The sequence below is a fragment of the Odocoileus virginianus genome, chromosome 17 (assembly GCF_023699985.2).
Source record: "Odocoileus virginianus isolate 20LAN1187 ecotype Illinois chromosome 17, Ovbor_1.2, whole genome shotgun sequence".
Taxonomy (NCBI): Eukaryota; Metazoa; Chordata; class Mammalia; order Artiodactyla; family Cervidae; genus Odocoileus; species Odocoileus virginianus.
The window spans coordinates 33,654,829-33,724,903 of NC_069690.1; the positions used below are offsets into that span (position 1 = coordinate 33,654,829).

The window sequence follows — 70,075 nt, forward strand, 5'->3', positions numbered from 1 at the left end:
TATATTTTTGCCCTTTCGTATTGTCCACGGGGTTCTCAAGGCAGGAATGCTGAAGTGGTTTGCCATTCCCTTCTCCAGTGGACCACATTTTGTCAGAACTCTCCACCATGATCCATCCGTCTTGGGTGGAGCTACTCTACATGGCTCATAGTTTCACTGAGTTAGACAAGGCTGTGATCCATGTGATCAGTTTGGTTTTCTGTGATTGTGGTTTTTCATTCTGTCTTCCCTCTGATGGATAAGGACAAGAGGCTTGTGGAAGCTTCCTGATGGGAGGGACTGGCTGTGGGGGAATCTGGATCTTGCTCTGATGGGTAGAGCCATGTTCAGTAAATCTTTAATCCAATTTTCTGTTGATAGGTGGGGCTGTGTTCCCTCCCTGTAATTTGGCCTGAGGCCAAACTATGGTAGGATCCCAGGACTCTTGTATTCAGTGCCCCTAACTCCATGGCAGGCCACTGTCAAGCTACGCCTCTGCTGGAGACTCCTGGACCCTCACAGGCAAGTCTGGCTTGGTCTCTTGTGGGGTCACAGCTCCTTTCTCCTGGGTCCTGGTGCACACAAAGTTTTGTTTGTGCCCTCCAGGAGTCTGTTTCCCAGTCCTGTGGAAGTTCTGTAATCAAATCCACTGGTCTTCAAAGTCAAATTCCCTGGGGGTACTCATTCCCTTTGCCGGATCCCCAGGTTGGGGAATCTGCTGTGCCCCCTAGAACTTTTGCAACAATGCGAGAACTTCTTTCATATAATTGTTCTCCAGTTTGTGGGTCGTCTGCTCGGTGACTTTATGGTGGAGCTAATGGCCAACTCCTCCATGAGGCTTTATGTCACACATGGTGCCTCCCAGGTCTGCTGCAGCCAGAGCCCCTGTCCCCGTGACAGGCCACTGCTGACCCGTGCCTCTCCAGGAGACACCCAAGCACTCAAAAGCAGGTCTGGCTCAGTCTCTGTAGGGTCTCTGGGTCCTGGTGTGCACAAAGTTTTGTTTGAGCTCTCTGAGCACCTCTGGTGAGTATGGGGTTTGATTCTAAATGCAATTTTGCCCCTCCTACCATCTTGTTGGGGCTTCTCCTTTGCCCTTGGACGTGGAGTATCTTTTTTTGGTGGGATCCAACATTTTCCTGTCAATGGTTGTTCAGCAGTGAGGTGCAAGCTTGGAGTTCTCACAGGAGAAAATGAGCGCACATCCCTTTACTCCACCATCTTGAATCTTAAACGTCCCACCACAAGCACCCAGGCTGCTGGCGCCCTGTGGGGTGTGGTTGGGTGTGAGCAGCTAACAGTGTTTCCTCTGGGATCTCAGAGTCCAGGGGGCTCACCATGACACCACGGAGCCTCCATGGGCCTGTCGCTTCCTCCACTGAGCCAGATCTCAATATGCTCCTGGAGAAGAGCAGAGAAATAGGTCAGGAAAGAATGAAGAGGCTGAGCCAAAGTGAAAACAACACCCAGTTGTGGGTGTGACCGGTGATGGAAGTAAAGTCTGATGTTGTAAAGAGCAATACTGCATAGGAACCTGGGAGGTTAGCTCCATGAATCAAGGTAAATTGGAAGTGGTCAAACAGGAGATGGCAAGAGTGAACATTGACATTTTAGGAATCTGTGTACTAAAACGGACCAGAATGGAAGAATTTAACTCAGATGACCATTATAGCTACTGCTGTGGGCAAGAATCCCTTATAAGAAATGGAGTAGCCCTCATAGTCAACAAAAATCTGAAATGCAGTACTTGGGTGCAATCTTAAAAATGACAGAATGATCTCTGTTCGTTTTCAAGGCAAACCTTTCAATATCACAGTAATCCAAGTCTATGCCCCAACCAGTAATGCTGAAGAAGCTGAAGTTGAACGGATATATGAAGACCTACAAGACCTTCTAGAACTAACACCAAAAAAAGAAAAAAAAAATGTCTTTTTCGTCGTAGGGGACTGGAATGTAAAAGTAGGTAGTCAAGAGATACCTGGAGTAACAGGCAAGTTTGGCCTTGGAGTACAAAATGAAGCAGGGCAAAGGCTAACAGAGTTTTGCCAAGAGAATGCACTGGTCATAGAAAATACCCTCTTCCAACAACCCAAGAGATAACTCTACACATCAATATCACCAGATGGTCAATACTGAAATCAGATTGGTTATATTCTTTGCAGCCAAAGATGGAGAAGCTCTATACAGTCAGCAAAAACAAGACCAGGAGCTGTCTGTGGCTCAGATCATGAACTCCTTATTGCAAATTCAGACTTAAATTGAAGAAAGTAGGGAAAACCACTAGACTATTCAGGTATGACCTAAATCAAATCCCTTATGATTATACAGTGGAAGTGACAAATAGATTCAAGGGATTAGATCTGACAGACTGAGTGCCTGAAGAACTATGGATGGAGGTTTGTAACATTGTACAGGAGGCTATGATCAAAACCATCCCAAAGAAAAAGAAATGCAAAAAGGCAAAATGGTTGTCTGAGGAGGCCTTACAAATGACTGAGAAAAGAGAGTCAAAAGGCAAAGGAGAAAAGGAAAGATGTATACATCTGAATGCAGAGTTCCAAAGAATAGCAAGGAGAGAGAAGAAAGCCTTCCTAAGTGATCAGTGCAAAGAAATAGAGGAAAACAATAGACTGGGAAAGATTAGCGATCTCTTCAAGAAAATTTAGAGATACCAAGCGAACATCTCATACAAAGATGGGCACAATAAAAGACAGAAAAGGTACGAGCTTAACAGAAGCAGAAGATATTAACAAGAGGTGGCAAGAATGCACAGAATTATACCAAAAAAATCTTCATGACCCAGGTAACCATGATGGTGTGATCACTCACCTAGAGCCAGACATCCCGGAGTGCGAGGTCAAGTGGGCCTTATGAAGCATCACTATGAACAAAGCTAGTGGAGGTGACGGAATTCCAGCTGAGCTATTTCAAATCCTAAAAGATGATGCTGTAAAAGTGCTGCACTCAATATGACAGCAAATTTGGAAAACTCAGCAGTGGCCACAGGACTGGGAAAGGTCGGTTTCCATTCCAATCCCAAAGAAAGGCAATGCCAAAGAATGTTCAAACTACTGCACAATTGCACTCATCTCACACGCTAGCAAAGTAATGCTCAAAATTCTCCAAGCTAGGCTTCAACAGTCCATTCCGTGAACTGAGAACTTCCAGATGTTCAAGCTAGATTTAGAAGAGGCAGAGGAATCAGAGATCAAATTGCCAACATGCGTTGGATCATAGAAAAAGCAAGAGTGCTCCTGAAAAACATCTATTTCTGTTTCATTGACTGCACCAAAGCCTTTGACTGTGTGGATCACAACAAACTGTGGAAAATTCTTAAAGAGATGGGAATACCAGACCACCTTACCTGCCTCCTGAAAAATCTGTATGCACGTCAAGAAGCAACAGGTAGAACTGGACATGGAACAATGGACTGGTTCCAAATTGGGAAAGGGGTACGTCAAGGCTGTATACTGTCACCCTGCTTGTTTAACTCCTATGCAGAGTAAATCATGTGAAATGCAGGGCTGGATGAAGCCCAAGTTGGCATCAAGATTGCCAGGAGAAATATCAATAACCTCAGATATGCAGATGACACCATCCTTATGGCAGAAAGCGAAGAGGAACTAAGGAGCCTCTTGATGAAAGTAAAAGAGGAGAGTGAAAAACCTGACTTAAAATGCAACATTCAAAAAATGAAGATCATGGCATCCAGTCCCATCACTTCATTGCAAACAGATGGGGAAACAATGGAAACAGTGACAGACTTTATTTTCTTGGGCTCCAAAATCACCGCAGATGGTGACTGCAGCCATGGAATTAGAAGACACTTGCTCCTTGGAAATAAAACTATGACCAACCTAGACAGCATATTAAAATGCAGAAACATTACTTTGCCGACAAAGGTCCGTCTGGTCAAAGCTATGGTTTTTCCAGTAGTCATGTATGGATGTGAGAGTTGGAGGCTGAGCACTGAAGAATTGATGCTTTTGAACTGTGGTATTGGAGAAGACTCCTGAGAGTCCCTTGGACTGCAAGGAGATCCAACCAGTCCATCCTAAAGGAAATCAATCCTGACTATTCATTGGCAGGACTGATGCTGAAGCTGAAGGTCCAATACTTTGGCCACCTGATGCAAAGAGCTGACTCATTGGAAAAGATCCTGATGCTGGGTAAGATTGAAGGCGGGGAGAGAAGGGGACAACAGAGGATGAGATGGTTGGGTGGCATCACCAACTCGATGGACATGAGTTTGAGCAAGCTCCAGGAGTTGGTGATGGACAGGGAGCCTGGCGTTTGCAGTCCATGGGGTCGCAAAGTCAGATGTGATCGAAGGACTGAACTGAACTGAACTGAAACGGTGCAGCAAGCATCCTTGATCAGGTGTGCCACATGTGTTTGAGGATATTCATGAGCTAGAGTCTTCAGTGGGATTCCCATGTGGCTCCTACCAATGCAGGAGACATGGATTTGATCCCTGGATCGAGAATATTCCCTGGAGGAGGGGATGGCAACCCACTCAAATATTCTTGCCTGGGAAATCCTGTGGACAGAGGAGCCTGGTGGGCTACAGTCTATGGGGTCACAAAGAATCGGATACGACTGAGTGACTAAACAAGAACAAAGTGTTCGTCGGGCCCGGGGGTCAGTGGTCTCTGGCAAGCTTGGCTGAACGGCCCTCCATGGTAGCCATTTGGCCAGTGGTGAATGTGATGCCCACTTCCCCATGCCCTTCTGGGGACTTTGAAAATCTGTTGGTGAAATGGTACCTCCAGTCGACTGCGTTTGGAGTGCACTGGCAGAGTAGAGGCTGAGGGAGAGGGAGGGACCCCTGGTGAGGCGGTTGGCTGTCACACGAGGTGGTCCTCTACGTCAGGGGCAAGCAAGTCTTCCTGAGAGATTGACGTTGTCTGGCCCTCCAGATGGAGGCATTATTGCTGCAGGGGAGAAAGAGGCAGGGCCTCCTGGCAGGTGAGTTACTGCAGGCCAGTCAGGGAGGTGTGACCGTGAGTGTGGGTTTAGGGTGCCATAAGGCTGTTGGCTCAGCAGGAGGGGACAGGACCGGCCTGTGAGAGCCTCGATTTGCCCTCTTGGTGCTGAGGAGTCAAGCAGGCGAAGGAGAAGGCAGGACCCAGGATGGACAGGCAGGGCGACCCTCCAAACACTGAGCACAGGGTGGAGGGAGCCCGATGTTTTATTCATGGCCGGCACACAGCCATCCATCTCTGCTGCCCAGCCCGCGCCGCCTCCATCATTCTGCCATCTCAGGCTATTTTGGGCTTGGGCTCTGCCTTCCTCCCCCATCATCCAGGCCCCTCTCCCCTCCTGGGGTGGGGGCACTCATCCTGGCTTGAGGTGAAAACCAGAAGCCACACGTCTACCACCACCGAGCACTCGGGCAAACTGAGGTTCCGAGAGGCGCGAGGCCCGCCTGGAAGATGGGGGTTGTTCCTCCCATTTCAGTCGGGGGGAGGGGCCCAGAGGACCTCATGTGGTAGACAACGTCCCAGATCACACGGGGTGTCAAGACCGCCAGGAAGCTGGAGCTGTCCCCACCTGTCACTGGGCATAAGATGGGCAGGGTCCCCCTGTGCCAACCCTGGGCAGTCTGCCAGCACCCGTGCTCTGCGTCTTCCCGGCCCCACGCACACCTGAGCCACCCTGTTTCCCACAGCTGCACGGGCGTGTTTACCTATTGTCTCCCTGCAGATTGTTGCCTCCACATCATCTGATGTGCTCAGAGCCGTGCCTGGCACACAGTAGGTGCTCTGCAAATACTGTCAAATCAGTGGTTGCCAGTTCTGTGCTCACTGACTTCTGCACCCCCCAAACCTATTTCCTGTCAGTCTTCCCTATTCTATGACACTTAGTGGGCACCAGGCCCTGTGCAAGGGGCTAGGGGCACAGTGGTGGCAGAACAATGGCCCTGTCCTCATGGAGTTGACATTCAAGTTGAGGATTAATAAATATCGGGGGGACATAGTGCATTGAAAAGAAAAAGGCAGGAGAGAAGGGCCCATGCTGCTGGGTGGGAGGAACTGCAGGTTAACATCTAGTGGTCTGGGAAGGCCTCCCAGAGCAGGTCACGGCTGAGCAAAGACTTAGCAGGTGAAGGACTGAATGAGAATCCATCTGGGGAAGAGCATTCCTGGCAGAGGCAACAGCAGGTGCAAAGGCCCTGGGGTGGGCTTTTACTTCCTTGCTTCCCCTCCCCCACACTCAGGCCCTCGGTAAGCTCTGCAGTTCTACCTGCTGAATTCCAAACCTCCTCCCCACCTCCACTGCCACTATCCCTGGCTGGACATGGTCAGTGGCTGCCTTGTGGCCACCCTGGGTCACACTTGTCCACCTAAATTCCTCTTCACATGGCACCTGGATTTTTCTGGCACCTGATTCCAACCTTCCCAGCACAGGGGTCCCCTGTTCACCTGCTCCTGCTGACAGTAGGAGCCCAAACTTCAAGCGTGGCGGGGCTTCACGGCCCTCCTAGGTTCCCTCTGCTCTCCCCTTTTACGCCTGCTGTTGGTCCTGAAAACCCATGGGCCCCACTGCTGAGTCACCCTCAGATGCCCCCCTGGCCTGGGTTGGAAGTGTCCCTGAGGGTCTGTGACTGGGCTCCTGCAGCCCAGAGAGGAGGGGTGAGCCATGGTCACATGGGCAACGGAGAGGGATGAACAGAAGCGGAAGCAGGCGCCGGCCTCTGTCTTCTCACTTGTGAGAGGGCATGGAGGGCAGTGTCCTCTCCCCAGGTTCCAAGCTGGTTTTTAGACTCCCCAGGGTGGTGGAGGAGCGAGGCTTGCTCTTCCCCTCCCTCTCTGCTACTTATCCACTTAACAGCCCTGATGACCTTGGGCCAAGAGGGGAGGGCTGCTTCTGGAGGGCGCGTCAGCCCCATTAACACTGTTAACAGCCCCCGGGGAAGCGAGGGCCACCGGGTCGGGTCGCAGCAGCAGCTTGGCCATTAACAATCCATTAGCCCCATCCCAACCCCCACTCCAGCCGGGGACCTGCACTTCCTGGCAGAGCTTCTGCCCCCACACTAACCCCGCAGGCTCAGAGGCCCCCACCTCTGCTCAAGGGCTGGCTAGCCTGTGTAGGGCTGAGGAGGACAAAGGCAAGGGAGAGCCTGGCAGGTGTGAGCTGGTGGCTGGACCTCTGAGCAGGGCGTGATGGCAGGTAGGGAGGGGATGGGCTGTGGGGCCAGCATCTCAGCCCAAACTCCCCTCTGTCCCTTTACCAAGTAGGGGTCGTATGCTGTCCTCTGCGTCCTCCCTCCAGCGTCGTGAAGTGCCTTTTACCCAGGAGCAGCTGTGCCAGATCAGGTAGGCAGTCAACAAACATCTACCGAGCTCACAGCCACAGTGTTCTATCAACCCTTCAGTGTGAGAACAAGACTTAGACTCTCCTAGTTACCAAATTCATTCATTCACCAACACTAGGTCTCCTGAGCTTCCTGCCAGCTTCTCATACTTTCTAACTGGGAGAGTCTAATTCTATTTATTGAGCATCCACTGTATGCCAGGCCCTGAGCATAGCAGTGAAAGAGACAAATATTCCCCGGGTGAGGTGGAAAATAAACATGTGAAGCGACCAATGGGGCAATTTCTGAAGGAAAGTGCCGTGCAGGATATAAAACACGGTTTCCTGTGAGCAAGAGTCAGGGGACCTCTGTAGTCTGGGGACTTGGACTGGGGGCTGTCGGGGGGGACACCACTGAGCTGAGGGCCCCCAGAGTGTTGGTGGACTGCAGGGCCGGTGCTGAAAGGCACCTGCGTCCCTCATGGCAGGACTGGCCGGTGACCCAGGCTGTCCACACTGAATGCTTCGTAATATTCCTTTATTGGCTCCTCCCGAGGCCCTGATGAGATGCGGGCTGCTACCCTTTGGGCTTCATGCAGGAAGGACCTGAGATTCAGCAAAGTTCGGGATCCAGCCTTCGCCAACCATGGGGGACAGGCTGGAGAGGAGTGTGAGTGGGTGTGGTGGGAGGGCGGCTGCCTGCTTGCCTTGCTAAGGGGATGGTGCGGGGAGGGGAAGACAGTCTTCAAGTGGGGAGGAATGTCAAGTGGTGCTGTAATTGGGATATTCCAGGAAGTGGTTCAGTGGGTGAAGAATCTGCCTGCAATGCAGGAGCTGCAGGAGATATGGGTTCGATCCCTGGATCAGGAAGATCCTCTGGAGGAGGGCATGGCAATCCAGCCCAGTATTCTTGCCTAGAGAATCCCCATGGACAGAGGAGCCTGGTGGGCTATAGTCCATGAGGTCACAAAGAGTAGGACATGGCTGAGGCAACTGAGCAACATGGGAGAAAAACTGTTACACATGCTCAATTATTTTATATCAAGCCCATCAGGGTGAGGAGAGAGCCCCAAATCTCAGCAAAGCTGGTGTGGGGGCAGGGGGTGCTAGGGGAGGGAGGAATGGAGGTTTCTTCAAGTTGCAAGGCCAGGAGGGTCCTCTTACCCCACAAGCTCATGCCCTCATGATGGAGGAATTCCAGGTGCTGTGGGGGACACTTTGGTGAGGATCTCAGAAGCAGACAGACCCTTTCTCCTTGACCATGCTAAGTGGAAAGGAGGGCCTCCTGGGAAGGACAGACCAGTGTTTATCTCTGTCTGGGTCACCACCGGCTTCACACCCTCCATGCCTCTCCGCTCACTGCCCGCCTCGCCCTCATGATAAGATCCCAGTTCCCTGGCCTGAGTGGTCCTCATCAGCTTGTCTCATGGTCTCCCTCCGGCCCTGCCAGGTCCTGTCCTGAGCCGCTTTGATTCTTAACCAGGCCTGGTAGGTTCCTGCTACCTGGACCACCATCTTCCTTTTGCTCACAGCTGGAGAACTTGATGTCATTTTTTTCTTGGTTTGGTTCAACTTTTCTCCTCAGTAAATCATCCCATGTGTCTCACCTGCTGGCAGGAGTCCCTGGTGTGTCCTCAGCCCTCAGTTACCTTATCTCTTCAGCTGGGATGGAGGCTGGACTGAAATTTCAGAATTCTGAAGTGCCTGTGCCGGGAAGGATCAGGGTTTCCAACCTGCAGGCCCTCGAGAAGGTTTCCACAGTGGTCGGCCAGAGATCAGTCATCCCCAGGAGCTTGGCCCTCAGCAGAGCCTGGCTGTTGGCAGGTAGTCAGGGTGAGTGAGGAAAAGCTGAACATTTTGAATTCCATTTTAGAATTAAATTTTAAATTTCAAATTAATTAAAAAAAATTTATTTGGCTGCACCAGGAGTTGTGGCACTTGGGATCCTTAGTTGCAGCAGCTGAGCTCTTAGTTGCAGCATGGGGATCTAGTTCCCTGACCAGGGATGGAACCTGAGCCCCCAGCACTGGGAGTGTGGAGTCTTAGCCACTGGACCACCAGGGAAGCCCCTCAGACTAATTTTTTAAATCATGATTTTGCCTTTACAAACATGTCTGGGAATGGAACAGTGGCTAGGAAATGGGAACCTGATGGAGAATCATTTCTGGGGGCTCCCAGGAGCCACCCCATGAGCCTCAACTTCCCCACCTGTAAAATGGGAGCACTCAGGTCTCCATGGAGGACTGAGTGTGTTAGAGAGGCTCAGTGTTATTGACAGTAGCTGTAACAGCTCCATCTCCCGTGGAGACAAAAGTCAAGATTTCTCCAGGCTCCAGAGGAGGCCCTCCTGAGCCCCCACCCCTCTGAGGCCTCATTTACCTACCTATCCCTCAGTTTCCTTTCTTCCTCATTTACAGGATCAGTTTTTTCATTCACCTCTCACCTCCCTCTGACTTCAATCTCCCTGCTAGATGGAGGTGAGAGGTGAATAAAATAACTGGTGCTGTAAATGATTAAGAAAGGGAATTGAGGGACAGACGGAGGTTCAATGGATAGATGAATGGATCAATAGGTGGCTGGATAGACAGGCAGATGGATGGATGGATCAATCGATGAGAGGATGGGTGGGTGAGCAGATGGCTTAGGAGAAGGACAATTATGACGATGATGAGAAGAAGCAGCTATAATGCACGGAGGGACTCCTATGTGCCCCACCTGCATTTCATATACTCAATCTCATTAAATTCCCATTTCAACTTGGTGATGGAGGCATTTATATCCCCATTTCAGAGATGAAAAAAGCTGAGTCTGAGATGTAAAATGACTTACTAAGGGCTCACAACAAATGACAAAAATCCTTTCTCAACCCCCCTCTGTCCTCCTCAAATGACGGTGGGGGTAAGTGTGAGCCCAACCTTCAGAGCCCCTGAGACCAGCAAGGCTGAAAGGGGCCACAGATGGGATGGGGGGCCCAGGTAGGGGCAACACCTCCTCACCCGGTGTGAGCTATGTGCTGACACAAAACCCCGGATTCCTCATCTTGCTTCCCTCACTGCACCCATTTTGTGCCTAAGACCTGGTTTGATGGAAGGCCCAGGAGAGATCCCTGGACAATGGTGCCCCAGCTCTGGGCACTGCCCTCTCGTCTCGACATGCTCCCTGTCCCGATGAACACACACACACACACACACACACACACGACACGCTGACCAGAGCCCCACCCAGACAGAAGCAGCCCCCGCCTGCTGCTCAAGGACAGAAGAGTCCTGGCTACTTGCACACCTCTTGTAATGTGGCTCTGAGTACCCCAGTGGCAGCTCTGTCCGGCTTTGAGCTGCCCTGGTGGTAGGAAAAGTTGCTCTTTCTTCTGCAGGAAGAATGGACCAGAAGGAGGCTGACTTTTGGCCTCCAAGAGACTTTGATTCCACACCTACCACCTGGTCCCACCACCAACCATTTGTCTTTTCTGTTCTCTCTGCCCAAAGGCCCTCCTTGCTCCCATTCATTTTGTAATGCTGGGCCTTTAGGCACCTGAGGGCTAGGTGGAAACAGCCCTGAGACTCTGTCAGGAAGGGGGCAGCAGCTGTTGTGAACCTCAAGTCTGGAGTCAGTACTTCGTGGCTGTGTGATATTGGACTCGAGGTCTCTGTACCTTGGTTTCCCTCAACACAAAGTGACCAAGATGCTCTCACAGGAAGAATGGGGGTGTGGGTGGAGAGGTTGCCTGGAGAATTCAGTGTGTTGAACCCAGGGATGAGCTGAAAATATCCTGAGGTCTTGGGGCCTCTCCAAGAAACCCGGGTTCTGGGCCCCCATATTCAGCTGAGCTGCTGGCTGTGGGAATGGGAGGAGGGGCTGCTTTCTCCAGGCAACCCACCTGCCCCATTACAGAGTCCCTTGTGAATAATGCCTGCACCCTCCCAGCTTCCCCAACCTGGGCCCTCTCATCTCTTTCGCTGCCCCATCTTCTGAGTGCTGGTTTTGGGTGCCGGAGATTCTGGATTTCCAGGAGTGTCAGGAGCCTCGGCCCAGATGCTGGGGAGGGACTGAAAGCTGCATCTGGGGAAGACGGCTCCCTGGTGGACTTAGAAATGGCAAGGCCAGTAGTGAAGGCACGAGGTCTCTTAGGGCACCCCCAAGGACAGCACCTGCCCGGCCCCCACCCCAGGGCATAGAATCCCCTTCTGGTCTGACCCCCTGAGGGGAGCTTATGCAGATAGCTGTGCTTGAGGAAGGGTGAGCTTGGGGCTCTGAAGTGTATGGCCACAGGCCCAGGGCCTTTTGTGGTGCCACCTCTCTGGGGCTTTCTGGCCCTTTCCTGTGCCTTAGACACCTCCTCAGAATCTTAGTTTTTAAATGCATCACCTAACATCCAGGATCCCTGCGGGGCTAGTTATCACAGAGGCTAAAAAGCTCGCTGTGATATGGCAAGATGTGAGCTGTGTGTGCACATTGATGATAAAGCTGAGCGGCACGTTTCATCTCACCCACACTTTGGGGCCAGAGATGAACATCAATGGCATAACCCCAGCCCCAAGAGTGGGATATGAGCACTTCTGTGACTCTTCTTGGTGATGAAGTACTACTAGTTCATCTACTGCTACTGCAGATACCAGGGTTTGCTGCTTCAATTTACAGCTGAAGGAAATGCTAAATTTCAGCTGTGCTTGGTAAAAATAGTGATACTCTCCCCATTCAAACACGTGGGCCCAAGTCCATCCCTGACATTTTGCCTGCTCCTACCCTCTCTGCCAGGAAGAACAGCAGCAATAGCAATGCCTCATTCAGTGATGGACAGTGACAAGTGACGATCACTGGTCTTTATGGAGGCCTTGCACTGTGCCAAACACTGGGTGAGTGATTTTTCTGTGTCTTATCCTTACCAGTTCCCTGGTGGCATAGACAGTAAAGAATCTGCCTGCAATGTGGGAGATCTGTGTTTGATCCTGGGGCTGGGAAGATCCCCTGGAGGAGGGCATGGCAACTCACTCCAGTATCCTTGCCTGGAGAATCTCCATGGACAGAGGAACCTGGTGGGTTACAGTCCCTAGGGTCGCAAAGAGTCAGACATGACTGAAGCAATTAAGTACACACAGCACTTCCTTACCATAGTGCCTGCAGGGTAGGCACTAGTATAGTCCCAACTGTGCAGAGGAATAAACTAAGGCACAGAGAAGTTAAGTAACTCACCCAAGGTCACACAGCTTGTAAGTGATGGTATCAGGATTTTAATCCAAGCCTATCTAACCCCAGAAACTGTGGTCATTACTGAACCCTCTGTGTTCACAGAGGGATGTTCCCTGGGGCTGGGCCAGGCTCTAAGGATGTATAGTTGATTCTATGTTTGTTGTCCCCATCCCTAGGTTAATGGATTTTAAATGGAGGTGGTACTAACTGTCCCCAGCTGTGGATGGCCCAGTCTGGGGGCAGGGTTCCCTCCAGCTCTGAGCCTGTTGCCAAGATGCCAGTAGGGGTAGCACTGGGCCAAGAGAACAGGGCAGGCCCAGGTGTGTAGGTTTCCACAGACCCACTGAGCCATGCGCTCCCATCCCTCAGTCCAGCAGCTCCTCCTGGCCCCTAGCACAGGGCGAAGCTGTCCCCAAGGAGCTTCTGTGAGATTTAGGTCATCACAGAGTGTTTATTAATCACCACCGACAGGACGGGGTTGGGCAGCTCCACGGGGAATCTGGAGCCGGAAGGAGCAGTCACAGGAAGGAGCGGCAGGGGTAGGGGGGAGGGGGGTCAGGATGGCTCTCTGGACCAGCCTCCTGGGCAGCAGGGAGCCCCTTCTCCCCTCCAGCTTTTATTTTATTTATTTCTGGCCATGCTGGGTCTTCCTTGCTGTGGGAGGGCTTTCTCTATTTGCAGGGAGCAGGGGCTACTCTCTAATTGTGGGCATGCAGTTTCTCATTGCAGTGGCTTCTTTTTCTGGAGTATGGGCTCCGGGGCATGAGGGCTTCAGTAGTTTTGACCCAGGCTTAGTTGCCCTGCAGCATGTGGAATCTTCCTGGACCAGGGATCGAATCCATGTCCCCAGCACTGTAAGGTAGACTGCCAACCACTGGACCACCAGGGAAGTTCCTGGGCTATTTTTAAATGAATTGATGTGCGGGGGGGGGGGGGGGGGGGGTGCACATGGAACCCTTGAAGGTGGTGTAAAGGCACAACCGGCAACCGACCTACAGAGAACAGCGCATCTCCCTCCTGCCCCTAATCTCCTGATCCTCCTCTGAGGAGTCAGTTACTGGTGTCTTTCCAGACGGTGTCCTAGGTTGTGTGTGTGCACATGCCCTGCTTAAGCAACATACACTGATGACATCCAATCCTGTCTCTTCTGCATTGTGCTTCTTCACTGTGTCTTAAAGAATTTGCCCTATTAGGTTCATTCACCAAATATTTATCGAGTACCTACTGAGTGCCGTTTGTGGCACTTCCAGACCCTTGTCCTTCCAGACCAGAGCATGGTCCTCACTCCCCAAAACTGTGTGCTCCTCACCTCCCTGGGTATAGGGTGAATCCCCAGCATCAAGGGATGTGTCTTCTTAACTTGGGCGGTGGTGGCTAGACTGCAGGCAGGGGGTGACCCAGGCTGGAGGTAGTTCTGATGTAGTGGAGAGGGAGATACCCGAGCTGGAAGGGGGATGTGTTTGGGGAAGGGGTGGGGGGAAGCCCCCTCTGCTCTTGAGGTGCACCCAATCTGATGGAGAATCAGGCTTGGAGAAGGACAGTGATGTGGTGTGGGCAGCTGGCAGGCTATGGGTGCCTGGGGCAGGCGTGGGACCCAGCCTGGGTGGGCAAGGCACCAGCGAGGCCGAGGAACCCCCTACTGCGATGGGAGAGCTGCATCCTCTGTCTGCTCTTCCAGTGAAGCATCTGAGGGCCGCCCAGGTGCTGGGCGCTATACCTGAGTGCCACACCTGCTCCACAGCAGAGGAAACGGAGGTATGGGAGGGGAAGGCAGGAGCCAAGTTTCCTCCGTCCCTCCACCCCAGCCCTGCCCCTGTTAAGAGCCCAGGCTGTCGGTGCTCCTTATACAGGCGCTTCCACCCAGGCTGATCCCTGAGACGGGCCCTTAGGACACCAGGGAGCCCTGTCCACCCTGTCACTTTATTCACTTTATTACATTTACGAGATAACTTGACTTAAAAAATGCTGATGTGATAAATGCTTTCTGCACAAAATTAAAAAGAAAAAACAAACAAAAACGACCAGCCCTGAAACCCACCTGTTGTACTGTGCAAACCACTCTCATTCCTCAGGGTGGAGGCTGAGCTCCTGCTGAGAGGTCTGGTGGGGGGCGGCGCAGGAGCAGGGACCCCCCCAGGCTGGCCTGAGCCCAGAGAACTCAGGAAGCAGGGTGGACATTTGCCTCCACACAGAAGTGAGTGAGGGAAAAAGGCTCCAGACCTCCAGAATTTTTGCTTTGCTGATGCAAATCTATCTGTAGCTGTTCTTAACATAAATAGGGTCATGTAATAGGCCCTATTCTGCTTCTTGATCCTCTGGGGGCTGGTGAGGAAGTGGAGACGATGTCTTGGCCAATTCACTCTCCGTTGTCCGGCCTTACAGATACCTCTATTTCGGAGTCAGGCCCAGTTCAGAAGAGAGGAGATGGAGGCAGAGAGCTCCAGCCCTGCCCCCTTTTGGGGAGGGAGGGGTGAGGGGCTGGTCCTGGGGCAGAGGCTCCATAGGTGGGTGATGGTCCCCTGTGGAGACTGTGATGGGTGCAGGCAGTGCCCACTGGGTGGATTATTCCAGCGGGAAGGCCTCCTTGGGGAAAGCAATTTTTCACTGTGAGAGCTGAAGCGACTTCCCTCCCCACCTCTGTTGCCCTTTATTCCTGTCGGCCTGGACCCGCTGGTCATAGCCCCTCCAGAGAAAGGGAGAAGGTCTTGGACCCCCACGGTTCTGCCAAGGAGGAGGAGAGAGAGGTTCGGGAAGTCTGGGGGTGGTGTGGAGGCCTTGCTGGACTGCTTACGTCCTCAGCAACCCCTTGACACTACGAGCAGAGCCCAGGGATTGCTCTAAACGGGCTCCCACGACCTCGTCTGCAGTCAGTTTTTTGCACTCTCACTTCTGCTTTCCTCTGGGAGGGGTCCTCTCAGGTGGGCTGAGCCCACATCGGTGCAAGTGTGTCCCTATGAGCCCCTGCGGACAGAATTCATCGGACAGCTAATTTAAAGTCTTGGGGCTGGTTCTCATTGGTTGACTTCGATCACATGCCCACCTCCAACCAATCACAGTAAAGCTCACAGCCAGGCGTGGGTCACCTGTGTTCTGGGCTCACTGTGGTTCCAGACATCCCTCCAGCAAGCAGGTGGCAGAGGGCACAGGGCTGGCCTGGGTAAGATTCTCAGGAGAGGGACCCAAACAGTGGGAGGATGTGGACCACCGAGGCCTCCCAAGTGGCCCAGCCAGGACGGCACCTGCCCAGCGAACAGGAGACACTGGACGGAGTGGCCTTCACCCTGGTGCTGCCCCCTGACCTCCAGACAGCTGCAGCCGCGGGGCAGCATGGGGAGGAGGCTGAGTGCAGAGCCTGCGGGAGGGCGACGTCAGCCAGCCCGCTCCAGGCTGAGATCAATGCCTGCTTCCTGACCGGCTGGGCAGGACTCAGTGTCCTGTTTCCAGGGCTGCCCTCTGTTCCTGGAGTTCTGTTCTCATCAGATAGATGCTGAGGGTCAGCCCAGGGCCTGCAGGTGCCTCGGGACAGAGGAATTCGTGGCCAGGAGCTCCCAGCTGTCACTTTCTGGACCTCTACCTGCAGTCACGTCTCCACCGCACCCCTGACAGAGGACCTCAGCCTCAGCCTGCGCGCCTGTCACGTCCTCCCCAGGCAACCCCTTCCTACTGTTCTGGGGCTGTGGGCTGCGAGCATGCTGGGTGGATGTTATCCCTGCCCTCATACAGCTGACGTACCTTGGAGAAGACCGACAGTAAACAAGATGCTGCAGAAAGTGGCCTGCTGGGAAGAAAGCAAAACGGGGGAAGGGAGACTGTGGGCGGGCCTCTCCAAGAGGTGCCCTGAGGTGCCCCTGAGGGAAGAACAACCTGGGAGGAGGGCTCAGCAGCAGAACCAAGCTGGTGGCCTCTGAAGCCTGGATGGCCAGGCAGTGTGTTGGGAACAGGGAGGCTGAGGGTGGGGAGCACTGGGACTTTGGTTTTCTCTCCTGCCCTGGGAGACCGTGAGCCCCTTATATGTTTTGAGGGTTTCCTGCTGAGGAACGAGAGACCTGGGCAGGTTCAGGGAGGAGGCAGTTCCTGGGGCTGTGATACTGGGAGGAACCTTGGGAGCCTCAGGGCAGCAGTCTGTAGGGCGAGGTACCAGTGAGGTACTGCCTGGTTTTCACATCCCAGTCACTGGTTAATTGACACTGGTGTTGTCATATTAAGATGCCAGTGTTACAGGAGCTGGCAGCTCTGAGCCTGCTGGCCACTCAGCCCAGTAAACCTCAGCCTGCAGGGTCCCCTCCTCACCCACCCCTGCTCCTCATGGCTCTGTGGCTTCAGGAGCAGCCCCTAGTCTCCGGGCCTCACACTTCTCAAATAAAGGAGCAGCTCAATTGGGCCAAGGGGCTTTTTGCCCTTCTGGCCTGTCTGTGGCTCTGAGAATGCTCGGCTCAGCAAACGTTTCTTGAACAGCTACTGTGTGCCACACTCAAGGCTGGGCGGGCCTGGGCCCCACCCTGTAGAAGAGAGTATTTCAGAGTAAGGTGTGCTGGGAAGGGCTGGCTGTAGCCAAAGCTCCTGCTCATCTCACTGGCTTCTCACACAGCTGTGGGAGGGGGTTTGTTTTACAGAGAAGGAAGTGGGACCTCACAGGGCGAGTCCAAGTTCCCCCTACCTGGCCCTACTGGGCTCCCTCCACATAAGAAGGAGATGTGATGCCCCCACTGCTGTGGGCAGTGCCCTGGAAGGGCCATGAGCCCTCTGCCCACAGGTAGACAATGCCTGCCTCTGGACATGGGAGTGCCTCCCCAGGGAAGGTGGTGACACTTGTTGCCCAGCCAAGAGCCCATAGTGGCTGCTGGTGGGTGCGATTAGGGTGAGGAACTGAGTTCCCACCTGGCAGGCAGGTCAGGAGGGAGTTGCAGAGCCTGAGAAGTCAGGCTTATACCTCTGCTGGATGACCTTGGGAAGATGCCTGCTTCTCTGGGAAATGGGTCTGATAAAGGTTCTGGGGGAGGCTGGGGCCCCGGGGTCCAGCTGACTAGCTCTGAGACTGGCCCTCTGTGTGGGGGCTCTGTACTTGGGGCTGAGGGTGCCCCCGTCCCAAGACCTGCTTGAGTTCGACACAGAGTTGATCCAAGGTATTCCTGTCTATTCCCCAGCTGAGACCATTTGCTGGAACTGTGTCCCAGCTGAGAGGTGTCTTGGCTCCTCTGGGGACCCTGGGTGTCTTGGGGCCCCTTCCTCCTAGGGTGGTACTCTGTCCTCTGTCTTCTGGGAAACTGGGCCAGGGAGGGTGGGGAACTGAGCCACTTCCCTCCTCGGTCACCGTGAGGGAGAGGGAGGAAAAGTTTCCTGAGAGCCTTTGGTCCCCAGGGAGCTGGTCTCCGAGGAGGAGAAATCCAGGACACCAAGTACCAGTGGGCGGGGGGAGGGGCTGTGGCTGGGATCTCCTGGGATGCCCCTTCTCTCCACCGCAAGCTGTCAAAGCAAGGGCGCTCAGTCTGGGGGCAGATATACCTTTGAGCTGGTGAAACAGGGCCAGTGTCGCGGTAACAGTGGAGTGTGGTTGTGAGCCAGCGCTCGGTCAGCGTTCCGCTGTGAGCCTGCCGAGGGCGTTGGGTCTGCTTGGTCCTCAGTCCTCACTGTAGCTGCACGACCCGGGTGAGGAGAGTGAGGCACAGGGAGGTAAGGGGATCCGTCGCCACCGCTGGGCAGAAGACCTGGTGTGGCTCCAACTCTGAACAGCCTGGGGTGAGTTTTCTGGGTGGCTTTGGCCAGGCCAAACCACCAGCTGCCTGGGGCTGGGAGCCTGGGGCTGGTGGGCCTGTAGACCGCTCTGTCTGAGCCGCCAGCAATCTGGGCGGTGGCCAGAAAGCCATCCTCCTTGGTTAGAATCCTGCAGCCAGTCTCCCTGCTGTGCAGACACATAATTATATTTCACATTAAAGGGGAAGCTGGAGGCTGAGGGGGCCAGAGAGCTCTTTGAGGCTGCTGCTCTGGGCACAGACCTGCCTCCTTGGCCCAAATCTGTGGCCCCTGAGCTGAGCAAGGGTTCAGACTGGTGATAAAATGGGGTCTCCCTTTTAGGCCAAGGTCCAGCAGGGCAGGTCTGTGAGCCGGGATGAAAGGCCTGGGCCCTGCCAATGGCTGAGAGATCTGAGGCCCAGACAATAGGCCCCAGGAGGCTTGAAGGGCAGGCCTGTGGGAACAGGCTGGGAAGAGGCAGAGGCAGGGGTGGCAAGAGAAGAGGGTCACATGGGGGTCAGGTTCTCCGAGAAAGAGGGCAGGGGGAGGAGCACAGAGAGAAAGCAGGAGACAGGAAGAGTCAAGCAGAGCACAAGATGAGGAGAGAAATTCTATTAAAGAGGGGGAAATATGTGTGTCCGAGTGTGCACGCCTGGCGTGGAACGGGAAAGGAGTCCATGGGAATGTGCAAGTTGAGATCTGTGCACAGGTGCCCTCCTGCAGCCACCGCCTGCACGTGGAAGTATGAGTGTTTACCCCACCTGTGCACGTGCAACTGTCATGTATGTCACAGCATGCATTCTGCATGTGTGGATCCAGACGCCTGAGCTCGTGTACTTGGCTGTGTGTGCCTTCGCCATGCACCTGTGTGGGTCCCTGGGAGGACATGCCTCCGCCTGTGTGTGTGTATGTGTGTGTGCGCGCGCGTGTGCACGCTCGCGCGCGCGCTCCAGTGCGCAAGTGGCTGGTGGTGTGTCTGTGTGTGGAGGGGGGCCGGGGCCAGGGACGCCCGGTCAGGCCTGGGTCTGGTGGGCGGGGGCGGCGGCGGAGCGGCTCAGAGCGGGAGTGCTCTCGGCGGAGAGTTAAGAGTTGTTGCCGAGCTGGGTTCTGGTGACAGCCGGGCGCGGAGCTGGGAGCGCGCCGAGCCTCAGTCTCCTGCCGCCTCCTCGCCCTCCATTCCACTCTCCCCGCCTTCTCCGGGCCTTGCCTCTGCCACCGCCTCCCGGGGAACCGTAGCTGAGGGCGAGCGGCCGGAGCGGGCGTGGAGGCGCGGGGCGCCTGGGCGTAGGGGAGCGCGCCGGGCCCAGCCCGGGATCAGATAGCAGCAGGCGGGGGAGGGGTTGGATCGGCCGCACGAGCAGCCGGACGGAGGGACGGAAGCCAACCGCGCCGACCGGAGCGTGCGCCCCGCGACCGGGGGCGCCGTCCAGGCGCGCGCCCCCGACCCGCGGCTGGACCAGGGCGATCGGCGGCCCAGACCGACGCGCCCCTCAGCATGGAGCGCCCCCGGGGGCTGCCCTGAGGCGGCGGCAGCGATGCAGGCAGCGCGGCGGCTGCCGGGGCCAGGAACAGCCGCCCGGAGCTCGGAGGACGCGGAGCGCGCAGTGCCCAGGGCACTGACCGAGGTAAGCGCCCGGGGGCTCGGCTCCAGCTCCCCGCCGGTCCCCTCCCTGGCCGACCGAGCAAGAGAGGGTGCCGCAGCAGGGCAGGTGGGACGGCGGGCTTGGTTTGTCCTCTCGTTTTCTGTTTTTTCTTTTTTTCCCCCTTTCTCCCCCTCCCTGGTGAGCTATCGGAGGAAATGCTGACTGCAAGCTTTTCTCCCCTGCCATGTCTCCAGCCACCGCCACCAAGGAACTTCGCTTCTTGCTAACCTTCGTCCTGGGGGCGCTCCGGGAAACTTTGAGGCGCCCACGGTCCCCTTCTGGACTACTTGCAAGAAAAGATTCGGGAGGGAGCGTGGGAAGGCACTTTCGTGGGCAGCGTCAGTCTTATCCATGACCTTCTCCGGAGACCCCTGACCGGGGTCGGGGTGCGGAGGGGAGTGCGGATCACTGTCGGCCGGGAAAATGCCCCCAGCCCCAAGGGCTCCGGGTCCTTGGAGTCGGCTCTCTTTCCCATCTTCTGTGCTCTAATGGAGCAAAAACATTCTGGAAACGGTGTTCTCCGCTGGCGAGTGAGCTAGCCAGTGAGTCCAGGCGCACCTTTTTTTTTTCTTGCTTTGCTTTTAGAAATCGGCCTTGATCGCGGAGCAGGGGTCTTGGCTGAGAAGCCCGGCGGATTCAGGGCCAGGGTCCCCTCACTGTGCTGCGGTCTGCTCTGGACGTCCTGGGGCGCGGGGAGGGGCCCCGGCGAGAGCAGCTGGGCACAGAGCTCCTGTCGGGCTTTAGATGGGATTCGAGGCCTGTTCTGACGAGTGTGCACATGTCATGTGAATATTTAAACACCTGTGTTCAGAATGGGAGAGCACAGGAAAGTGTCTCTTTGGAGGTGGTCTTTAGTTCTGCCTCCCCACGGCCTGAATCTGCTAGGACCTGGCCACCCTGCTTCCCGTTTCCTGGGAGACTCATCCTCCGGGAGCACTACACTGCCTGGGACCACTGCCCGCTTCTTCTCTGCTCCCCCGTGCCCAGGACGGACCCTGGAATAAAGTGCTGGGGACCCCCTGTCCCCCATACCATGTCCCGTCCCACAGCCCGGGGTTTTCAGGCTCCGTTTCCTGGGAGCACAGAGGCGCCCACACGCCGCTGAAATCAGCAGCCGCCTCCTTGAAGGTGTGAACCCAGAAGGTGGTAGCCTCTGGCCTACCCCTCACCTGCTCCCTAGGTGCAAAGGACAGCTAGGCGCTGGCTGCTGCCCGACCGAGACCCCAGCCTCCCCTTGTGTTAGTTTGCTCCTTTGCCGTGCCTCATCACAGGTCTCCATCCCGACCGCCACCATGTGGCCAGGGAGGGCCAGGGAGGGGACAACCCATGGAGCAGTGGGGGCTTCTGGCCTTCCTGTGGCATGCTCACTCCTCCGTTGTGAGAAGAGCACCTCCACCTCATGCTGGATTCCCATCCCAAAGAAACTCCCCAGCAAAATCTGCTCCTCAGCTTTCCGGCAGCCCCTCCCTTCCAGGTAGGGGGCCAGGTTTGGGCAGCTCCAGAAAGAGGGCTTCCATCATTTGGGGCCAAGACCCCAGGGGAGAGCAGGGTGCAAGGGGGAGGGGCTTGCTTGAGCACCCTTGGGGACAAGAAGTGGGCACCAGTATGCTGGACAGCAGGGGAGGTCCCTCTTCTCTACTGATGTACTGCTAAGAGCATTCTATAAACACAGGTGTTTAAAGACACCTGTGTGTGTATATGTTTGTGTGCTCAGTCATATCCAACTCTTTGCGACCCCATGGGCTGTAGCCCGCCAGGCTTCTCTGTCCATGGGATTCTCCAGGCAAGAACATGGGCATGGGTTGCCATTTCCTTCTCCAAGGGATCTTCCCAACCCAGGGATCAACCCAGGGTCTCCTGTACTGGCAGGTGGATTCTTTACCACTGTGATTGGGACACACCTGGCGCATCTGAATTCCCAGTCCCAGACCTCACCTGTGCCCCTTGTCCAGCTGAGGGTAAAGCAGAGCCCCATCCCTAGACCTGAATGGGATGGTCCTTCCCTTGGTGAAAGGGGCAGAGCCTCACTTTGTTGGTCTCTCCCTGGACCTCCTCCTGACACTGCCATGTCAGACCCCCACTGAGCTTCCGGTTGCTCAGGAGGGGACCCCCTGAGATATGTGCCTGGTGGAAGGATGTTCAGTGAACTGTGCTGTACTGGGAGGAAAAGGTGCCCGGGGAGGGGTAAGATCTTGCCCAGAGCCACACAGCTTGTCAGGAGTTTGAGCATAAAACTCTACCTTGCTCTCCCTAGGCCAGAGGGCTGCCCTGGTGGGTTTCCTGTCCCAGGGCCATGCTGTCCCTTCTCTCATGTGTGTCCAAACAGGACAAGGTGACACAGGTGTCCCGGAGGCAGTGAAGTAGTAGCGACAGCAGTGATAACAGTAACAGCAGTCACAGCGACGGCAGCGCCCTGTCGTTGGGAAGCACTGGGACCGGCTTGGCTGTGGGCAGATTCCTCTGGCCTGGCGAGGCCTCAGGTGCCCTGGGCCATGGCTGGCAGCACCAAGCATGGCACCCGGAGCCTTGGCACAGTGTCTGGGGTGGAAGCAAATGCACCGTCACTCCCAGCAGCCTCTGTGGCCCTTGTCTGGCTCCAGGCTGGAGGCTGCTGGAGCCCCCTGAGGGCCCACCTGAATCCCACTCTCAGCCTGCTGCTCCCAGCTGGGGCTGGCTGTCCTTTGACTGGGTTCACCTGGTGCCTGTTGCTGGGCCCCTGCTGGGGCTTTTGCTGTGAGTGACACTGGGCACATGTGCCCCTCCCGTGGGGCTGCAGCTGGAGCCTGGCCCCCGCTGACCTGGAGGAGGGGCTGGGGGAGGCAGCTCGTGGACAGCAAGGGGGTGGAGGCTGGGCTGGCCACTCGGAAGGTGTGGTGGGTGTGGGCTTGGTCCACAGGATGGCTGCTCCAGAGGAATTTGGCCATGTGGTAGGGAGACAGCCAGGGGAAGGCCAGAGATGAAAGAGAGCCAGCCTGAAACTGGGCTGCGGGCAGAGCAGGAGGCTCAGAGGCTTCAGAGAGGCCGTGGGGGTGGGGAATGGGGGTGGGGGTGGGGGTGAGGCCAGGCTCAGGCAGGCGGGTTTTCCAGAGGATCTGGGGCCGAGAGCAGAATTGGAGCCCTCACTGGGCACTGGCTGAGGGCCCAGCACTCTGCCAGCTGATTTAATTTCCTAATGGTCAGCCAGTGCAGAGGGTGGCAGTAGCTTTTGAGTCCCAGGGAGGTTCCCGGAGAGACTGGAACACGGCTCCAACCCAGAGCCCACCTTCCTGCAACCCCCAGATACCCTGCCCAGATGCGTCTCTGCGCCAGGCTGACTGTGGCGGCTCCTGCACCCAGGGCTGGTCCCCTACAGGCCCTGGTGTCTGCCCACCATCCCAGCTCCTGGGTTGCTGTGTCCTCAGGGCCTGGTTAAGGCCTGGCATGCAGTAGGAGCTCTGTAAATGTTCAGCGGGTCTGTGTCTGGGCTGCTTTCTCTGCCGCAGAGCCTCAGCAGAAGTGTGCTCCTGGGGTGGAGACTCTGGTGCTCTCTGCTTAGCTGTGGCCCCAGTGCAGCGTCTGGCATACAGAAGGTGATTAATAAATGGGTGTTGAGTAAATGGAGACCCGGCCCTTGCCCTCAGGGATCTCCTTGTTTCTGGAGAGACTTTGGGGCAGGCAACTGGGGCAAGTGCAGCCGGTGGTCTGACTGTGGCCAGGCACTTCTCCTCTTGGGCCTCAGTCTGTCATCTGTGAAGTGGGATCAAAGCACCAGGCTGGGAGGCTTCTGAGATGCCCAGGACAGGACAGTGAAATGTGAGCTTCTGTGTGTGCCTCTTGCGGGGGGGTCCTAAAAGAAACGGGGTGTGGAGTGGAGGGGGCTCTGTGGCGGAGGGCATGGGCCGGTGCTGGGGCTTTAGCTGTGAGTGACCCTGGGCACACCTACCCCTCCCCTGATACCTTCCTCCCCTTGGACAGGTGGGAAAACTGAGGCCCAGCGAGGGCAGGCGAGTCCCCTCCCCACTCCACTGCCTCCACTCACCCCACCCGTGTCCCACTGCTCCGTCTTCCTGCCCAGCTGCTGAAGTGGCAGCTGCAAAGGCTGCGTGAGGCCGTGGGGGCCCTGGCCCCTAATTAGCCTTCAGTCATGTAGCACCACGCATGGCTCTCTTTGCGTGGTCCCTAGGGTCTGGGCTCTGGACCCTCCTCGTCCTGGTCCACCGGGCCCTGCAGACTGGTCCTCCTTATGCCTTCGCTTCCTCTTCCCCTCAGGTCATCCTGCTCCCTCCCCTCTGCACCTCCAGCACAAAGGCCAGCTCCAGCCCTGACACTCCCCTGCAGATGTCCACTTGACTCCGCCCTCATCACCTTCAGGTCTTGCCTCTCCAGGCTCCCGTGGGCAAAGCAGTACCTCGTGTTTGTCTTGTTTCCTGTCTTGGAGTGTTAGTACCTTGAGAGCTCATCTCCTGAGCTCACCTCTGGGATACAACCTGGTTCCACCAGCTCACTGTGGCCATGGTCCCCAACTGGGGGCATCCTGGGGGAGAGGACGGTGGGACATGCCCACTGTGGGAGTGGGCAGCCTGTGGCCTGAGAGGGCAAGCCCCAGCTGGAGGTGGCAGGTCTCTCTAGGAGCAGAGTTGGGGGCAGCAGTTGAGACCCTCTGCACCTAAAGCCTCCTCCCAGCATCTTGGAGGCATCCCTTGGAGAGGTGCGCTGGGTGGGTGGGTGGGGGGAATGTGGAGATAGCGAGGTATTGAGCTCTGTGTGTGTGTTTGAACAGCCGACGGCCGAGGTCAGGGAGGGGCTGTGTGCCCCCACTCCCTGCCCACCTCCTCTCCTTCCAGCTGCAACCCAAGCCCCCTGAGTTGGCTGCTCCAGCCTGCAATTCCCCAGCACTTAAAGCAAAAATAAATCTCTGCAAGCAGCTGGCATTCTGGGTGGTAGCAGTCACGCCACCCCCTGCCCCGACCCTGTGCCTCTGGGTTCTTGGTTCCAGGCCAAGCTGGGCCAGGGGTGCCAAGGGGAGCTGGCTTCATCTGGCTTCTTTCCAGAGAGGTGCCTCTCTGGGTCACTGTCACTGGGAGGGTAGAGGTGGATGGATGTTGGTGACTCCTGTGGGAGCTGGGATCTGGGAGCAGGTGGGGGCTCAGAGGCGAGGTTTCCCAGGGGCCTGGGCCATGATCTTGTGGAGGCAGGGTGTGGGCAGGGCCCTGGAGCCCCTCTCACATGACACCCTTGGGATGGGTCCCTAGGTCTCGTTATCCTTGCTGGGCTCTCTTTCTGTTCTCAAAGAGCCCTGGAGGTCTCCGATGGGTGAGTTTTAGTGACACAGGCAACACAGGCCTCGAGGAGCTCAGAATTCAGCATTATTCATTCTTCTGACAATTAAGTCTCCAGCAAGCATCACTGCTATGCCCTGTGCCTGGGGCTGGGGCCTGGGAACTGATGTCTCAGTTGGGGGGATCATGAAACAAGTGAACAGACACTTAAGGAAGCATAGACTTTGTCATATTCTTCTGCTAATTATCACAGCTTTTTATGACAAGAGTGTTACATGCTCATGGTAAAGCATCAGACAATTTTAAGGATAGAAATGAATTTCTTTTTCTCAAACTTTGTCTTCCCCTCACCCCTATCATAAAGTTACATGATCTTGAGGTGACTGTCATTAGAGAACTTTCTGGGTTGTCTGAGTGCTTTACCAGTACATCCATTGGCAGCACCCTGTGTCTCTCTCCCCATCCCCGTTTCCGTGTTTCTCATCTTCCATCCCTGCTGTCTATGCTGGTGCCCCAGTAGGCCCCATCCCCAGGGGCTTCATCCTATCTCCCTCGATGGTGTTGGCTTGAGGGCTAAGTCAGAGCCTTGGGACCATGGAATCTTAGCTGTGGAATCTAGGAACGCACAGCCACCCAAGTTCCCAGGCAGTGGGCTCTGAGTTATGGTTGTGGCCTCTTTGGGACAGAGAACCTGGAATTGCAGAATTGGTATATCTTGGCCCTGGCAGGTGTGTTGGATCTTTGCTGGGGTACCTCCTTCCTCAGCCCCCTGGGGCAGCAGTTGGAGAATCCAGATCTGGCTCCACCCTCAGAAATCCTAGTTCCAGGGGCCCAGGGTGGAGCCCTGGCTCAGCATCTATGGGGAGGTCACCCTGCTGCAGTCAAACCTGGGCTGTCCATGCCCTCTGGGTCTCAGGGACCGTGTGGCCCAGCATGGACAAATGTGAGGCTGAGGCCGGTGTGGTGCCTGACCCCACAGGGAAAGCACCGGCCAGGTTGCTCCTCTGAGGCCCTGGGGTTGGTGGGGGAGGGGGGAAACAGGCCTCTGCTGGGGACGGTCACCCTCAATCTGCCACTGAACTTCCTGCTGGGTGCCACCATCACTCTTGTCGCCTGGTTTGGAGGAATCAGAAGGACGGTCCCCGCCTGGCCCCACTGAGGGCCCCTGTGGAAAGGGTCTGAGAGGCTGAGTTGAGAGGACTGCCCGGGTGCTCAGCCTGAGCCTCAGCAGTCCTGCTTGTGAAGTGGATGTGAGCATCATGCCTCCGTCTGGGAATCTGTTTTCTTATCCTCTTTCCGTTCCAGCTCTGTGGTCAGGGCAGCCAGGGCAGCCTCCTTGCTCCCTGCCCCCAGCCCCTCTGCCATGCAGGCCGGAGGCTAACTGTGCCCATCACCTTGGCCCGCTGTGCCTCAAGCTGTCAGCAGCACCTGCCTGGCCAGGGTGGCCAAGTTCCCCCCAACCCTCAGCCCAGCTCCAGGAGCCTTCAGGACCGTTGGAGGGGATGCCTTCAGAAGTCCTTGGGGGCAGCCACAGAATGGCCTGTGCCCTCCCTGGGGGCTTCATAGCAGAGGAGACCCCAGCCACCTTCTTTCTTTCCTCTGCTGGCCCTGCCAGCTATAGCCTCAGGGCACTTGTGGGCTTTGTCCCAATCCTGCGGCAGATGCCCTGACCCTGAGGCTGCAGAGCGAGGTGACCAAGCTCTGGGTCCTGTCCTGACCCAGCTGCTCTCCTGGTGGGCCTCAGATCAGACACTGGAGGAGGGGGTGGCGGGGGAGCAGCACCCCTGGGAGCTGTGACCTGAGCCTGTGGTCGCAGTCTGCTCCTCTGGGAACTGGGCACATGAGGGCAAGTGGTTGAACAAATCTGCACGGCTGACCTGTCTGCACTGCCCTGCATGGGGCTGCCGTCCCCATCAGTCGGCTGCCGTCCCCATCAGTCAGCTAAGTCCCAAGGGGAAAATGGAAGTGGGATGGTGGACAGCAGGTGGAGTCTGTACTACTTTCTTCCATAACAAGTCAAAACAGACTGGGGGGCTTAAAACAGAGCAGGCTATTGTCTCTCAGTTCCAGGGCCAGAGTCTGAATTCAAGATGTTGGCAGAATCGCTTCCTCCTTGAGGCTTCCTGGGGTTCCTTGGCTGGTAGATGTGTCCCTTCCATGTGTCTGCACATGGCCTTCTGCTCCCTGAGTCTTCTCTCCTCTCTAGAGGACACTTGTCATTGGATTTAGGGCCATTTTCCCCTGATGACTCAGTGGTAAAGAACCCGCCTATCAATGCAGGAGACTTAAGAGACATGGGTTTGATCCCTGGGTTGGGAAGATCCCCTGGAGGAGGGCATGGCTACCCACTCCAGTATTCTTGCCTGGAGAATCCTAAAGACAGAGGAGAAGCTTGGCGGGCTACAGTCCATGGGGTCACACAAAGTCAGACATCACTGAAGTGACAGTGTGTATGATCCAGGATGATCTCATCTCCAGATCCCTTGCTTAATTATATCTGAAAAGACTCTTTACCTAAATGAACTCACATTCACAGGTACTGGGTGAACATGTAGTTTGGGAGAGCCATTACTCAACCCATTACACGTGGTCAACCTGGGTATGCTGCCCTGCATCCTGATTTTTTTCTCCTTTAAGAAAAATATGTAGTTTTGGGCAATGCATCTTGGAGAGAGAAGCATATTCAGTATGCTTGGTTTGTGCTACTTACCAGCTGTGTGTCCTTGGGCAGATTGCTTGACTGTTCTGTGTCTCTATTTGCTCATCTGCAAGTGGAGGTATTGATGGTTCTCCTCCTCATCAGACTGCTGGGAACTCTCAGAGGAAATGCAGAGGAGGAGTATAGTAGATGGCACCTTTGATCAGTACGTCCATGAGCAGAATGGTTTTACAGTCACCCGCACTGCATGCATTGGGCTGGATTTCTGGTTTGTGAGCGGCCTCATCACCCCACATAACGCTGCTGTGATCACCTGGGTCCTGAGGTCCCTGTGCCAGGATCACACAAGCAAGAAGTCCGCATGTGGCCATGCTGGGTCAGAGGGCCTGTGCCTTGGCAACTTTTAGAGCCACTAGCGATGTGCCCTCCAGGGTGGTCGCTCCCTGCCCCTGGGAAAGAGGACGAGACTCTGTCCTTGTCAGCGTCTCCATGGGCGCCTTTCTCGTTTTAGAGCCAGTGTAGCTTTTCTTCCTCTTGAAATACCTTTCTGTGGTTCCCTTCCTGGCTGCTGCTAGCTCCTGCTGAATGCTTATTTCCTTAACCATTGTCCTTCCCCAGGTTGAGGTCTTTCCTGATGCCCCTGCCACATGTGGCACCCTTTCTCATCCTGGTGGGTCCTCATGGTTAGACCCAAGGATGGAGAGCAGCTGCCCTATTTTCCAGATGCCAACACTGAGGCTAAGAGAACTCACATAGCAGCCCAGCCTCTCTCGTTTCTAATAGTCCATTTGCACCTGGAGCCTGTAGGGCCTCCTCAGGTGTCTTGGTTTCCTTGCAAGCCTGCTGTCACTGGAGGGAGAAAGGTGGGCTTCAGTCTTCCTGTGCCCCTGCCCTGGCTGCTTCCCTAGGCTGCCAGAGTCCCTTTGGAGATGGCTGATGTGCTGTTGAGCCACTGGGATCTGCTGGCCTGAGGTTGCTGCCCCGGGAGCTTGGGTGTCCTCAGCCCCCTCCCTTGGCCCCTGATAACCATCAGGATATTTTGGATGCTTCAGCAAAATGCCTGCCTTGGCTGTGACTTCAGCAACCCATGGTGTCACTGGGTGCCTTTATTTCTCAGGAAGTGCTCTGATGTTTCACTGAGACTCAGCACCCAAAGATAATAATGAAGATGACTGTTTACTCTGGCTTCTGGTTCCAGGCACTGCGCACAGTGCTCTTCTGAACTTTGTCTCATTTAATTCTCAAATGTACTGGCTGGGAGAGGGGCAGGATTGAGAGATGAGGCACCAACGGAGGCAGGCGGCCAGGTGGAGAAGCGCTGAGGCTGGAGGACCCAGGGCCTTCCAAAGACATGAGGTCCTGTAGGAAGGCCACGGGTCCTGCTGGGCTCTCCCTTGAGGGAAGGCTGAGACCTGGGCTGAAGATCCAGGTGCAGTGTTGGGCATGAGCCAGGTTGGCCTGGATTTAAGTAGGGCTGCCCCTTGCCCTGTTTGTGGCTCCAGGCAAGTAGCTTCACCCTTCTGAGTCTCACTATTCTGAGAAACAGGGCCAAGTCTGCCCTTTCAAACGTGATTCTGTGTGCCAGGTTTTAGGAGTATTTCAGAAGCCTAGATGGTGAAGGGTTCTCAGTGGCCTGTCCATTTTATCACTGGGAAAATTGAGGCTCAAGAAGGGGAGGGGCTGAATGATCTTCCCCCCTCCATCCCCTGAGACCTCAGCCATAGGACTTGGGGCTGGTCCAATCTCCCTCATCTTTACTCCCACAAAACTGGGATAGGAAGACAGGTCATTGTTTGAGCAACTGCTCTGTGCTGAGAGGCTCAAGCAAGGGAAAGATTTAGGCCAGGGCCCTGCTAAAGCTCTCAGGGTAGGGATCAGGCCTCCTTTATCCTTTCCTTAGGCAGAGGTGAGGCTCCCATCTCTCCATCAGCCCCTTGTCCCGGGAGCCCTGACCCCTCCCAGGGCTGAGTTCTGTGCTTCTGCATAGATGGGCATGTTGGACTTTCCGCAGACCTTCCCGTGAGTGCTGCTGAGAGGCTAGGATGCGAGGGCGTGGAGCAGCGTTGCCCATCGATTCATCCCCCATCCACTTCACTTTGGACCCAAGTTAAATGAATTCACGTGGCCTGAGTAGAAGTCCTCGGGAGGACGGGCTGGTGGAGCAAAGAAGGTACCTCAGGGGAGGGGTGTCTGGCCCTGGCCCCACAGAAGGCTGTGGTGGTGCCCGTGCCTCCCAGGGTGAGTGTGCAGCCAGTGGAACTTAGAGAGCCCTTCAGAGCCATCCCTGGTGCCCTGGTCCTCTGCCACCTGCTTCCTGAGCCCACCCTGTCCCTCCTGGACATGCAGGAGATGAGATTTAAAGGGCATGACTGTCTGCTGCTCTGGTGCTTCATGAACCCCTCTCTTGCTCTGGCCCCAGACCCACCTCCTCCCTCTCCATCCAGAAGCTGCTATCTTGGTCCTGGGGCCCTGCCTCCCTTCTAGGCTCCTGGACTCTCAGCCGACAGTGTGGCCTCCTCATTACTGAGAAAATCGAAGAGGAGCCTTCTACTTGCTCCCACTGCAGCTCCCACCTCCTGCCACCTGCACCCCTTCACCACACCTGCATCCCTTCCCTGGGACTTCCCACCTCCCGCCACCTGCATCCCTTTACCCTGCCTTCATCCCTTTCCTGTGACTGGATCGTTGTGCTCCATGTCCACTTGGCCCCTCCACTCCCACCCACCCAAGGCCATCGCTGTGGTGTCTCCTTCTCCCTGCTAAAGCCTTCTCTACATGCTGCACCCATTCCTTCCAGAGGTGACCACTGAGGGCCTGCCATAGGCCGACGCTTCCTCCAAGCACCAGGACATACCAGGGGACAAAACAAAGCCCGGCAAACATCCGTTTGTAATTACAAATTCTCAGTGAACTAGGAATTGAGGGAAACTTTCTCAACTTGTTAAAGGCACCTACATAAATCTAGAGCTGACACCCTACTGAACGATGAGACACTTCCCACTAGAATCAGGAACAAGGCAAGGAAGTCGTCTCTCATGACTGCTTTTCAACATCTTACTGGAAATCCTGGCTAAGGAGGTAAGAAGAGGAAGTAAAAGATATACACATTGGGGAGGAAGACATAAAACTGTCTCTATCCACAAATGACATGATCATCTATGTAGAAAATCTGAAGAAATTGACACAAAAACTCCAGGAAGTATTTCCGTGCTCCATGCTAAGTTGCTTCAGTCGTATCCGACTCTTTGCAATCAACCCCATTGACTGTAGCCCACCAGGCTTCTCTGTCCATGGGATTCTCCAGGCAAGAGTACTGGAGTGGGTTGCCATTTCCTTCTCCAGGGTATCTTCCCGACCCAGGGATCGAACCTGTGTCTCCTGCATCTCCTGCACTGACAGACAGGTTCTTTACCACCAAGCCACCAGGGAAGCCCATGGAACTATTTAGATTGGTGCAAATGTAATTGCAGTTTCAGATGTGAACTTTAAATCATTATAACTAGGTTCAAACACATCTTGATTACTCAAAATAGGAACTGTTACAATCAATACAATTTTGCCAATGAGAAATAAGGAAATCAGTGTGTTTATTCCTGTAGCATAAAAACCCATGTTTTGGGATTAGATGAACTCTTGGAAAGCATTTTCTGCTTCCTGCTGGTTGTGGAAGTGTTTTCCCTGCAAACACCTGTCGAGAAGCTTCAAGAAGTGGTAGTTGGTTGGCGAGAGGTCAGGTGAATATGGTGGATAAGGCAAAACTTCGTAACCCAAGTTGTTTAACTTTTAAAGCGCTGGTTGTATGGCATTCACTCTTGTGTTGTCGTGGAGAAGAATTGGGCCCATTCAGTTGATCAGTACGGCTGCAGGCATTGCAGTTTTGGATGCATCTCATTGATTTGCTGAGCATACTTCTCAGATTTAATGGTTTCACCAGGATTCAGAACACTGTAGTGGATCAGATGGGCAGCAGACCACCAAACAGTGACCATGACCTGCTTTTGGTGCAAATTTGGCTTTAGGAAGTGCTTTGGATCTTCTTATCAGTTCAACCACTGAGCTGGTCATCGCCAGTTGTCATATAAAATCCATTTTTTGTCAGATGTCACAATAATCTGATAGAGAAATGTTTGTTGTTGTTGCATAGAATAAGAGAAGATGACACTTCAAAACGATAGCTTTGGTCTTAGTCAGCTCATGAGACACCCACTTATTGAGCTTTCCATCTTTCCAATTTGCTTCAGATGCTGAATGACTGTTAATGGTAGACATTGAGTTCTCTGGTGACTTCTCATGCAATTGTGAGAATCAGCTTTGATGATTGCTCTCAGTTGGTTGTTGTCAACTTGCGATGGCGGGCCACTATGCTCCTCATCTTCAAGGCTCTCACCTCCTTTGCAAAACTTCTTGAACACCCCTGCATTGTACCTTTGCTAGCAGTTCCTGGGCCAAATGCACTGTTGATGTTGCAAGTTGTCTCCACTGCTTTACGACCCATTTTGAACTCCAATAAGAAAATTGCTTGAATTTGCTTTTTGTCAAACATCATTTCCATAGTCTAAACTACATATAAAATAAATAGCAAGTGATAAGTCATTAGCAAAAAAAATAAAGCAAAATATGTGCATTAAAATGATGTATAACATAACCACATTTATTTAAGAATGTATTCCAATATCAGATGGCGAAGGTTAGCAATGCAAAACTGCAATTACTTTTGCACCAACCTAATAAGCAGTTAAAGCAAGGTTGCAGGATACAAGGTTAATGTACAAAAGTCAACCACTTTCATATACACTAGCAGTAAACAAGTGAAATCTAAAATTAAAATCAGAATACCATTTGTATTAGCACCCCGGCAATGAAATTGTGCTGGGCTTAGTCGCTCAGTCGTGTCTGCCAGGCTCCTCTATCAGTGGGGATTCTCCAGGCAAGAATACTGGGTTGCCATGCCCTCCTCCAGGGAATCTTCCTGACCTAGGATCGAACCTGGGTCTCCTGCATTGTGGGCAGATTTTTCACCTTCTGAACCACCAGGGAAGCCCATGAATACTGGAGTGGGTAGCCTATCCCTTCTCCAGGGGATCTTCCTGACCCAGGAATAAAACCTGGGTCTCCTGCATTGCAGGTGGATTTTTACCACCTGAGCTACCAGGGAAGCCCTCAAACCACCTAGATATAAATCAAACAAAACTCTGATGAATGAGATCAAAGAAAAGCTAAATAAATGGAGAGATATTCCATGTACATGGATAGGAAGACTCAATATTGTTAGATGTCAGTTATTCCCAGACTTGATCTACAGGTTCAATGTATCCCAATCAAAAATCCCAGAAAGTTATTTAGTAGATATCGACAAACTAATTCTAAGGTTTATATGGAGCAGTGAAGGACCCAGAGCAGCCAACACACTATTGGAGGAGAAGAACAAAGTTGTAGGACTGATGCTAACTGACTTAAAGACTTACTATAAAGCTACAGTAATCAAGACAGTGTGGGATTGGCAACAGAACAGACAGATAGATCAATGGAGCAAAATAGAGAGCCCAGAAATAGACACACACAAACACAGCCAACAGATCATTGACAGTGGAGTGGAGGCAGTACAGAGGAGCAAGGATGGTCCTTCAACAAATGGTGCTGGAACCACTGGATGTCCACATGCAAAGAACTTAATCTGGACACAGACCACATTACCCTTCACCAGACTTAATGCAAACTGGGTCATCAATGCAAATGTAAGGCACAAAGCTATGAAACTCCTAGAAGATAGTGTAGGAGAAAACTAAGATGACCTTGGGTATAGTTAATGGCTTTTTAGATGCAATATCAAAGGCATGATCCATGAAAGAAAGAATTGACAAGCTGGATGGACTTCATTAAAATTAAATGCTCTGGGAAGATGATGTCAATAGAATGAGAAGGCAAGCTTCAGACAGGGAGAAAATATTTTCAAAAGACACATCTGATCAAGGGCTGTTATCCAAAATAAATCAAAAACCCTTTACACTCAGCAATAGAGAACAAATGACAAACAGACAATAAAAAAAAAAAAAAATGAGAAAAAAATGGACCAGAGACCTGAACAGATACCTCAGCAAAAGAAGATATACAGATGGCAAGTAAACATATGAAAAGATGCTTTATATCATTTGTCTTCAGGGAAGTGTAAGTCAAAACAACAGTGAGATACTGCTACATACCTTTAGAAGGGCTGGCGAGGAGGTGGAGCAACAGGAACTCTCATCACTGTTGATGGAATACAAATGGTAGAGTCACTTTGGAATCCACTTTGGATGTTTCTTATAAAACTAAACATATTTTACCGTATGACCCAACAATGATACCCCTTGGTATTTACCCAAGGAAGCTGAAAACTTATATCCACACAAAACCCTGCATGCAGATGTTTCTAGCAGCTTTAGTAGTTATTGCTAAAACTTGGAAGCAACCAAGATGTCCTCCAGTAGGTGATGGATAAATAAACTGTGGTCCACCCTGACAGTGCAGTATTCTTTAGCACTAAAAAGAAACCAGCTTTGAAGCCATGAAAAGACATGGAAGAACCCAAATGCATACTTAGCCGTATGCGTGAAAGAAGCCAGTCCCGAAGGGCTGCATGCTGTGCCATGTGATTCCAGCTACCAAATGTTCTGGAAAAGGCAGACCTATGGAAACAACAGGCAGACGGGTGGTTGCCAGGGGTGGAGAAGGGGAGATGGATAGGCAGAGCACAGAGTTTTTAGGGTAGTGAATTGTTCTGTGTGATACTGTCAAGGCAGATACAAGTCTTTGTCCATTTGTCCAAACCCACAGGCCGTACAGCACCACGAGTGGGTCCTGATGTGACCTGTGGACTCTGGGTGATGTTGACGGGCCCAGGCAGGGCCATGGGTCATAGCGAAGGTCCTGCTCTATTGAGGAGTATTGATGATGGGGGAGGCTGTGCATGTGCGGGGTCAGGGTAAATGGCAACTCTCTGTTCCCTCCCCTCAATTTTGTTCTAAACCTAAAACTGCTCTAAGAAACACTCTTGAGGAAAAAAAGAATCCCGGCCCTCACGTGTCCATGGGCGACTGAGTTAGTGACCTGAGAACCTGTGAGAGGGCAGGGTCATCTGAGCAGAGATCCATGTGGACTTGGGGAGGAACCAAGAGGGGGCCTGAGGGGAGAGGCTGGGGTGGACGCTGTTCACCGGGTCAGGTGTGTCAGGCTGCAATCGGGTTCATGTCTCTGGTGTGTGCCCTCATAGGAGTGGATCGCGGTGAACTGAGGAGCCCCTGAGCCCTGTGTCGCTGGGAGTGCGATGGAGTCACATCGCCCACTCCAGACCCAAGCGGAGCAACGGGAACCCTGGGTCCCACAGGCCTGGCACACAGTAGGCGCTCAGCTTGTGTTCACTTAAGCGGCACAGTTGTGGACGTGTGTATGCCCTGCAGTGCCCAGTCCCCCAGGCGTGGGCTCCCCAGGAAAGGGTGGGTCCGCCTGCTGCAGGGAGCGCAGAAAGGCAGGCAGGGGACAGGAGCCCCTCCTGCGGCACCCCTCAAAGGCTGCAGCTGCTCCAGTGGGAGGCGGGGGCCCAGCTGGCCCCCCACCCCCTAATCAGCCTGTCAGCACTGAGGAGCTGGCAGGAGCTCCCATCAGCACTATGCTGGTGGCTGGATTTGGAGGGAGTCCAAGCCACCTGGCTCCCCTTGGCCTGGGGTGCGGGTGCCGTGGGAGTGCAGGGTCTCACGGACCCCCACCCTCCTTTCTGTGTCCCCCTTCTTACAACACAGCATCCTCAAGGGGGAGAGCCCAAGCAAGTGGGTTCAGAGTGTAGGCTTGGGACCAGTCTTGTAGACAGGGTCAGGCTGCGTGAATGGTAAACAGTGTGGACGGACAGTGGGCAGGAGGGGTGCTTGACTGTGTGTTCTGTGGCCGTGCAGGGCCGTGACTGTGTGGAGGGCATGTGTCTGAGTGTGGAAGCGGGCGTGAGGAGTTCGTGCACTGTGACCAGTGAAGCGGATGCAGCCGATGGTGCAGGCGGGGGAGAGCACACTGCGTGTGGGCAGCACCTGAGGGTTTGGGCCCCACTACCCCGTGTGTTGTGCTCAGACCCTCAGTAACTTTTAGGTCCCAGTACCATCTGCTGTCCCCCGTCCTGCAGTCTATCCCAGCACCTCCCCAGCTCATGGGTTTTCTGACCCCATCACCCCTCCGCCCCCCTCCCCAGCTGCAGGGAGGGCGGGCTCCTCTGTCTCAGGAAAGGACGCTCCTGGAAGCTTCTGCTGCCTTGGGCTTTCATGGGTATTGATGAATGGCTTCCCTGAGGTGACCTCGGGAGGGGCCAGTGCTCTTCTGACCCCATTTACAGAGGAAGGCACGAGGCTCAGAGGGGTTCGGGGACTTTCTGGGGCCTGAGGTGTCCCTCTGAGCCTCTGTCTAGAAGTCTGGCTGTGGCTGACAGAGAAGCCTTCAAAAGCCTGGCTTCAGGGCCCCAAATGGTCTGTCCCCACATCCCTGGCTATTTTCAGGGTTGGCCTGCTCCCTTCATCCCCATGCTGCCCTTGCTGATGGGCAGAGTCTCTGCAACACCCTGCCTTTGTGCCAGGCCTGGTACCTCCTCTTCGTTGCTTATCGGGCCATCACTATCTGCTGGCTGTTAACCTGGTGCCAGGACCTTTAATGCCCCTCTGGGGGCCTGAGACCCCTGAACCGGTGACCTGTCAATAGGAGGTGGAGGCCTGAGTGACAGGAGGTTGGTGGACCCTGGACAGTGAGGACCCCCTGCCCTTCCTTCCACAGCTGGTGGCTGAGTGCCCACCGCCAGGTGCTGGGCTTGTCCCTACAATCCACTATACACAGCAGGCTGCAGAGACCCGAGTGCAGCCTCCTGCTTCACCTTCCAGCTTCCACGTCTCCACTGAGGGCCTACATTGGGGCTAGAATGTGGCTTCCCTAAGCTTGGGGCTGGGAGTGCCACCAGGGCTCAAGGGGGCTGTTGCCACTGCTGGTCACAGCCTACGTAGTCTTCAGCGTTCAGAGGCCACCTTCCTGTGCCTCAGTTTCTTCTCATGTCAAAGCAAGACTCTTGGGAGGCTTAAGGGAGAGCATAGAGATAAAGTCCTGGTGGGCGTGCACACTCATTTCAGGTTCTGCACACAGACATCAGCCCTTGCTCCTGCCAGGCATTGTGCTGGGTGAGATGACTCAGATCCAGAAACTCAGGATACCTAGTGTGGCCAGGGTTTGTGTGACACAAAGAAACCCAGGGGCCATGGAGGGTCGGGGGTGGCCCCGACCGAGGCCGAGGTGATGGTGACCCAGGCCGAGGGATGAGGCAGAATTTGGCCAGTGGCTGGCACCCTGCCAGTGGGAGCTGCTGGGGTTCAGCATTGCCAGATGCGAACCATTGGAAAACATGCATTCATCTTCTTTCCAGAAACCCTTTCTTGGCCCTGCTGGGGCCACAGAAAAGGGCTGCCTGGTCATGCTTGAGGACTCCTGGGGCTGGCAGGCCTGGAAACAGACCACGAGCGCACAGCATGGCTAGTGCTGGAGTGAGTGGGTCCCTCCTGCTGTCCCCCTGGTGCCTGGCACAGAAATGCTGCTGCTGCTCATGATGATGATGGTGGTCACTCTTCTCTAGGCTCTTTATGAACTTGTCAGTCCTCAAAGCAGTCACATCTGAATGCCTGCACATTACAGATGGGGACCTGAGGCCCTGAGAGGCCAGTGACCTGCCCAGGGCCTGTAGTTGGCACACAGGCAGGGTTGTGGACTGGCTGGGGGAGGGGAGGGAGGGGCCGTGCCCTGTGGCCGGGGCATTGCGGGCCCTCACTGGGCCCCGAGGGGAGGCCCAGGTGGAGGAGTCCCTCAGAGGTGTCTGCTGCCCTGGCCTTGGGGTTGAGTGGAATGAGGAGCTGTTTGGCTCTCAGGCGCTTGCCGAGGCTGGAGTGGAGTCCGGCACACACTTGGACAGGCCTGCGGGAAGACAGGGAGACCATGGCTCAGAGGGGCTGCCAGGTGCCTAGACACGCAACCAAGGAGTCAGAGATGGAATCTGAACCCAGAATCGGCACACTGCGAAGCCCATGCAGCCCTGTGGGTCACAGGTGGGCTGCTTCCCGCTTTGCAAATGTCGACATGAAAGCCTCTACCATGTGGCCACAGGCTGGGTGGTGACTGTGTGAAGGCCCGGTGCTGGGCCCCACGTCTCAAGGGTCCAGTCCCCCTAGAGGGCCTGTGTGCACCTGTCTTACAGATGAGGACACTGAGGCCCTGAGAGGGGCCCGCACTGCCCTTCGGTAGCCAGAGTTCTGGCTGGCTCAGTCCCCAGGGTCTCAAGAGAAGCCAGGGATTACAAGATGCCTGGGGGATGGGCAAGGGATTCCCGGAATCCCCCATCCAGTGCTGCTGTGGCCTGGTGAGGGGCCCCTTGTCTGTGAGGGTGATGGTCAGAGATTAGCAGTAGGATGCCAAGCCTCTTCACACTTGTCCCTGTGCTGACAGCTGGGCCCTTGGAGGCACCGGAGCCTGGCAAGCTGGCCTCCACAGCTGTCTGGAAGGTGGGCTGGGTGTTGAGACAGGGCCACCTTGAAAGGTGAAGGGGCCCCACATAGCTTCTGCTTCAGGTAGCCGTGGAGACTGGCTATGCTGAGCCATTCTCTCCCCCCGGGGGTTGCTCCCTGCATGCACCGGAAGGTCACCAGGGCATGGATTGGGGCACATTACCAGGCAGGGTCATATGTCTGGCTTCCCTTCCTGGCTGCATGACCGTGGGCAAGTCCCTTCACCTCTCTGAGCCTTAGTTTCCCCTTCTGTAAAACAGGAGTCGTAATGAGTCCCCCGCCTCAGACTCAACTGGGGAGGTCTGCGCTGGGCAGCCAAGGCCCAGGCTTTGGGGGCGGCCCAGGCAGGGGGTTCGTCCCCAGCTCTGCATCTTACAGGCTGTGTAGCCTTGGAGAAGTCACTTTAGCTCTCAGTTTCTGCTGGGGACGGCAGCAGACCCTCGCTCAGAGGGCTTTCTCAGGACGCAGTGAGCAGGCAGGGCAAAGCCCCTGTAGCAGTGAGCGGAGGCTCTGGCCCAGGCTCCCGAGCAGAGTGTGCGCACCTCGACTCCGCCTGACGCTGCCGGGTGGCTGCCTGCGGGGAGCGGCGCCCGGCTGGTTCCGTCTGATGAGATATAAATAGCGGGCAATGTTTGCGAGCAAGGATCCGCCTCCCTCCCCAGCCGGCAGGGCAGCGAGGCTGACGAGCTGGTCGTGGGGACGGGAAGGGGACGGGAGCTCGTGAATAAATCATCACACGACCCGGGTTAGTGCCCCGGCCTCAAGGCGGCGGTGCAGTTAGCGCCTCAACAGGCGGAGAGGGTGACGCGTGCGGCTCGGCCCGGCGGCCCTGGTGTGCCTGGCGTCTGGAGCGCCCTCTCCTGGGGCCCGGTGAGCCTGCAGGGCGGCCCCACCCAGTCCCTGTCCCTGCCTGCTGCCTTCCCGGGTGGACTCCCGGGTCTCCGAAGGGACCCCACACCACCGACTGTCTGCCCACTGGGTCGAGCACTCGTGTCCTGGCTCTGGCAGCCCTCACTGGCTCAAGGACAGACAGGCCAGGCTGCGAGTGGAGCCTGGGCCAAGCCTGGCCCTCTCAGCCCTCCTGCTCCTCTTTGTGTTCAGGGGTTTGATTTTTTTTCTTTTGAACCAGGGCTGCTCCAGCTTAGCCAGCCCTGCCCCATTACCAGGGTGACCAGGCCAGCCGTCTCCTTCACCCCACAGCTGCAGCCAGGGTCAGGTGAGGGACTTCAGTGCATGCACATGCATGTAGCCTGAACATGTGTGCATGGCTGTGTCACACCTCCTACACACGTGTGTACACACAGCTCACACATACAGATACATGCATGCAAGAACAGACACATGGAGACTCACCCCAGGGTGTCTGGCCCTGGCGTGATGGAGGCACAGATGTGCCCTCATGAGGACACAGCCCAGGCCCCTTTGCTGATGTTCCCAGAGGAGCAGGGGTGTGTAGACGCTCACCGATCAGTGTGTGAGCTTTGTTTCTCATGCCCTGGTCTCTACATGAGCGCCACCTCTGGCCACGCAGCTGTGCGATGAACTACAGCACCCAGTCTCCCGGCCCCTGCAGCCTCCAGCTCCCACAGCCCCTGCTTCCAGCACTGTCCTTCTCTGGTCACCTCCCAAGTAAACTGCCTGCTCCCAAACCCTCCACTCTAGATCTGTTTCTGGGGAAACAAACTGGGGCCACGTGCATGCACACCCTGACGCTCCTGGAGTCACATGCACCCACACCCCAGGCCGTCTGTCCACGCAGGACGTGTACACATGCGTGTGCATACCTTTGTGTGCTGGACTGGGGTCTGGGCACTGTGCGTAGACTAACAGGCAGGCAGTAGAACTGGGTCCCTTTCACAGATTTGGAAATGAGGCAAGGGTTAGTCATATAAACACACAGCTCAGAGGTAGAGGAGGGCAGGCTGGAGCCGGCGAGGCTGGGACCGTGTGCAGGAGGATTCCCCAGCCCCAGCCGCTGGCAGTGCTGATGGTTCAGATGAAGGTAGGAGCAGCCTCCCCATCCCTTGGCTTCTGGTCATGTGCTCCAGCCCCTGGGTATGCACGACCTCTCCAGGATGCCCAGCCTGAAGATGGCACTGACTAACCTGTAGACTTGGGGCAGGGTCTCTCTGACCCTGTTGCTTCCTCTTGGGGCAGAGTCTCAGGATTGTTGAAAGGTGCACACAGTTGGTGCTAAATAAAAGTTCCAGGTAGGAGAAAGCTTTTCCTGGGGCTCTCAGTGGCCACCCTTCCTGCTCTTGGGGAAACCGCCCCCACAATCTACCTCATCTTCCTGGGCACAGGCTCAGAGAGGGTCAGTGGCTCAAGGCCACACAGCACAGCTGGGCCTAATATGGTCCAGACGCCAGGCCCCTGTCCCCTAGTCTTGGGCTCTCTGCAGCCCCTGCCTTCCCACAGTACTGGTTTGCCATGAAGGAGAAGCAGCCAGGGAAAGCTTCCTGTAGGAGGCAGTCCTGAGCCCCTTGGAGAAAACTGTGGTTTTTCCTGGAGACATCGGGGCCAGACATGTGGTCAGTGCCTGAGTCTTGGTTTCCATGGCCCTGAATCTGGACTCCAGTGATTCCTACCCAGCTCTGGTGTACCAGCTGTGTGACCCTGGGCATGGTGTTCACCCTCTCTTAGCCCGAGTCTGTTGTGACTATCCAAAGGAACCATAGTGTGAGTGGAAGTAGCACGTGTCACAGTGTCCACGTGGGTGCACAGTTCCAGTTGTTAGGGTTGGAAAAGCGTCTGTGGCGGAAGCCAGTGTGAGGCTGTGTGGGTCAGAGGGTCAGATGCCCTCTAGCTTGCTGCCTTCCCACCCTGAGCCTCAGTCTCCTCGAGCAAGGCAGGATGTGGGAGTGTTTCCTCCAAAAGCCATTTCTGGGGCATGGATTGTTCTTACTGCTGGCAGATGAGAAAGAGGAGGCTTGGGTGCCCCAGCACACGCAGCTCTAGCCCCGCTGCCTCCCTCCAGTTCCCTGAGCACAGGGAGTGACATCCCAGCCTCAAGGGCTTTGTCCTAGCTCATATTTCCAAGAATGCTGCTGTCTCCTCCTGCAGGCCTCAAGTCCCATGTCGTCCCCTCAGAGGTCTTCCTGTGCCCATTCTGCTTCGGGTATGACTCTATTCTTTCCTCTCCAGCGTGGTTTTTGTCTGCCTTGCCCCCACGCAATCTTGGGCCTGAGCACCACATCTGCATGCAGTGGAGGCCCAGGCAGCGTCTGCCGAGTGAGTGAATGCCCTGTCCATCGAGCAGGTGGAGGCCCAAGGCCTCGGTTCTGCTCCTGGAGCCCAGCTCTCCAGAGGATCCTGGGTGGAATGATGGGTCGTCCAGAAGCCCACCCTGTTCCTGGACTCCTGATCTCAGAGCACAGCCTCAGGCCCATCCCAGGGTGAACCCTGGACCTCAGAGGTCTGTCAGGCCTTCCTGGTGAATCTTCTGTTCCCAAAATAAAGCCAGATTTACAAGATGAGGACAGGGAGAAGAGGGAAGCTGAGAAAACAACTGTCCCTCTGCTCCCCTAGCAAGCGTCCAGGTCCATGGGGCACTGAGGCCGGGAGTCAGGCTGTGTCCTGCCTGACCTTTGGCTGGAAGGCCTCACACTGCGCCCAGCCTGCCGTGAAGCAAGGTGGCCCTCGGTCAGGAGGGCTCCTTAGAGAGGAGGTGGCTGGACGCAGAGGGACAGAGGCCAGGTCGTGGGTGCGGGGCTTGGATCTGCTGCACAAGGCCTGCTGATGGTGGACACAATGCTTCTTTCTGCAACTTACTTCCTCCTTGCTCAAAGACATGTGGGCCATCTCACCTGGACTGTTCTTGGGTGCAGTGCCAGGCACTCAGCAGAAGCTAGGCATTCGATTCCAGGGTTCTAAGAAATGTGCTGCCGGGATCTGGCAGGGAGCAGCAGGGGACCCAGGGAAATCTTGAAAGGCTTCGTAGAGGAGGCATCCTTGGAACTTGAAGGATGAAATGCAGAGCAGGGCTTTCTGAGGTGAGGGCCCAGCCCAGGCTGAGGCTCTGGGTGTGGACATTTCTGAGACATCCCCAACTGAGGATGGGAGGTTCACATTCCCACTGTGTCCTTTTCTCTTGTTGATTTATAAGAACCCTTTATATACTAAGTATATCAGCCCTTTCTATAGCAAACGTTATCATTTACCTTTCGTTTTGCTTATAATGCATTTTAATAAGCAATATCATGAATATTTTTATGGTGGCCAATTTTCCAACCTTTTGTTTCGTGGCCTTTCATGTCCCAGGGTGTTTCTTGTCCCTTTGTCTCAGGTCTCTGCTCTCCTGCGCACACTTAGAAAATGTTTTGAGAGTTAAATTGAAGATTGATAAATTACAGCTGTAAGGAAAACAGACACCACAGTGCCTTTGCTCACCGCATGGTCCCTCCCATCCTGTCTTTCTGCTCTCCCCTTCCTGCTTGGAGTGAAGTCCAGTCCAGGCCCTCCATGGAGGGACCTGTGACCCTCCCCCTTCGGGGCAAGTCAGAGGCTCAGAGATGTGGTGGTGGGAAGGCATGGGGGGACCAGCATATTTCCAGCTCCATGTACTAACCTGATGAAACCCATCATGACCACATGAAATAGATAACATTCTTCATCCCATCTCACTGGTGAGAAAACTGGGCTCAGAGAGTTATATGACTTGCTCAAGGTCATCCAGGAAGGGACAGAGACAAGAGTTGAATGCAAGCCATACTGCCTCTGGTTTTATACTTTCAGACTCTTCTCTGGCACCCCATTGCCCTTGGGGTCAAGTCCAAACTCACTAAAATGACGTGCAGGGCCTCTCAGGACCTCTGCTTCTACATGCATTGGTGTGAAGTGCTCAGGCACTCAGCACATCACCTCCCTGCTTCTAGGGTCTCTTTCTACACCCTGCTCAGCCCCAAATCTTTAGGATCCTGAACGCAGGTGCTGGAAGGGCCAGCCCCCTCGTGTGTAGTAGGAACAGAGTTCAGAGTTGGGCAAGCTTTGCCCAAGGCCCAGTGTGTGAGGAGCAGAGCCAATGGGCACCCTGCTCTCTGGACCCCAAGTGCTCCTGGCAGTGCTGTGGTCAGTCTCAGCTGGGCCCTCTCCAGGGAGTCCCCTGCCCCCCGACTGGGTCACACTCCTCCCCTGGCCTCCAAAGCCTCTGACCGTGCCTCTGATGCTGCCTGCTGTGGCTGCTACCTAGCTCGCTGTCTTCCTGCTTGATGAGGTGCCCCTTGTTGACAGACGCTGCTGGTCCATCACAGAGCCCCTGGTGCCCAGCTGAGTCCAGCAGTGAACGAGCCCTCAGGAAAGTTTGCCTCCCGGAGGGAGGTCCAGAGAGGGATGGGGGCCTGCCCTAGGTCACACAGTGACTTTGAGCAGAGCTGGGGGCCCCATGAGTAACCCAAGCCCAAGACGCCCCTGGCTCCACTTGGCCCCGGGACCCAAGGAGGCCCAGGGATGGGGCAGTCTATAATGGCCACTCTAGCAAAGGGCACCAGAAGCCTCTGTCCTCTGCTGCTTCCAGGGGCCTGGGGCCAAGGACACGCTGTCTCCCTCCTGCTCCCACTCCTTGTGGAAGGATGTTCTCAAGATAAAAATACCCTCGGAAGTATTTCCTGGTGCCTGGCATGACCTGTCTTCCACACTGGGGGCCAGAACTTCCTGCCCTGGCTTCACCTCGGGGCTCAGAGAGTGGACATTTATCCCTCCCGGCCACTTGGCTCAGCCTAGCCTTGTGGTCAGTGCATCCAGCCCCTGTCTCCAGGCTACAGAGTCTGAGGGGCCTGAGGGGTTGTGGTCGCTGTGGTTCCTGTAGCCGGCACTTACTGGGCACCCTTGCCAGAGATGACACCCCGGGCACAGAGCTGGGGGGTGGGGGCAGGGCGGCCAGACCCAACCCCTGCAGAGTTCAGGCTTCTCCTGTTTCAGTGCCTGTTGGGTGCGTCCTGAGAGCAACACACCAGGCCACACAGGAGGGTGTCATCCTCTTAGAACACTGGGATAGTCGGCATTTACTGTGCGTCTGCTGCACTGGACACCCTCTTTGTAGCCTCCCCGTTTTGCAGATGAGAAGCCTGAGGCCAGGGAAGTTCCCACTGGGAGCTAGGGGGTGATCAGGCCCTGAATGCTGGGCTGAGGCTTGCTGGTCCCTGAGCCCCACCCTACAGGGGAGGCTTTCATTGGTGAGGACGGTGACTGCGGTGGTGGTGCCTGGCTTGTGCCCAGTGCACTCCCCCCATGGCATTGGAGCACAGCTGAGCAGGAAGGGGAAGGGACCCGCCCCTGACTGACAGGACGGTCCTGGGGGAAAAGCGGAGGGCTCCCCTTGCTTGCTGGGAGGCCGAGGGACAGTCTCGCTGTTACGTCACGTCATCCCCGTCAGCTGAAGACCCTGCCCCTGCGCTGACCTTCCCTGTTGAGGACTAAGGACCCCCACCTCGGGAACATGTTTAGTGAACTTCCGAGGGTTGGGGGTCACATCTGTTTCATGGGCCGTGGCCACTGCAGGGGAAGACGGAGTGCTGGGTGGGTGTCAGATCCTGGGTTCTTGTCCCTGCTGCTCACTCTGTGTCTTTGTGACCCGGGGCAATTCCTTGCTCTGCTCGAAGGCTCCGCCTCCTCCTTGTGGAGCTGGTTTTGCTTCCCTCACAGGAGAAAGCCCGTTTTAGGGAGCAGGGAGGCAGAGGCTGAAAGAGCCCTGGGCAGGCAGGCCGAATGACACCAGGAAGTGGGAGGCAGGCGCTCCTCCATCTGCCCTCCCCGTGGCCGGGTGTTATCTCCCGGAGTTCCAGCTCTTGGTGACCTCGCTCTTCTCAGCCTCAGTTTTCCCTTCTATCCCTCAGGGTGGGCTGTGAAGATTGGAGTATCACTGAGGCCAGGAATCCAGCACCCAGGGCCAGACACAGTGGGTGTCCACTCCAGGAGAAGGACAAGAGGTCAGAGGCCCTGGAACTGGTCCTTGCTGTCAAAAGTCCTGCTGCCTGATGGGAGTCTGGGGTCGAGCCTCCATCGGTTTTAGAGGGGCCAATGGCAAGGCCCCTGGCTGCTGCTTTGGGAACCATGAGGGATGGGGAAGCAGGGGGCTGAGGGCTGGGTGTCTTGAGGTGAGCCCGGAGTGAAGGGAGACCAGCCAGGCCACCTCCTAAAAGCTCGAGCAGGTGCCCCGAGCCAGGAAGTGACTCAGCCAAGGTCATACAGCTGGTGGCATATGAGGAGAGGCAGAGTTGCTACTGAAACTGGGTTTGTATGCTTCTAAACCCACCACTGGTGCTGCCTCAGAAGGCTTGTGATGTGGGGCTGACTCACCACCAGTTCCCTTAATCCCAGCTGGAAGATCCAGCGTGACTGTGGACAACCGCCAGTGGTGGCTGCGAGAGAGTGGCCTGCATGGGCACCGTGGCCAGAGGACATCTCAGGTGGACTCGCCTCCAAAGACTCCCTGATGCCTCCTTCCCCCTGCTCACTGCCCTGACCTCAGTGGTTGGTGTGCTGAAGGCTCTGCAGGTATCCGGGTGCACAGGCTGCACCCTGAGGTCCTCAGTGGCCTGAGGAGAACCACCATGGTGCCCCTGTCTCTGCAGCAGGAGCAGCAGTGTCTCCAACTACATAGGGTTCCGATGTTGTGAGGCTTGCCTGAGTTGGTATCTGTGAAGCACCTACCAAGTGTCTGGCATGCAATAGGCATTCAGTAACTGTCAGTGGTCACTTTCTCTGGGGGCCCACATCATACTGCCTTTCTCTGGTTCTGAAGCATTGTTATGAACAGACTCACAGGGTCCTCCACCTTCCACAGGGTTCTGGGAAAGCAAGCAGAAATGGGGGTTTGTGTGGAAGTTTATAACTGTTGAGCTCCCCCCACCAAGGAGAATGGTAACTGTGCTCTATCAACTTCAGGGTCTTCCAGCCACTGAGGCCTCTCCAGCTGGTGGGGACATGGCAGCCACTGCCAGTGCAGCCTTGAAGATGGTCACTTGCTTGGTGAGCACCGTTACTTAGAGTTCCAGAGGTAAGATTGGGTCACAGATGTGCACCTGTCCACCCAGTCATCCTTCCATCCAGGCACTCATCTCTTTACCCCCCTGCCCATCCACCCATCCACCCACCTATGTGACCTCTCATCCACCCTCTATCCATCTTCCATCCAACTCTTTATCTACCTACCCAACCCATCCAGCCATCCTTCCATCCATTCACCTCCCCTGCCAGCTATCCAGTCACCCATTCATCCATCCATCCACCCCCCCACCTACCCATCCATAGATTCATCTGTTCATCTGTCCTTCCACTCATTCATCTATCCACTCAAACATCCATCCACCCACTCTGTCCATCCATCCATCCATCCGCTCAGTCCATCCACCCATCCACCAATCCACTCAAACATCCATCCACCCACTCATCTGTTCACCCAACTCATCCAGATGTTTCTCACCCACCTAACTGATCCACCCCTCTAGTCATCCTCCATCCATCCATCCACCTGTCAGCCCCGTTTATCCATCTACACGCTTGACCACCCACTGGTACATGTAACGGTCTCCTCATTCATTGATTCATCCATCTCCTCATCTATGCCTCTGTTCAGCAGCTTATTCCCTTGTCTTTGTCTGAGCAGCAAACATTTACTGGGTGCCTGCTCTGTTCCAGGCCTTCCTCAATCTCTCTGGACTTCTGAGATTGACCAGAGATGGGGCCAAGGCAAAACCAACTCTCACACAAGGTGGAAAAGCACCTTCTGGTCCTAACAGAAGAAGCCCAGGGCTGGAGAAATCTAAAAGGGCCTCAGGGAAGTGGTGGGCTCCCACTGGTTCCTAACCGATGGATTTCCAGCATTCCCATTAGCTGTGATTTGGAGACCGGACCATGTGGGGTGAGGGTCACCACAGGAACATCCATAAGCAGCTTGTTGCAGTGTCCAGATAGGAATGCCTGGACAGGAGGGGTCTGTGGGCAAGGAGTGGGTGGATGGCTTTGATCATTTAGGAGATAGGGCAAGGAGTGGGTGGATGGCTTTGATCATTTAGGAGATAAAATGCATAGGACCTGGGGGGGGGTGGATTTGGGGGCTGAAGAGGAGGGAGATGGCCAGGCCTGTTGCTGGGGTGACTGGGGAAATGGTTGGGCTACCCCCTGTTGGCTCTGCGGTGCTGGGAGGATGTGGGGGTGGTGGGCTAAGGGTTGGGAGTCCCTGCTGTGGAGCAGCCCAGAGGCCTGAGGAAGGCCCAGGCCTGAGGGGCCCTGCGAGCTTTAGTAGAGCAGGCACCCCAAGTGTGCTCTTTGGAGTGGGGAGCTGGTCCCTGGCTTGCCACTGCACAGGCAGAAAGACTGTATGTTGGTGGCTGGAAACTGGGCAGGTGGGCCTGGAAGTGGGGAGGCCCCAGGGACAGCTGAGCGTCAGCCAGGCCCATCACCAGTACACAGCTCTCCTCAGACCTCACATGGACCTTGCAGGGGCCCCACCCTGAAGGCCTGCACAGTGTTGACTCCAAATGTTTACAGCCTGAGGGTGACATCTGGGGTAGGACTGTGTCTGGGAAAGGTGGGCAGGCACAGGAGATGGCCATCATCACCCCAGACTGTAAGGGCAGAGGTGTTGGGCTCTCCCCAACCAGCCTTAGCCTGCTTACTGGACTCTGAGGTGCCAGCCTGCCCTCCCCACCCCAGGGATGCCCCTGTCCCACCTTTGCACCCTGAGTTGCTCCTGGCCCCAAGTCTGGCCCAGACCTCTTGCTCCCTCTTGACTGAGTGAGGGCACCCTTCTCAGAGCCTCCATCTCCCCACCTGCGGATGAAGGGTTGCATTTTTCAAGCCCTTGTGCTGAGTCAGATAGATAGTGTCTGGACTGGAAAAGAGGGCACGGCCACCACAGGCTGTAGAGAGAAAGTGCTCTGTGATGGATTAATGATGTCTGCCTTGGGGATGGACTGGGAAGGATGTGTTGGTAGGCTACATGCTGGCTTTCCCTGAGACAAGTGCTTTGTAAGGATTCTTCCAGTTGACCACGGACTTGTAAGGACTTGACCATGAGGTAGTGAGTGCTCCTTCTCTGGGTTCCAAGCAGGGCCTGAATGGCCATAGATCAGGGGTGCTGGTGAGGGTCTTGCCTCTGCTTTTGTGTGCTGAGAGAGGGGCTATTTGTGTCCTATCACCATGTGGCATTGCAGGGACCCTGAGGACTGAGGCTAGGAATACAGTGTCATGTCCACAATCTGGCCTTGGGGCCTGGACGAGATAAAGAGATGGGGAGTTGAGTTCTCTTCAACCCCCCACCCTAGGTACTCACTTATGAAAGGCTATGTGACCCTGGGTAAATGACTCAAGCTTTCTGAGCTTCAGTTTCCTCACCCAGAAAGTCAAAAGAAGCGATCACATGAGCTGTTTGAGCTCTTAGTGCCTGGCAGGTAGTAAGTGCCTGACAAATACTAATCACTCTGTTCACACCTCTGAAGGGGTCCTGCCACCTGGGAAGCTCCCAGGGAGGGGGACATTGAGCGCCTCCTCAGTGATCCCTCTATTGACCCAACTAGTCAGTGCTTTCTTGGCTTCACCCCGGTCTCCTCTCAGATGCTGCAGAAACCTGAGGCCCAGAGCCTCAGGGGACCTGGCAGAGGGTGGCCCACTCCATCCGGAGGCACCTCCTGATGACTCGGCCCCACCGGTAGTCATGTGTTAGCTGCCTGCCTAAAAGCTCCCAGCCCAGTCCCTGCTGGTACACTGAGCCTTCTGGGTGCCAGAGCCTCTGTGTGTGGGTGCTGTGGCCGGCGGGCATGCCGGCTCTGGAGACGCTGGGATCAGGACAGGTTTGCCTCCCCTTGGGGGTCTCTGGGTCCAGCCCACTGGGGGTGCCTCACACCCCACCTGCACTGTTGTAGTCACCTGTCCCGGCTCAGGTGGGAGATCCCAGTGCCTCCCCTTCCCCTCCTAGCAACATCTAGGATCCCCGCCAGTCAACCTGGGCTTCCAACTGCTGTGGTATTAACTATTGTTTTGTTATGTATCTCATCCTGGCCCACGAGGTGTTTTGTGACCGGAACAATTCTCAGCCTCAGTTTTCCCACTTATAAAATGGAGAGCAAGCCTCCTAGCTTGCTAAGGCCTCTTCCAGCAAAGCAAATCTAGCTTCCTGTCTGTCTAATCTAACCATATGCACCCGTTGAGCAGGAGCCAGATAGGCCTGTACTTCCCTTGTTGAGGATATTGTCCCACTTTTCTTTTTTTTGGCCATGCCCTACAACTTTTGGGATGTTAGTTCCCAGACCAGAGACGGGATCCAACTCAGGTCCCTTGCAGTGGAAGTGCAGAATCCTAGCAACTAGACCTCCAGGGACATCCCCCACATTTCTTAAACCAAGCCCTTAAAGACCACAGAGCCCTGCACCCTTGCCTTCTGCGTATGGAGGGTCCCTGGATATTTGGTAAGTTTGTGGTGCCAGGGCTCCTACTGTGGGTCCTTTTTTCAGCCGTTCTTTGTGGTGGTGTGTTCACCAAGTGCCTGCGAGGACTTCCTACACCCCTGGCATCTCAGGCACACATGTACACACAGAGCTGTCTGCTGTGTCTCTGCTCCTTGGCTTCCGGGGGTCTTTGCCTGGGTGACTTTGCTCCAAGTACCAGTTTCCAGCTCTGAATAGTGGGGGAGTGGCTGTGAATGTGGCCTGTGGATTTTCTCTATGGTTTTAGGAGAAACATCAATAGAATAGGTCTGGGTGGGGCATAGGCACCCAGCCCAGGCAGAGATGCCAGTGGTCACTGTGACACCCGCCACCTGCCTGGGAGCTGGCCAAGTCACAGACTCCATGTGAGGCTGCCCAGCTGCTGGGAACAGTCGTGCCAGTTTGGGCTCTCCTGGCCTTTGATTCTTTTGATTCTGTCCCCATTACAGGCCTCAAGCTGCTCAGAGCCTTACCCAAAGCAGCCGTGATCTGCTGGACATCCCACAAGTCCTCCTGGCCACACAGACCTGCCCCTTGCAATCCGGTGGCATGCTGCCGGCTTCTGGTCACCTCCGCTTGGAAGGCCCAGGAATCTTGGGCTGGGCTGTCTTCCAGGCACAGTCCCTGGGGTACCCCCACCACCAGCTCCTTGCCTGCTGGCCCAGGCAGAAGCAGTGCCCACCATTATAGCCTCGGGCCTCAGCTCCTCAGACCCAGGGTGAGGTAGTCAGCTGGAGCATCTGTACGGGAGAATGGCAGTGTGAGGAGAGCTGCTGCAGAGCCTGGGGTCCCCACACTGAGAGACCTTGTGTCAGACAGAAGTAGTTCTGAGTTCAGTTCTCCTGCTTAGTGGTTATGTGATTTTGGGAAAGTCACTTGACCTCTCTGAAACTCCATCCAGAGTGTAGAAATAGCCACAGTAGTTACCTGGGCTGCTGAGGAGTGACCCAGGAGTGTTTGCTGACGGGTCTGGCCTGCTCTCCCTGTGGATGGATGAGCTGGGAGCATTGTGTACTTGCCAGACCTGGGGATCGAGTGACACTGGCAACTGGACGGAGCCCGGAGGGGTCTGCAGCCTGGCTGGTTGAGTGGGCTCCACCTTCACCTTCTCCCAGGTGTTTGGAGCAGAGGTCAGAGGTGGTGCCCTCTCTGCAGCTCTGGCTGTACCCTGTCCCACAGACCAGGGCTGATCCCAACTTTGCCACCTCCTGGCTGTCACCTCCATTCTCTTCCTCATGGACCGGCTGCCCTGGGACCTTCTCTGGGGCCTCAGCATCTTAGTGCACTCAAGCGCTCCCAGGCTTGTCTGACTCTGACCTCGTGGTGTGACTGGTTTGTGGTTCGGGGAGGGGTGCATGGGGCCCATCAGTGCCCTGCTATGCCGTTCCCGCTTGGTGCCTGACAGCCACATGGCCTTAGTGCCCACCCATGGGGCCAAGTGGAGTTGGGATCTCCTGTCTACAGATGCTGCCCCAGAGCCAGCAGGGCCATGGGGAGGGGCGGCTACCTGTGCGTCTGGGGCCTGGATGCTTGCCCCCAGCAGTGAGAACAGGGTTTGTCTGGCCATGGGAACAGTGCCGTGGGGTGTGGCCTGGGACTGCCCAGTGTGCGAGTGTGTTTGCCAACCAGGTGCTGTGCTGAGTGGGCTGAGGATGAGGACTCTTCTGAGTGCTCCCCACATGCTCTTATTTAGAGCTGAGGAAGGCAGGGGTGGCAGAGGTCCCCAGGCTGAGGTCAGCAGTGAGTGACCCCCGGGGAGGCTGACTCATGGGCCCCCTTCTAGCCACCTTTGGTGATGGGGAGGCCACAGGCCTAGCTTATGGGCAGTGAGAATAGGCACCTGAGGGAGAGTGTGAGTGTCAGGAGGGTGGTGGGTCCAGCTTTGGGTGTCCATCAGGCCCAGGCCCAGGCCCAGGCCCCAAGAGTGAAACTGCTGTGAACAAACAGCAAACCCCTGTACTCAGGGAGCTGGTGGTCTCATGGTGGGATGGCTTGTGCAGGCCCGAGCAAGCTGTTGTTGTGGTCACTAGTGTTAGGAGGTCAGGGGGAATGTGTGGGAGTCAAGTGGGGTTCTGGGGGGTGTATAGTTTTCTCAGGCGTAGGGAGGCCCTGGGAGATGCCCCCGAGGCATCAAAGCCAGGGCTTGGAGGAGGGTGTCCAGGTGGGCCCCGGGGTGAGCAAGGGCAAGGCTGGAGACGATATGGACTGACTCCTGGTGGCTGCCATGAGCACTCGCACCAGGGTGGGAGCAGGAAGGCCAGCATGGTGGCTTTCAGGCTGGTCTTTGTGGGTGATTTCAAGGACTCAGGCCAGGAGGGTAGAAGAAGGAGATGGATCCTGAATCCTGAATATTTTGGAAAGCAGAGCCCTTGGTGGGAGAAAGGGGGACTGAGGAAGAACCCAGGGTTCTTGTCTGGAGCAGCTGAGAGGAAGGAGGAAGGCAAGGAGGTGGCTAAGATGGAAGGGAGGACCAGGAGCTGGTTGTGGGTGATTCTGGGTATCCGCAACCATGGCTGGGCCGGGGTCGGAAGCGTGGAGGTGGCGGAGGGGAGGGCGGCGGTTACCAGGCCAGCACCACCATCAGCCCTGCCTTCCTGTCTGTTGCAGGAGCTGCCCAACCCTGAGCCAGTCTGGGGTCGAGCGGGGTCCCGCTGCCCCCACCTCCTGGATGACTGCGTCCGGCCGCACAAACCCCTACAGCATCGTATCTTCAGAGGAGGACGGGCTGCACCTGGTGACCATGTCGGGCGCCAACGGCTTCGGCAATGGCAAGGTGCACACGCGGCGCCGGTGCCGGAATCGCTTCGTCAAGAAGAACGGCCAGTGCAACATCGAGTTCGCCAACATGGATGAGAAGTCGCAGCGCTACCTGGCGGACATGTTCACCACGTGCGTGGACATCCGCTGGCGCTACATGCTGCTCATCTTCTCGCTGGCCTTCCTCGCCTCCTGGTTGCTGTTCGGGGTCATCTTCTGGGTCATTGCGGTGGCCCACGGGGACCTGGAGCCCGCGGAGGCGCACGGGCGCACGCCGTGCGTGCTGCAGGTGCACGGCTTCATGGCGGCCTTCCTCTTCTCCATCGAGACGCAGACCACCATCGGCTACGGGCTGCGCTGCGTGACTGAGGAGTGCCCGGTGGCCGTGTTCATGGTGGTGGCGCAGTCTATCGTGGGCTGCATCATCGACTCCTTCATGATTGGCGCCATCATGGCCAAGATGGCGCGGCCCAAGAAGCGCGCACAGACGCTGCTCTTCAGCCACAATGCGGTGGTGGCGCTGCGTGACGGTAAGCTCTGCCTCATGTGGCGCGTGGGCAACCTACGCAAGAGCCACATCGTGGAGGCCCACGTGCGGGCCCAGCTCATCAAGCCCCGGGTCACGGAGGAGGGCGAGTACATCCCGCTGGACCAGATCGACATTGATGTCGGCTTTGACAAGGGCCTGGACCGCATCTTCCTGGTGTCTCCCATCACCATCCTGCACGAGATTGACGAGGCCAGCCCTCTGTTCGGCATCAGCCGGCAGGACCTGGAAACGGATGACTTCGAGATCGTGGTCATCCTGGAGGGCATGGTGGAGGCCACGGCCATGACCACGCAGGCCCGCAGCTCCTACCTGGCCAACGAGATCCTGTGGGGCCACCGCTTTGAGCCTGTCCTCTTTGAGGAGAAGAACCAGTACAAGATCGACTACTCGCATTTCCACAAGACATACGAGGTGCCATCCACGCCCCGCTGCAGTGCCAAGGACCTGGTGGAGAACAAGTTCCTGCTGCCAAGCACCAACTCCTTCTGTTACGAGAATGAGCTGGCCTTCCTGAGCCGTGACGAGGAGGACGAGGTGGACGGAGAGCAAGACAGCCTCGGCCCCCAGGCCAGGCGCGACTTTGACAGGCCGCAGGCCGGCACAGCCCTTGACCAGCGGCCTTACAGACGGGAGTCTGAGATCTGAGCTGCCGTCGGTCAGCCGAGGTGCAGCATCTGCCCCGCCAAGGAGAGGCCTGAGCCCCTCGAGGTCTCTGGGCCTGAGCGGGATGAGCTTGGGCCCTGGTTGCAGACTCAGTAGCGTTTTAGATGTTTTATGTTTCTTTACAACGCCTGTGAATGTTGGCAGGAGAGTGGGTGGTTTGTGCTGCCTCCGGGGCTGGGGCAGGCCCATGGGTGGGGAGGTGGCCTCTGGGCACTGGTCTGCAGGAGCCAGGGCCTTTTGCCTGAGGAGGGAGCTGCAGGCTGTCCAGAGACAGCTGACCAGCCACCCGACCTCTGCGGGCGAAGGCCAGTAGGCAGTAGGGCGCCTCACTGGTTTTTACCTTGGGGAGAAACACCAGTTTTGGCTTTCTCAATCTTAGTTTGAGTAAGACTGTTTACAAAAAAAAAAAAATTAACATGTGATTGATTTTTATAATTTGTTGGGGGGGTGGAAAGAAGGACAGTTAGAATTCTGTCTGCTAGGGTGCAAGCAGCTGAGTGGAGTTTCCAGCAAGTTCCCAATGCTGGGCAGGCCTCTCTTCCGTGAAGATAGCGCATGTGCCTGATGGTGCAGCCTGCAGGGTAGACATGGGGCTCACCCCCATTCTTTATGCTCACAAAGTGAATTGGATTTCGTTTGTGATGGCAATACCGAGACCATGTTAATGATCCTAATGGAAGCCTTCCAGTGTTACTGGGGTGGGGGCAAGGGCCAGGAAGAGTCTGGGAAGAACTTCCAAGTTTGACTCTGTGCCTCCGGTGAGGCGTGTCTCAGGGCCGGGATGGGACCTAACCCCCAGCCACCTCCCACCCTGACCTGCCGGGTTCTCCTGTTTCTCTCTTTCCTTTTCTGCCCAGCGGCCTCTACCCCTTCCCCAGAACTGTGGGGGTGGATGGCTCCATGGGAAGGAGAGCTGGGTTCCCCAACTCCAAGGAAGTGTTTCAGTCCCATCCCCACGGGGCCCCAGCATGAGTCGTGCCTTAGAGACCCTGGGAGTCTGGCTCCAATTGTCACTGTTTTTATTGGATTCACGCATCCTCTCCACAGCCCCCGACTCCACCATACTCCTCTGTCTGCAGAGGTTGGGCTGACCTGGCACCCCACCCTCCCAAGGCGAGCAGTGCAGGTGTGCCCGGGTGGGGCCCAGCCAGGCTGTGCCCTGATGCTGAACACACAGGAGTGCCCTAGGAAGGGTGAGCTTGTCAGCACACACCTCTGGGTCGGGTAGAGGCTTGGGTTCCTTGTTTGTCACTGGCTTTTGGCTCTGCCAGCCCAAGAGCTGCCCAGCACAGGCTTGTTCTTGGAGAAAGCAGCTGGCAGGGGCCAGGTGTCAGGATGGAGTCTGGCTCTTTCCTGGGACTGCTGAGAGCATTGTGCTCACATATGATTGGGCTATTCAGTCATTAGAGAGCAGGCATCTCCCCAGCCCACCTGCCCAGGTGCTGTGGGACAACTCATGACCAGGAGGTGCTAGGACTCCGGCCCCTCCCCTCCTCCCACCCTGAGGTGGCTGGAGGCTTGCCCCAAGGTCAGGGGCCATGCGGGGTCCTGGCACCAACTGTCCATTCCCACCCAGACAGCCCTGCTCTGGCCTCAGATCGCACCCTAACTTTCAGTCAGGAATAGTCAAAAGGGTCAATCCGAGGCAGATGGAAGCGGCCCTTCCGCTCAAGATCTACTGGATGGGCCTTTCTAATTCCCAGCCCTGAGCCCGGGCTTCTTCAGCCTTAGTCCTGGGGGGTGTGGAGTCCCCGCGGGACCCATGAGGGCAGCAGATGGCCCTGGTCGCTGGGGGCTGGCACATAAGCCTGCCGGGCCAGCCCTCACGCACCCCACCCAGGCCCCAGCTGTCTCGAGTGGCCTGGGGCACCTCCTCTCAGGCCTGTCCACCTCCCAGGCTCACGCTGGACGGCTCAGGCCACAGACTCTGCAGGGGGGCCACTCCGAGCTGCCTTTCATCTCTCACCAAAGGCAGATGCTGTGTTTTCAAACTCCACTATCTGCTTTTTGCCTCCTCTGTGTTTATTTATTTATTTATTGCTTGTGCTAAAGACCAAAATAGTCTTCCTCTTTAGTGCCCTTGAAGCAGGAGGGCAGATGGAGGAGCTGTGTGTGCAGAGGCAGGATCAGGTGGTCCCTGGGGTGTGTGTGCCTGTGTGTGGGGTATGGTGTGTGAACTCACTGGGTATTCAGTGCCATGTGCTGTGTGTGTGAGCACGTGTGTTGTGTGGGAGTCTGTGGGCACACGTGTAGGTCACATGTGGCCTGTGTGCTATACAGGTGGGTGTACAAACTTGCTCTGCCCCCGCCCCCTGGCAGTGGTATTTCCAAGAGGCTTCCTGGCAGCCTGGGCCTGGTGGTGCGGAGACTGGAGCTGCCCAAGGTGCCCTCTGCCCTGAGAAAGCAAGCTGCTTATGTGGAGAGGGGCCTGGAGCCAAGTGTGTGAGAGCCGAGGTGTGAATTCCCATGTTGAGTCATCTCATCCGTGTGCCGGTGAGGTGTGTCCAGTGATGGCTTTTCCTGGAAGTGCTCGAGTCTGTTCATGGGAGTGTCCTGCAAATGTGTGCCCACGACCATCTCCACGTGTGTGTGAATCCGCGCAGGTGGTGTCTGTGGATGATGCTACGTGTGTATTTACCCATGGGTCTGTTTGTATGTTTGTTGGTTAATATGTTTCCATGCTATGGGGCTGGGCACACAGCACTGAGGACGGACGCCAGCTGTGGTCCCACCAGCCCTCTGCCCTGATTCTGTCCACGTGGGCATGTAAGGAGCACGGGTGACAGGGTGAGACTTCTGTGCACGTTGGCACAAAGTGACCGCCACACAAGTGTGTGAGTGTGCCACCTCCAAAAGTGAGCATCTGTACATGACTGCATGTTAGGAGGCCCGGGTGCATCTGTCCACAAACACACATACATGCATGAGCCGGGCTCCGGCAGCAGAGCTGCACCTGCCTACCGAGGGTGGCATGTGTGTGTCTGCAGACCGCTCATGTTCGGTCAGGCACAGGTGTGTTTCTCAGAACATGGTGCCCCTGCCTGCCATACCTGCTGGTGCTGTGCCACCCAGTCCCTGCCCCCAGAGGGTCCCAGTGGGGGCAGGGGACCTGATGGGAAGGAGGCCCCTGCAAAGGTCAAATCGACGTCAAATATATTTTAAATGGTGAAACGAGGAGAATTTTCATGTTATTTTCAACACACAGCAGTGTCTGGAGATGCAGGCCAAGAGACTAGACCACACTACACTCATTTCAGCCTCCTGGAGCGGCACCGTGTGCAGACATGTGTTTAAAGGCCCTGCCTGGTATGGTGCACACTGCCCCTCATGTTGCCCCCCACCCCACCCAACACCCTGTGACTTGGGGGGCACTCCCCAGAGGCCGATGAGGGAGGACAGAGAGGACAGAAGCGGCCTCCTTGCAGACCCCTGCGTGCTCCTCAGGCTGTGACCTGGCCCAAGTGTGCCAGCCAGCCACCACAGCTGGGCCCTGGGCCCCTGCAGGGTCCTCCCCAGGCCTGTGCCTCCCTTTCCCTTTCTCCCGCAAGGGTTTGGCGAGGGCAGGGCTGATGTGTGCCCCCATAATGAGGCAGGCCTGGCTCCCACCGCTGTGGGGGAGCTGAGAGGGGTTGAAGTGGGGGCGGTGGGGCTACAGAGGGCAGACACCTGCGGCTGCAGTGTGGACGCGCTGGTCTGTTCTGGGCTAAGAATATCGTCGCCTCGAGGGTCTCCGTTGGAAGAACCCCCCAAGGAAAGAATCCTTCCCTTTGCCCAAACTTTCCCTGAGTGGAGATCCCTTTGTGTCAGTGAAGATCCACACAATGATTCCGGGCCGCTGGAGAGGAAGCCGGGTTGGGGGAAGGGGTTGTGGTGCCTGTGAAGTCTTCTTGGTCCATGTTCCCACGGGTTGGACCGAGGTGGCTGGCTTGATGAGGGGGGTGGGTGCTCTCCTCCTCTGGCCCTGAAGCTTTCCCTGGGGTCCCAATGCCAGAATCTAAGCCAGTTATGGCCTTCCCTGCCAACCCCCGACACCCCCACCCCCGAGAGTTCTCGCCAAAGCACCTCCAGGCTGGGCCTCCAGGCAGGAGGAGTCCCTCAGGCCAGTCCTGACTCAGTCCAACCCCAGGCCACACGCTTGCTCACCAGTCAAGAGTGGCTTCCTTACCCCTCTGGCCTCAATCTCCCCATTGGTGGAGAAGGGTGTTCCTAACAGCAGCCAGCTTGCAGATTTGTTGGGGAGTGAAGGAGAGGGCCTGTTAATTCAGCGAGAGCCTTGACATCGTGCCCTTGGGTTGGAACACAAGTCATCAGACCTCCATCCGTGTGTAGCCGTGCCCACTAGCTGCCTCTACTCTTTCCCGCCTCCCAGAGGATGAAATGAGTCCACCTTGGAATCTTCCCTAAAACAGGTAAAAATGGGTTGAGGGGGTGGAGAAAATCTGAGATAAGGGGACAGGCTTACTGTCCTGGAGGAGGTCAGTTCAGGGTCGTTGAGGGCATTGCCCAAGGGCAGCAGGAGGGTAGTTATCTGACCTGGGGTCACAGCTAGGCCTCAAGCCCCAGCGCCCCATGTGGGCCTCATGTCTGGTCATTGGACGCAGAGGCCACCGCCCTCCTAGTCAGGACCGACAGCCTGGTTAGAGGGTCTCCCCAAGTCCACCTTCTGTTGGGGGGGCCTGCGACTTGGGAGGAAGTTGGAAATGGGTTTCTCTTCAGTGCCAAGGAGTAGAGGTCACAGCAGTGTCACCAAAGGACACCCCCTTCCCCTCCCACAAGCCACTCTCCCCCAGGACCAGAGTGGTCCCCAAACCAGAGGCCGGCCTTTCACCCACTGCCTGTGAGCCTTCCCTGGCTTCCTTCCGCACTGGGTCCTGTCCGTCCAACCTGCCTTCATCCTGCCCACCTCATCCCCCTCCTCTGCTCCAGGCACCCTGCCTTCCTTTAGTCCCTTGAAAGCACATTTTTGTCCCCACTCCAGGGTCTGCGCAAGGACTATTCCCTTTGCCTGGACAACCCTTCCCCTCACCCCCTCACCCTTCCTCTAGATTCACCTCCCCATCCTTCCTGGCCTTCTGCAGAGGCTCCCCGTGGGCAAGGATGGTGTGTTTCGACCCACTGTTGAGGGCCTAGTGCCAGAAGCAGGGTAAGATGTGCTCCCTATGTGTTCATCTGATGGAAGATGGGTGGGCGGAGGGCGGGTTCTGTGGGTTTCCCACCCAGAGTGGGGCCTTCAGGTCTCACCAGCCTGCTGCCCCTGCTCCCACCTTCCCCCTGACTCTGCGTGGGCAGAGCCCAGCCACCAGCCACGCTGGGAAGAGAGTGGCTCGGTCTGGGGGCAGGGAGGGTGGAGAGCTTGGCGCTCCAGAGTCTGAGCCCACTGAGGGCCCTGGGCCCCCTCTTGTCAGTGCTGCTGAGACAGCACAGGAGGAGTCGTCCTTACCCAAGGCTGGGCTGGGGTCTCAAAGGCCTTCTGCCTCCTAAATGTTTATGATCGGCCATCTTTGGGCCCCAGTTTCCCTGTGTGAGAAACAGAAGCCCCATCTATTCCTCCATTAGCATTTATGTATTGCCACTGTGTGCCAGGCATTGGAGCCCTGGGAGGAAGCAGGATAGGCCCAGGTCCTGACATCACTCTAGGGGGTCAGGGGACAGACATTCAGTGATGTGAGCCTGCAATAGATCCATGTGCACGTGACTCAGTGGAGGCAGGGGGAGGATCTGGGGAGTTGGCAAAGGAAGCAGTAGAAGCAGGAGAGGAACTGAAAGGCAGATGTGGAGCAGTTGAGGGCCAGCCAGCCTGACCCTGGGTTCAGGCGTGTGAACCGTGGCCCCTTCGCACAGGGAGGCCCAGCCTCTCAGCACTTTCGGGCCCAGGTGGCTCTGGTTAACCTGAACGATTCTCCAGAGAAGGGGCAGTTGAGATCTACTGGCAATGACCCAGCATCAGGGCACCGGGCTCATGCCGGTACAGGCGTCCGGTGGTGCAAAGACACACCTCTGGCAGCCGCCGCCACGGGGCCCAGCCCCCGAGAGGGATGCTCGGACCCCAAGGACAGAGCAGGGGCGGCCTTGTTGGAGGGACCGATGTGTCCGAGGAAGAGGCATTTCCTCTGAGACCTGAAGGATGAGTAGAGGTTTCCCAGGTGTATGGGAAGGGGCTTCCCAGAGTGGGGTCAGCACCAGCAAAGGCCCTTGGGGTGAGAGCATAGGAAGAAGCAAAAGGAATGGTTTGGCTGGGGTGGGGAAGACCACACAGTGCCCCATGCAGGCTGACCTCCTTCTCCAGACCTCAGCCTTCCTCAGCCCTCTGTGATGGCCTTGCAGCCTCTCCAGAGCAGGAACTCTGGTCCTCTCTTGTTCACAATGGAGCCCCAGCGCCCAGAGTAACCAGTGCCTGGCTCCCTGTAGGTGCTCAGCTTGGGCTGGGCAGCTTGGGCTGCTCCCAGAAGATGTAAAAGAACCATGAGAAATTGTCTGTGACCTGTCCTGGGAGGGGCCTGGGGCCTTGCCATGGAGTTGGCCGAGGAGCAAGTCCAGGAGGCCGCCTCCTTGTTGGCCCAGCTGCAGGGTGCCTGCAGGCTCGCAGTGTGTGTGGTGGTGTCCTTCTCAGAAGTGCACAAAATGAAACGACCTATGGTTGCCAAGGAACCCGTCCTTGTGCAGAACAGTTACCAAAGTACAAACAAAAAAGTTTGTGGGATATTAATAACTACAGGCTTCCCAGGTGGTGCTAGTAAAGACCTGCCTGCCAATGAGACACAGGCTCAATCCCTGGGTCGGGAAGACCCCCTGGAGGAGGGCATGGCAACCCACTCCAGTATTCTTACCTGGAGAATCCAATGGATAGAGGAGCCTGGTGGACTACAGTCTGTGGGGTCGCAAAGAGTCAGATATGAATTATCGACTGAACACGCACACAGTAACCATGTTTCCTCACTAATTGTTTATGCCAGCTTCCTGGAGGTGAGCACAGCCTCACTGTCAGGGGTCCCAGAAAGTCACGAGCAAAGAACCCCACCCCCCCGCCATTCTGCAGGCAGCAGAATTGCCTCCATCTGTAAAAGAGGAGGATGGTCACTTTTCATTAGAGGTGAGGACACAGAGCTGTATATGCTTCCATCCAGGTACATTCCCCGAGCCCTGGTGGGCGTGCAGGCATGGGTTCTAGCCCTGCGGGCCCAGTAGTTTGGAGACAGGCTTGCTGCTGTGGGGCAGGGCAGGGACACTTCGCCTGCAGATGTCCGAGAGAATATACTGTAGGCTTTGTGGCCACAAGGTCGGTAGGAGCAGCATGGCTCCATTACCATGACAGCAAAGCCATTATTATTACTGTTCAAATAACGCCTCATTTATTGACATTGACATCTGAATTCCATATATTTTTCACATGGCACAGACTATTACTCTTTGGTTCCACTCCCTATTCCCCTCCACCCCACCATTATTAAAAAATGCAAAACTATTCTTAGCTGGAGGGCCATGAAAACAGGCTGTGGGCTACATCAGAATCTCTGAGAACTTTTTTAAAGTCTTACCACTGTGAGTTTGGATCCATCCAGCCTGTGGCAGTCCCCAAATGTGTATTTCTAACAAGTTCCCGGGTGATATTAAGCTGTTGGGTTGCCTTACCCTGAGAACTGCTGTTTTTCTGCCTGGGAGATGGAGCCCCAGAGGTTTGTGAATTGACTGCCTGTCCTGGCTCTCATATAGTTATAACCCTTCCCAAGTGTGAGATTAGGTGGCCTGGTGTTCCCTACAGAGGTGCCAAGCCAGAGTAAGCCCTCTCTGATTTAGGAGAGGAAAAAAATGGCTTTCCCCTCTATCTTCCCACATTCTTCAACTTGTATCCTGCAAATTGAACTAATAAAAGACAGAGGAACAAGGGGAAAACAAGCAGAAGTTTATCAGTATACACATCACACATACAAACAGGAGAACTCAGTGATGAGTGACTCCAAAGATGGTTGGAATGCAGACTTTCAACAGCACTTTACAGATGAGGAAGCTGAGGTTCAAGGACAAGCAGGAGTGCACTGGCCTCTCACTGCTCAAGCCAGAACTCTGCACTGTTTTGGATCCCCCTGACCCCCACTCCACTCTGGTGCAACACCCTGACCTTTTAAATCTTTAGAATTTGCTTTGGACCCCAATGCATTTCTCCATCCCGCTGCCTCCACCCAGTCCAGGCCACTGTCATCGCCGACCTGGACGATTATAGTTAGCACCTCCCTGGTCCCCTGGGCCTCTTGCCCTTCTGTACCTGGGCAAGACTTTAGAGTCCCCTGGGCTTTGGGTCTGGGTGGCCTGGGCTCCCTGGCCCTGATGGGCCCGCAGGAGCAGTGCATGAAGCCTGCTCCAGCAGGCAGAAGGCTTGGCTGTATGAAGAAGAGCGGACCAGTCACCTGGATCCTGGTTCCGTGCTCCCTGAGTGACCTGCCAGCCGCAGCCCCTTCCTGAAACCTCTGCTTCTGACACACGAGGAATGATGTGGAAAGACGCTTCTTTTCCCTTCCTGGATCGGTGCTTCTTCAATGCTGAGGCTGGGACTGTTCTTGTTGTCTACTGAGGCGGGAGCTCGGATCCCACAGCCCTGGGTCAGGGCAGGCCCAGGTTGGGCTTTGGAGCAGTGCTGCTGCCAGGCAGTGTACCACACAACCCCAGGGGGCCACTCACAGCCTATCCCACCGTGCACAGCAGTAGTAACCTCTGAGACCTCTGGCCTCTCTTCACTGCCCGCAGGCTCTGTGGGGAGGGTCCACAGCACGTGTGGCAGGTGTGGTGTGGGGTGCCCCGGCCAAGATGGGAGCTGTTTCTGCAGACAGGGACAACTTTTCTTTGTGAACTGACTGACTACCTGGAAAATACTTGAAAAGGTGATGAGGCCTCGTACCAACACACGCACATAACCACATTCACATAGACCCACACATACATATGCACAGACACCTGAAATGTACACAAATTCAAGTGCACTAAACATACACACGAGATAGTATGTGTCTTATTACACAGTAGTGCCAAAAGGCAGCTCCCAATGCATGAGCCAACATAAAGGATCCTCACAGTCACAAATGGGGACAGGCTGAGTCTGTGGGGCTAGAGCTCAGGGCATGGGTTGCCTGTGGGAGCAGGTGAGGGGTTAGAACCTGGTAGGTTTGGGCTCAGAGAACAGGAGTCCCTGGCTCTGGAGGAACAAGTTGACAAGGAAAGGTTTCCAGTCCATGTGTCCTGCCCATCAAAGATGGGGCTTTTATCAATATATGCATTGCACACACATGGGAGAACTCAGTGAGGGATAAAAAAGATAGACAGAGACAGATAAAGTGACAGACCAAAAAACATACAGCCTGATAGATGGACAAAGAGAATCAGAAAGATGGACACATAAACAGACACATCAACAAGAGACAGAAAGCTACATGGACAACACAGAGAGAAAGACAAGCAGGATTACGGATAGAGAGGTACAAGCAAACCAACAGAAAAGTGAGGCAGACACCCAGACAGGAAGACAGCCAGGCAGGCATGCAAACACACATCTGTACATACAATCACACACACATATGTAGGTACAGTCTCTAACACACACACGGATGTAGGTACAGCCACACACAGTTGCAGGAACAGTCACACACACAGATGTAGGTATAGTCACACTCACAGATGTAGGTACAGCCACACACACAGATGTAGGTATAGCCACATACACAGACGTAGGTATAGTCACACTCATAGATATAGGTACAGCCACACACACAGACGTAGGTACAGTCACCCACACACAGATATCGGTTCAGAGAGAGAGGCAGAGCCAGTGGAACAGAGAGGCAGACAGCATTGTTTCTGTCTTTTTTTTCTGATTTTGAATAGAGTTCCTCTGTGTGGGACACACTGGCATGAGTAGGTCATGGCCACCTAAAATGCCATTATGAGCTCCTGTCAATCATGAGCCTTGGATTCATATGACTTCAAATGACATGAAGGGCAAAACAATATAGATCTGACATCTCGTATGGGATCAGAATGCTTCTTGCTCTTTGATTATTTGACTAAGGATATACATTAAAAATGGTCATATTTTTATTTTATTTTTGCTTGTTTCTGTTTAAGGGGAAAAATCCATAAAAATTCTATCCTGAAGTCTTTTTCCTGGAATATATCTAAATGAGGGATTCCAATTTGAGCCAGCAGAGGGCAGGAAGTCATTAGATCATGTTGCTTGGTCTGTGCACAAGTAAACTCAAGGTTTGCTTATGTCATTGCTTCTTGAGCATTTGGTTAACTCCAAGACCTGCACACACTCATCCACCCTTAATGAATATGCTGAGTCTTCAGTATTTATAGAATTCAGACTTTCTGCTCTTTCTCAGCAATGAGGTATTACAGGACACAGCTGTTCTTTGAAGTGGGGTGGAAAATCAAGTAAAACCCATTCAAAATTAATTTTATGGGTGGTCCAGGGGGATTATATTGGATACAAAAAACAACAATCCAGAATGAATATCTTAGTGCGATGAACAATTTTAAGCTTATTCATTTTCCTTTATATTGCATAATTTACTAAATTCTGCATCTGCAGAAATACGTTTGCTGTTCAGAAAGAATGACTTTTGGAAGGTAAGTAATCAAAGCGTATCTAAGCTTGTTACAACAATTGACATTGTCCCAGCAGTGTGGTCTCTTCATCCAACTGCTGACAACAATTAGTTGTGTATTCATCAGTATTTACAGGCAACCCTCAGTGCCTGTCATCTCAAATGTGGTTTGCAACTACAGATGCATCCTTAAATTTTTATGATTTTGGAACAAGTAGGAATAAGCTGGTCCATATAAATATGATCAAGCATGTTCCTCTTTGAACATGGAAATTACAAGACCCAAGTTTTCCCATTAACAGTAGCTTAGAGGCAGTAGTCTGCTGGAGTCTTGACGTATGCAAAGAGTTAGGAGATGGCTGGAGGACTCCAGCTAGGACAGCATGCAGACATCCGGTCTCCAAGGTGAGAGGAAGTCCCTCTGTGCTCTCTCGGTGAGCCTCACCCTGTGGACCTACCACACTTGGAGTCTCTGTTGGACTTTGCAGTTCCTGGACCTCCAATCGGTGCAAACACACATTAGGTACTTTTTCATATCTAGCTTTTCCAGTCCATGTTAAGTCTGTGAAATTCGTCCATATTATATCATTATTTCATATAACAGCCATTCCTGTCATCATTGCTAGGTACTACTATTGTTTGACTATTTCAAAATATATGTGTCTGTTTAATTACTGATGTAAACTTTCTAATTCTTTGATTTTTTTAGCTTTTTCCTGCTGGCACATCTTCTCATGGACATAAGCCATAATTCCTGTCAGGCTGTGTCATATGGGGTGTGTGTCTATGCTCAGATGTATAGATATTGCCAAGCAGTTTTCTTTCCAAAGTTGTTATATTGTACTAATTTACACTCCATCAGCAATGCTTATCTTGCCAGGTTTAAAATATTTTATCTAGTCTGTTTGATTTTAGTCATTCTGATGTGTGTGTGTGCTGTGTATGACATATTCACTTGAATTTCCTAAAAAGTAATGAAGTAGAATTGGCTTTCTGAGGCTTCTTAACCATTTGGATATGTTCTTTTTTGAAGGACTTGTTCAAACTTTTGATTGCTTTTAATTGGGCTCTCATTTAAAAAATTGATTTATAGCATTTTTTAAAAGATGCTCTGGGTGTGAATCCTCTATGGGATAAACATATTACAAATACATCATTCCTGTTTGTGGCTATAGTTTTTACCTAAAGTTGTAATCTTAACAGAGCCCAATTTAACACCTTTTACCTTATGACTGTTGCATTTTTGGAGTCCCATTTGAGAAAGCTTTTCTGACACCAAGTTCACACTCTGTAACATCAAGAAGACGAAGTCCTGTGTTTTTTCCCAGGACCTCTGTAGTTCCAGCTTTCCTCCAGGCAGGACCTTCTCCAAGGTCTGCACCCCAAGTCTGAGTAGCTTTCCTCCAGCCCAGCCCTAGATGCCTCCCTGCAGCCAGGTGACGGCGCTTCCCCAAGGGTGTGAGCTCTGCGGACCCCAAGCCCTGTCCTTTGCTCGTGTGGCTTTGCTGACAGTGTCAGCTTCCCGGGTGTATTCTCTCTTGTCTCGGGTGCCCCCTGCGTATGTCTTCTGCTTTCTACGTGCTGCACTGGTCTCTGCTAGACTAATCTGTATGATTTTGTTTTTTCCCCCCACCTGGACAATGACAACATGATTACTAACCTGGAAAAGGTAAACTAAATCTACTTGCTATTCTTGTTAGCTCTCTGATGACAACTGAGAAGATTGGTAACATTCAGGGGTGGTCAAACCATGGGTAAATATGTACATGGAGCTACTGGGCAGAACATAGTAATGTTACAATGGGTATGGGTTTGACCAGTAAATTATCCTTCATGCCACCCCTACCTTTGGAGAAAGATGCTCCCCTGAGTAGGAAGATGCTCACTGGCATGATCACCTACACGTGGTCTGGATGCAAATGGTCATGACAGGACAGTTGTCAAACTGGCATCTCCGATGTACAACCTGAGGTTAGTTCATGAAGACTGACCAGGACAGATAGGCAAGACATATGGGGTGCGAAAGTGTCAGTCTGTACAGAGAAGCATCTGGAATTCTGTATAAAATGATGGCCCACAAACTATCTCATCCCGCTAAGAGTCTCAGGTACCAACCATTCAGTTCAGTAGAGGAGTGGAGCCCTAGGCCACCTGACACTTGACAGGAGACTGGGGCTCTCATGGGGGCACTGCTGGACCGGGCTCACCCAGCTGGACAGCCCCTGCAGCGTGGCTGCTGGCCGAACCCATCTATCCAACACTGCTCACAACATTTACTTGTTTGTTCAGGTCATCAAGATCACGCTGTGAGCAAGCATGTTCCCAGGTGGTGTGAGAGCTGGACACAGGATAAAGAGCTGCTGAAGGCCCAGCAAAGTACAGCAACCTCAGTGGGCAGCTGCCTCCCAGGGTGTCTGCCCCGCTGCCACTCCTGTGATTATGTCATTTTACTGAGCAAAGGGGCTTGGCAGATGGAATTAAAGTTAGTGATCAATGACCTTTGGCAGGATAAGATCCCGGTGGGCCTAATCTCATCACACAAGCCCTTACGAACTGACAGCTCTCTCTGGTTATGGGCACAAGGGCAGGTCCGATCTGTCAGGAGCTGAGCTGAGAGGTGTGAGTAGGTGAGTAAAGCCACAGGCCCCGCCCGAATGGGGCCGTGAAAGCTCTCATCACTTCCTAGGTTGAATGAAGCAAGCGTCTCCAGCTGTTCCATTGTTCCCCGGGGAAATGGTGCACCTGTTGAGGCTAGGTGGGACAGAGCATGTGGGGGTTATCTCACTGCAGGGGTAGGCCCAGCAAAAGGCTCTGGCGGTTCTAGGGACCCAAGGTGGGTGTGAAGGGGTGAGCTGGGAGTGGAAAAGTACTGGGTACCAAGTCAGAGTGGGGAAAGCACCTTCAAGGTTTCCCCTTCCTCCTCGAAGGCGCCTGGGGAAGACCCCTGTCCAAGCATCAGATGAAAGCAACTGGGAATGGAGGTGCCAGGGCTAGCAGCCAGGGGCCTGAGTCCTTGACTGTGTAGGGAGGCAAAATCTGTTACCCAAAAACCTATCTCTCTGGCATGAGGATTCATTTAGGCTGATTTTTTTAAAAAACAGAAGACTCAGGAAGTGTTTTGCTTTGTTATCTTTACCTCCCTCTTAGCTGCCTGTAGAATTTAGGTATAGAGACAGTTCCTGGAACGGAGCTGTTCCTGGAGAAATCTGCCAAGAACTTGGGTTTTGTGTAGAGGGGAGAGTCAGCAGAGCCTGGGAACCAGAGTCCACTCTCGTCCCACTGTCTCTGCAGGGCTCAGGAGACACTGATTTACCATTTGCTTTCCCATCTCCATGTGAATTGTCTGCATTCCCACTGAAGTCCCAGATCCCTACCTGACACCCTCTTTTGTCTTTAGCTGAAGATGGTGTTAATAGTTAAGGTGAGGGTTTTGGCATCGGTGAGTTATTCAGTTTCCCTGGGTCTCTCCCATGTATACATGTTATTAAACTTTGATGCTCTCCTGTTAATCTGCCTTGTGTCAGTTTAATTCTCATACCAACCAGAAGACTCTAGAAGGGTAGAGGAAAATCTTCCTCCCAGATAGCTGAGTATTTCATTATACATACTTACATATAGGGGATTCCCTGGTGGCTCAGATAGTAAAGAATCTACCTGCAATTCGGGAGACCTGGGTTCGGTCCCTGGGTTGGGAAGATCCACTGGAGAAGGGCATGGCAACTCACTCCAGCATTCTTGCAGGAAGAACCCCCATGGACAGAGGAGCCTGGCAGGCTACAGCACATACATGCACACATCACACGTCTCATATTTTCTTTATTTACTCATCCATCAGTGGACACTTCAGTTGTTTCTTTACCTTGACTTTTGCAGGTAATGTGGCAATGCCCAAGGGACATAGATATGTCTTTGAGATACTGATTCCATTTCCTTTGGGTATACACCCAGAAGTGGAATTGCTGGGTGATATGGTAGGTCTATTTCAATTTTTGAAGGTAGCTTCCTCCTATTTTCCACAGTGGCTGCACCAATTTACACTATTATGAACAGTGCACAGGAGTTCTGTTTTCTCCCAGGGGAGCATTTTCCATCCAGGGAGATCAGCAGTGATGTCTCCATAAAACCTCTCTGCTGGTTTCTCCTGGGTCTGAGCACCAGACTTTCCAGCATCACTGTCTTAGAGGATACTTGTGGGCAAGAGGGAGATTGTCCCACAGAGAAAGCAGAGGCTGTGGGGATGAGATGCAGGATCCATGTGGGGAGGGGCAGGGAGGCACCACCAGCTCCTTCAGCTGCAGCTCCTCAAAGGGCCCTGGAGAGTGCTGACAAGGGCTGGTGCTGTCTTGAGAGCCTATCTGAAGAGTCTTCCTGAGGGGTTTGCTCCATGTGGGAGGCTGGGGTCTCAGTGAAGTCTTGGGGGTACCAGGATCCACTGCAGACCACTGGGAAAGCAGCCCCACCTCCCTCCCTCCTGCCCTGAGCCTGGCTCCTCTGAGCTGGAGAACCCACCCCTACCCTGCTCCCAGATGTACACCTGCTTCACCTGCTGGAAAACACCTAGTCTGGACATTTCTGGGCAGGTCAAATTTCCTCTCTCATTTTTACACACTTTAGCCGTTATTTCAACCAAGCATGTCCCTTGTGGATGGGGGACCTGAGGTCTCTAAGAATAAAGGTCCATAGTTTAAAGCTTGTTCCTCTTATTCCTGCCCCCATCATATGATCATGAACTTCTGAAAATAAATTGGCATCTCATGTCTTGTATGTTTTGCTGCCTCTAGAGAGGTGGTTGTGTCCAAACTAGAGCATGTGAATAGATGTGCACAGCTGGGACATATTTCTAGCTGTCACCTGAAAAAAACTGACATCTAGTAGATGCTAGCTTCTTGTTAAATGTCTACAATGCACATAAGTCAATCTTCAGGGGGATGAACGTGACAGGTGCTGTATGTTGTTTATCAAGACTCTCTTTGCAATGCCTTTTAAAATAAATGTATTGAATTCTATAATTAACCACCTTAGACCTCTATAGCAGGCTGGCATTTTCAGTGTCTGTCAACAAAGGGCAGTAAGATGCATCAGATCCCTTACTTGGCCTCCATGTACGAGCAGCTACATTAATTCAGTGCTTCTTTATTGAGCACCTATTGTGTGGCAGGTTCTGTGTTTGACTCTGTCCTGGTTAGGCCCTGTTTAATAAGATGCTTAGAAAAAAAAAAAATAAGATGCTTAGCTCTTTGGGTGGAGGACAAATTGGTCTTGGAGACATTAATCCCGTGAATGAGTTATTTTGTCTGCTACATAACATAACCTTTCTGTGTTCATTGCTCTCAAGAAGTGCATCTAGGGTTGGGGGAGATGGGCACTACTCATGGGAACCAGTCCCCTACTGATGTCACTGCTGCCTGACCTCAGAATTCCTGGCCTGCCCCCAGACTTGGTCCACAACTGTCACAGTCTTTGACTTGTGTGTGGAGAATCGCGCACCTATTCACATCTCTTCCACAGTGTTTGCATTCTTCTTTCAGTGAACACTGCTGCGTGAGCACCTTCGCTTAGTTTTCAAAGGTTCCAGAACATTCCTTTGTTGTGTCATGCTGCTGGATGTCCCATTTTTTAAGCTCTAATAAATAACAGTGACCTTCTAATAAATGCACCCAAGTAGTATTCAGGATGAAGATGTCATCATGGCAGATGTCAACCTGCTTCATCTGATTTTGCTTCTCTTTTCCAGATAAAGGGCCTGTCATGTGGGCTGCTCCCCTGGAAGAACACCCTCTCCCAATCT

General features: G+C 54.7%; 1 protein-coding gene across 5 annotated transcripts; it reads left to right on the plus strand.

Annotated features, from left to right (window-relative positions):
• Nucleotides 1-17,983: 17,983 nt before the first annotated feature.
• On the plus strand, nucleotides 17,984-56,866 carry KCNJ12 (potassium inwardly rectifying channel subfamily J member 12). 5 transcript variants are annotated; one of them, XM_070479253.1, is made up of 4 exons: nucleotides 18,732-19,817; nucleotides 46,184-46,295; nucleotides 46,937-47,159; nucleotides 52,330-56,866. In XM_070479253.1, exon 4 carries the CDS (start codon nucleotides 52,391-52,393, stop codon nucleotides 53,672-53,674), a length of 1,284 nt encoding a protein of 427 aa, XP_070335354.1. In that variant the 5' UTR covers nucleotides 18,732-19,817; nucleotides 46,184-46,295; nucleotides 46,937-47,159; nucleotides 52,330-52,390; the 3' UTR covers nucleotides 53,675-56,866. The 5 variants fall into 5 exon arrangements, with proteins under 5 accessions (XP_070335355.1, XP_070335354.1, XP_020769871.1 ...); XM_070479254.1 differs by lacking the exons at nucleotides 18,732-19,817; nucleotides 46,937-47,159 and adding an exon at nucleotides 17,984-18,198; XM_020914212.2 differs by lacking the exon at nucleotides 46,937-47,159.
• The last annotated feature ends 13,209 nt before the right edge of the window (nucleotides 56,867-70,075 follow it).

Excerpts from the sequence above, each read along its gene's own strand:
- KCNJ12 (XM_070479254.1), top strand. The coding sequence starts at position 52,391 with ATGACTGCGTCCGGCCGCACAAACCCCTACAGCATCGTATCTTCAGAG.